The sequence below is a fragment of the Amia ocellicauda genome, chromosome 4, assembly GCF_036373705.1.
Source record: "Amia ocellicauda isolate fAmiCal2 chromosome 4, fAmiCal2.hap1, whole genome shotgun sequence".
In the NCBI taxonomy this organism is placed as follows: Eukaryota; Metazoa; Chordata; class Actinopteri; order Amiiformes; family Amiidae; genus Amia; species Amia ocellicauda.
In genome coordinates, this window is record NC_089853.1 from 9,916,091 (window position 1) to 9,969,536 (window position 53,446).

The following is a 53,446-nucleotide window of genomic DNA, read 5'->3' on the forward strand; positions in this document are numbered from 1 at the left end:
ATAAACTGTATTGATGCCAGCTGATTAAATGGAGTTAAGACAGGGTATGTGTAAAACTTTGACTGGCTCTCTATTAATATAATTTAATAAGCAGCAGCTAATCACCCCTTAAAATTAAATCCATGTATCATTATTTTAATTTAGTACCTGTACTGAAACATTTAAAGCATCCTTTTTATATAATATTTACTGTAATTTGTATAGAAAGGTGGTATACACATTTACCAGTATACTGAATTAAATTAGATTTATAGATAGACAACCCACAAACTGTACAAACTGTACTGCTGACCTAAATAGTTTTAACAAATAGAGTTTGAAGCATACATTTCTATGATGAATTTGTAATTTTAAATAAATATACACAGTACAGAGACTTGAATGAAGCAATGAAACTAAACGATGTCTATGCAATTCTCAGTGTGACTGTGAAATAGACTCAGCTCTTCCAGGACGAACAAAAACAAAACAAATAAAGCACCACATAAACAAACAACAACTGAACAGTTTACATAACTCCTAGAACGAGCACTTACAAATATGTTACACAGCAGTTTCCCCAAATTCCCCCAGTTTCGTTTGGGTCATACAATAATGTGGGTAGGACCCAGTGGTTTTCTATTAAAATGCTACACTCAATAAATTGGGTCTGTTATTAGAGACAGGTGGGTCTGTGGTTTAAGGGAAGCTTTCAATGGCTTGCCAGCAAAGTGACACGTTAATAACTTTTCAATAGTTGGGGAGGGGGGAGGCTGTAAGCAAGAAGTTGTTGGTGTTCCCTCAGATTGCGATAAATCTATTTTGAGTTGCAGGGAGAAGGCGCATGGTTCTTATAATGAAGCAATTACTGTAAGTGAGACTGAGGACGCTTTTTTTGTTGAAAGTAGAAGGAGCTAGAATTACACTTGTGGCCAAAGTGGACCACAGTCAGAAAATGTCAGTGGAAATCCAGAATATATATTCCATCTACATTTGCTCTGGTCTGTAACCTGCTATTTAGCACATCTTATATTTCCAAGTTCCTTCCTGTTTACAAATCCAGCTGAGCCCGCATTTTTGGTCTCATACTAAAAGGGATTGTTCACACCCTGGATATGTTATTAATCTTTTCTGCTAAACCCTTATTCAATATCCTCTGTGATTCACTATTGAACATATGGCAAATCTTTTTTTTCTTTTTTCTTTATTTTAACATTTTGTGTGTAAAGAAAAAGAAAATCAGAAAGCCTGCTTCCTGGCTATTTATTGAAGATCATGTGGTCATCTCAAATGTCATGTTATGTTAACCTCTTTAAATATATAGCTTGTCTGAGAGTTATGCTATTCAAACCCAGTCACGGAATCACAAAAGCATTTCAGGCACTGTACTGAAGGCATACCAAGGGAGGTTTGTGCAGCTATTTCATACCTCACAATAGTAACTATGCTGACAAATGTGTATATATCAGGACTTGTCTAGCTGATTGTTAATACACTACCATCAACAATGTAGACTGGATTACATAACATATGTGTCATATATATTAGCTGTATATAATTATTATATATACAAAAAATCATATGATTAATAAATAAAAATAACGTACACCACCATGTCAGAACTCATACTCAATGCAGTGTTTAACTGGAGTTCAAAAGCATGCCGATTTGAATTATAGAAAAGGCATCACTCTCAGGTAACAGTGAGAATGAGGCAGAGACACTGCTGTTCAACAACAGGTCAGTCTGCTGCATTAAAGTCGCAGGCAACTTGTGTAGGAATTAGCCAGGTTGTTTTCATTTATATGCAACGGGTAGCCAAGTTTGAATGCATAATTGAGTAACATAGGGACTTAACTGGAGCAAGAATACTAGGAGCTAGACCAAATCAAAACTTTGACCTACCTGTGAATCGCAAAGTACAAATCTGTACCGTATCGCGGTTTAATTTATTGTTAGAAGCCACTTTAAACCACTGCATAATTTACATGAGTGGGTCCAAGTTTTAATTTGGTCTAGCCCTAGGTATGAATGGATTTACAAATGTTCAGCTTAATATATTTTCTCTTCTTTTTCTTGTGTGTTTAATACTCTCATTTGTAAGCAATGGTTTTATTTTATATTACAATATACAAATGGCGTGAGACATCAATATTTCTTATTGCATATTTTAGGAGATTGATTAAAAAATGAAACTTACGAGGAAATGCAAATAGGTAGATTTATTTTGTATCCTGGCAACATCATAATGATACAAAACTGATCAATTTTAAATTCTATACTGATTACATCAGAATGATTAGAATGATGTCAAAACATTTCCAGTTTTACATAATCACAATGTTAAAGTTAACATACATCAACAAATAATGCTCTGGCAAAAAATAAATGTGCTAAACTAAAATGTTTTATTTTTTGTATCTATATATATAGAAAACTGATATGCTAACTGGCTATTGAGTGTAATTACAGTTGACATACAGAGACAGCAGCAAATAAACATATAGGCACCTTTTTTGTGATGAATTGCATTCCATTTCAAACGGTGAAGCAAGTGTTTAACTTGCCTAAATTTCTGTATGCTTACACTGCGACTGCTTTGCATCTGCAATGCTGCAGCACACATTCCTTATAGACGCTCTGTTTGTAACATATACATTCATCCCTGTGCCAAAGAGACTGCTTCATTTTGCATAATGTACAAGGCCAGGTTAATGTAACAGGACCTGTTTTTGACTGAGCATCTACAAATATGCAAGTGACATTATGTCTGTAAATACCTGTTGAGTGCTGTGGCCACATCCTATCAGGAAACCGCCTCCATCACATTGCGAGCCCCTTTCAACACCACTCTTTTTTATTTTTTATTTCTTAACCTTCATTTCTTCAACAACTCTCAAGGCTATGGATTGGGTTCCTGAATAATAGTGGCAGTGGTAAGGACACTTGTATGGTTTTACTTACATGTCAATTTAGTGTATACTGTGTGTACAACAATTATCTATAAAATATTCTTGCAGAAACTATTCTGAATTAATCCTTCAATCATTGAAAAGTGTTCAACCCATTTACAAATTTCCCACTCTGTAATTTCTTACCAGTGACTTCCGGTTTCTACTCTCTATTTATCATGCTTCATGGTTATTTATAGCAAGACAAAGTTTCCCCATCAAAATCGGTCTGAGCTGAAAAGTCTTGAATAAACATGGTATTCGATTTTCAGAATCTAGGCAACAATTTTCATGTTATCTTTATTATATAGAATAATACATGCCAATATATATATACACCAAATAATATATTCTAAAATAAAGAATATAGATCTAATAATATAAAACACTTTTCAAAAATTCTTATACTCACATTTTAAGACTGATTTGAATCATGACACACATGAGGGGAGAAATGAATGTATTGAAAGTGTAAAATGTATATTTGAATTCAAAGTAAATATAAGTTTAACATTGCCTTTCTAACAAAATTATAAGCCGTTTCAAACACTTGCCACCTGAACACATTTATATATATAAATTTGTTTGACCATTACAATGGCAAATTTTGGTAAGATACAGGCTTTTAACCAAAGACATTTCACCAAGCAATCATACAATAATTTGACATTGGCATAATTATGTTTGCGATTTATGTTCTACAACTTGCATCATCAATTTCATCCGTATCACAAATACTCCATTTTGTATATAAAATATTAAAACGACGTCAAAATGTAATATATCATTTGGTTTTCCTTTTTTATCACTGTTTAGATATTTTTAGAAAATGTTTTACTGCTTTATAAAAAACCGTTAAATCTACAAAAATGTTGAAGGAACCGAACACAGCAGAACTTTTTTTCCAAAAAGAACGTGAGAAAGTGAGGACTGTGTTTAATACTTGTATCTAGCAAAAAATCTGACAGTATCCTTTAACCGATGGACAGAACTATTTCCACTAACACACAAAAAGTTTAAATTGTGTTATTTATAGAGTCACGCTTACCTGGTGATGAAAAACATACCTCCGTTGCTGGAAAAGCTGATACATTTATGCCTGCACAAAGACAAATGTTAAACAGTTATTAAGTGCTTATTATTTTCATGTTGTGGTTTATTAAATATTCAACCACGCACAGACACACATACACTTGTACGTGCAACACACACAACCTTACGCTTTGTGTCCTTTTACCTACCTTACATACCACACAAAGATATCCCTCATCGGATCCATTTCTCTCCGCCTGGGGAGTGTTCAGTATATGTTGCCTTGGGATATTGTTAATTTAATTTAACTTTTCTATTTGTTCCTCATGTTAAGCGCAGTCTTTTTTTCCCCTTGCTGGTCTTCAGTGGAGGTCACGGTGGCCAAGTTATTATAGCACATGTATGAGAACATAGATATTATAGCCTATAGATATTAGCGTATGTATTTGGTTAATATGATTCGCATCCACACCATACAGGGGGAATTAAATTTGAAATAGCTTGGGTAAGCAGCATAAGCCGTTGCAAATTATCTATGGATTAGTGCGATATGGCAGTATTTATGTTTTGCATGTGTATTTTAATATTGAATACATTTACTGAACTTGTTAGGCTTCGTTTGTTATGACTATGTATTGTAATGCCAATCCGAGAGATCTTTAATGCAACTGTTAAATTGTAATAGACTGGAGTCCAAATTGCAGTTTATGGTATGCTATTCCAAAATGATTTACTAATTAAACAGTTGTAGATCATTCTTAAACTTTGTATTTCTTCCGTCATGTGTTTAACTACAGAAGTATATTTAAGAAATCCTCAGCACTTCAATTTCATGTTGAAAAAAACTTACGTGCAATTAAAGTCAGACAAACTAAGAATCAAGACTAGTGAACTACTTTTAAATACTATTCTAAATCTTCCATGTCTTAATACATTAGTATTATTATCATCATCATTAGCCTGCTTATACAAATGGAGTGCAGTTGATCCAATTATAAAGAGTCAATTGTATATTTTAATGTATAGGCCTATATTAGTATTTTATCAATATGACCAACCAAACGTGGTAAATTGTAAGTGGTAAGTATTTAAGCTTTGGCTTAATTAAACATATAAAAAGTATTACCTGTTTTTATTGCCATAATAAAAATACAAAGTAAACAGACATGCACTCTAATTACTTTATGGATATTAAGTTGCATGTGAAACAAAAAACAAATCTGAATTGATTAACAAAAATACCATGTAATGCATAATTTCTGAAAAACATCAGCGAATGGATGTTGCAGTTCCTTTACTACAATATATTTGTGTGCTGAAATACCACACAATTTTATTTTAATAATGCTGACATTGTGTGTAGCCCTTTACATGATCTATAGGATATCGCCTCTCTCCAGAACATCCCAATATAATGTCCAATGCTAATGAATACAAACACGCGTCCTTTGAAGTTTTGCTGGATTTAAACTTGTTTGTTTCTTTCTTTAACATGCGTTTGTTTTTTTGTTGTCGTTATTAATAATGTTATTTTGCATATTTTAAGGTTGTACAATAATAATAATAATAATAATAATAATAATAATAATAATAATAATAATTAAGCAATAAACCAATCGAATTCCAGCCCCATATAAATGGTAGACCTGCTTATTAGCCAGCCTGTTTGGTTACGGATTAGTTATTCTTAGTTGCTAGTAAAGCTTTCCATTATATGGATCCCATAGGCTACATTAATGGAGGTTACACAGTTATAGCTTTCACATAGATCCGATTATACAGCATCTTTCATCAAAACTTAGCTATAGTTATACGGCATTTAAGGCGACAACAGGGTGTCTGACTCCAGTCCTGGAGGACTGCAGTGTCTGCTGGGTTTTGTTCCTGCCCAGCTATTGGCTCCTTAAATTATATAATTAAACAGTTAACTGGATGAATTTAACACTTCTCTCCAGACTCCGAAATGTTCTGTGAATTCAATGTTTTGACTCATCAACAAATTGTAAGGTATCAGAATTAAAAATTAAATCTGAAAGTTTTAGATAAGCCTACCCGAGTAAATAATGATATTAATGAAGTAATTGGCAGCTCCCAGCAGACACTGCGGCCCCGCAGGACTGGAGTCTGACACACCTGATAGCTCACCCCACCTGTGTTAATCTATTTAATCTATCCTTTGAAACTAACAAAAACCTCTTCGTGCAGTATACTTTTATTTAGTATTTTCACTCATAATAATAATAATAATAATAATAATAATAATAATAATAATAATAATAATAATAAGAAGAAGCATAGTCGATCTATTTATGCATCATCTCAAATGAAATTACCTTCATAAATGTATCTGTTGAGTAATATGTATCCATCTTCAAACCCTGATATTCACTACTCCCGGTCTACCGCGACACCCTTAGAATAAACAAATGACACAACATTTTTCGTGAATTGCAATACTCCTTATAAACAGCATTTTGTGTTGAATTTCAACAACAATTACTAGGCTACATATAATATACCACTACTACAACTGCTACTACCATTAATAGGCATAGAAAGTATTACAATAACTATCCAACACAATTTAAACTTTTTTGTCCCCACCAGATCATGAATATTTAATCCCTATTTAATCCCAATAAAAACCCCCCCTTTTCTTCTGCAGGTCTCCTTTAATGAGAAGCTGGGTTTAACTGTTGGGAGAGGGGGGGGTCAACAACTAAGCACTCCACAGAAGGGCAAATCACCCTAATATAAATGTAGGCCTACATTAAGCTATCCAAATACATTGATACCATCGGGATGAGAACAAAGACGCATCACTAAGTGGCTACAAGGAGATGAGATTTTACATTTTTATTTATGACCACTTCGTTCGCCAAATGATTTTCATTCACTTCATAGTGAGACAAGACAGACTGGGGAGTCGGTTTTTGCCTTCAGTGGAAACAAGCATTGAGTGCTGCTGTTAACAGACATAATTTAAAAGCAAACCGAAATAGACCTTGTAAACATTGCTACTAAATTGCAATCTAAATCCATAAGCATGTACAATAATAGAGCAAGCATTCGATTGAACATATTCGAAATAATGCAAAGGTCTCTCTCTATCTATATGCATCTATCTATGTTAATATATGCGGCCAGATTTATTCTGATAGAGTCTGTGCAATAGCCTACACCTCTTATATTATTAATGTATTCTTTGTTCATGCAGCAGGGAATCTAATTTAGTAGAGCAAAACGAAATGTAATTGAGTTAATGAACACTAAACGCATGTGAAATAATTGTAACAGAGACATATAGCAAAATCGATTGATATCACGGACGCACAAAAAAGGATTGTGCAAGAATAGCGCAACAAACAATATTATATATATATACACACAAATTTCATATCCCGTTACTATTTTCACGCCGATATTTCAAACAAGAACACAGCTGACTTGAACTTCAAAGACAGTCATATAGGCTACAACTTGTCACGCCAATCCATCGCTACCACGCACTCCCTATATCATTCACTTGTTCATTATTCAATTCCTCTTGCTTTTCATTTTAAGTTACTGTTTTATTTCACTAACATACCACGTATGTTGCACATCACTCAATTATGTATTAAAGACTAAAATGATTTAAAGGAATAATTTGCGCAATATCATCCAAATCAATTGTTTAAATGTTTGATTTGTTTCTACCCTTGTATTGAGTGGCTATATTTAGGGACATTACAAAAGGGTCCCTACACCTGCTTGCAATTAAACAACAACAACAACAACAAAACATGACAACCACAATAATAAAACAATATTAATGATGGCATATTTTCAATCAGATCATGCTGGCAATTAGATAGTCACAGTTGGCGGTCTGTGAAGGAACTGATATCTTTCAAAACTCTTCAGAAAACGGACTACTGTCTGCCTGTGCATGTAATCTGTTCAAAATGGGAAGTAATTATGGGGTACAATTCCTCAGTTCACACCAGCCGTGCCACGCACAAACTGAATTCAAAATCCAGGACAAGAGCACAGGCATTGCTGCGCGCAGAGCTGCAGATTAAACAGGTGTTATTTTGAAGCTATTAGTGTCTATTTACTTATGTGTCGTTCTCCTTCGCAAAGCCCAAATCTATTTAACGCTTTATAGATATATATCCACATATATGCGCTTGTTCAAAGGTATAAATTACATCTATATTTCATCCAGTTTGTGGATCAACACCAATGCGGTTACATACACAGCCCTATATGTCGATGTTATGCTGCATGTGCGTGTGTTTTTTCTTTACCCAAATAAAAACAATTAATCAATGATGGGTATAATGGATACTTTAATCGAATATTGGTAATTTAGAAACAGCTAGGACAATGACGTAACACAAAATGCGATGGTAAAAGTAAAACAAAAAAACGGTTTCTATTAATTCTGTAAAATAAATTATCCCTCACTGGTACATATCCATCGATCCTGCTTGAGGCACTCATAGTTAATTATGTAGAGATAAATGGATGGAAGGGCTACAGCATGACCATATCTAGTCTGATTTTTAAATATCAGAACAATTAATTAAACTAAATTGTATCCTACCAACTTTCCCATTAAAAAGAAAATGCGTAGGTTGCAAAAAAGAGCCTAAAATGAAATCATGAATTTGCACTATTGTCGAAAACTATTTAGAACTTATAGTCAAGTAGGAGCTATATAGGCTTAATAATAATAATAATAATAATAATAATAATAATAATAATAATAATAATAATAATAATAATAAATTAACTGTCCTGGGGGGCGTTTGTGGATAATTAATGTAAATTACTTCGAGACTATAAAATGGTGCCCACTTTTCATATAAAAATGTATATAAACATCGGCTTTCATAAAGTTACGAACATGATGAAGCTATATCAATTAGAGCCACTTATAAATATAATGTAAGCCAAAATGATCATAACAAAATACACGGTGGCTGGGGGTGGGGGGTAGACAATCTTTAAAGCGTTGAGAAATCCACCTGAAAAGAAACCGGATACATTCAATTGATATGAGTAACCTACCACATCTGCTAATAAAGTAACAATAGTCACATCCATTGTATTTTGTCTCTTTAAAGTAGTTTTATGGAGCTGTATGATTATATATTTTGCTTACAGTCGTACGTTGACGATTGGTAGGCTAAATTGACATACAGCTTATTTTCTGTGTTGTTAGTTCACCCATCTTTACGGGAATATTGATGACCACTTAGGTCTTTGGTTCTCAGAGACTCAGAGTATATATCATTTTTTTGTAGGCTACTTCACTAAAGCTGTCGCAAACCGTTAAAGACGTAAAAAAATGTTACTATAATTTAATGTATAAACCATTACTGAACATTAAAAATGTACACAGAATAAATTACTAAAATACAATAATTTAAGACAAGCAACAATAACTAACCTTAAAAACGTGGTTATTATACAATAATAATAATGTCAAGTTCATCCTACAGACTAATGGGAATGTATGTAAGAGGCTACTGAGTAAATGTTTAAGCTTTAGCATTTATGTTTCTGTAGAATTAAATTAACATTTTCGTATTTGTGCCGTTTTTATATATGAATAGCAGACAATACAGTTGTTGTTTTTTTACCAAACTTTTGCACAAGAATGTGATGGAATTAAACGCTTGCAATCAGTTTTGTGTATGTATTGATGGGTACCAATCATAAAAAAACATGATCAAGTATATTTTTATTATTGTCGTTTTTAATAAAACATTTTCTTCAATAACAGCGGGCAGCGACAAAAGGGAGGAGGCACCAATAAAACGACACGAAAAAAAAAAGCAAAACGAGATAAATAACAGTACTCACATGTCACTGACGTGCGTCAATGTATTTTGTGGTGTGAATTAGGTTCACCTTTGTTTTGGGATTTCCTCTTGGGTTTTGTACAGCACTGTCTGGCTTCCCGATTACAAGTGTTTCTGGCACGCAAGGGGCAGCCAAATACACTCGACCTGCAGGGGTTAAACTGCAAGAGATTCTAACATTTCACCTGTAAATACATTAATAACACTGCCGTGCTGACGGACAGACGAAGTGGCAAACTATATAATAGTTGCTTGATTGCCATTGCATTATGTATTTCTTTATTGGGGTATTTAATTATTAACCCACAGACGATACCAGGGATTATTGGAATTCAAGGATTTAACAACTAGCGTGGATTTACAAATGTCACCTTTAGAAATATGAACAGAGTAGGAAACTTCTTTCAAGTTCTCGGGGAAATAAACGCCTAATTATCAAAGTCTCCTGTTGGCACGGGACTTTCGATATGAAACTTTCAAATCTTATAAATCGAAAAAAAAAAATCAAATAATGTCCTCTGAGGATTTGCAAAATTGCAGATTTAACGAATTCAAAATGTATTTCTCGCTGCACCCAGGGGCTATATAGTCCCCCATCTCTGAAACCCAGAGGTGCATGTATGTTCTCATAAAGCTGGTATGCCTCTTCCCCGAGACTGCTGGACATTTAAATCAAGTTGAACAACAAACTGTACATCGCTTTAAGTTTAATGGTTTTCCACAAAGTTATAGCCTCCTACGATTTGGAAAATTTCTAAGGAACATAAATATAAGGATACCATACAAATGAAGATGTTCTCTTACAGCATTCTGTAGCCAGGACAAAGTCCCCACTTGAGAGACCATTGCAAATCAGCTGTGTCACAACCATTAAATTGCTCTCTCTGTGTTGCCCTTCACATCCAATCAGTTATATATTCATATCCTAATTGCATTAATGTCATGTGTTTTGTCCCCCCACATATTTACAAAAAAAAAAAACTTTTTCTCTTTTTTTCTATGCAAAGGTCTGACCTCACCCATTCATTCCATCTACATAATAACTGAGTAGAGATCCTGACTTATAGACTATATCGAGGAGTTCTGGGTTGCATCTTCCAAAGGAAGAAACATTTTTTGTTACTCTTCTAAACCTTAAGGGGGCTTTTTAGCTTTTGGTCAGCTTTCTGGAAAACATCTGAATCATTTTATAACCAACCCCAGCTGCCGCGCCAGTGTGTGTGTGTGAGTGTATGCGTGTGCGTCTGTGTGTGAAAGAGAGAGAGAGTATCTGTTTGCTTCACTCTCCAAAAAGGAAAAAGAAAAAAAAACATTTGGACCTCTTTTTCTTTTACATTTTTTTAGGAATGAACGCTGAGACTTGCGTTTCATACTGTGATATGACATCCATGGATTCATATTATAACCCAAGTGCACCGCAAGGTAGGGATCACCAGGCTAACCCTTTCAGGACATTCCAAGCGAGTGACACCAAATACAGCCCCACTTTCCTGACCAACAAAGGTCAGGCTTATGGGGAAAAGTCGCGGAGCCCGTTCCAACAGGAATGCCAGTCATTGGATGCCACTTCTGGGGAAGGCACCTTTAACAAATACCACCTCTTCATGCAGAGGTCCTCTTGCAAAACTCCCCCAGAAGGAAGCAAACTCCACCAAGAAAGTGGCCACAACGGATCGCTCATCTCCTGCTATGGTGAGTACTAGAACTGCATTTTTTCCACCGATTTTCAACGATTTTACCGATTTTCAAGTCGGTAAAAGGGTCATTGATCATGCGCCAAATTATTAGAAGGATGAGCATTTTTTATTTATTCTGCATTTTACATTTCTCAGATGTATATAACAAGAGCAAACACTCATTAAGCATTTATCAAGTAATCAATACGAAGTCTGGCGCCACACTTTACAACATAAATGTATAAAAAGAATACGTATGCTCCTGTGTACTGTGTAATAACATTTAGCGCAATGAAATGATTAATCAGAGATGGAAGAGCTTAGTGTTCAGGAGCTGGTGTAGAGAAAATACATCGTTTCCAGCATTGTTTTAAGACGCAGATAAGTATCTAAACTATATTACATGGTGAAAAACAACAAATAAGAAAATTATTGATTGTCTTAGTGGTGCTCATTATCCTCGTTATCCCTCGGCTAACATGGAATTTGCTTAAAAATCGCAGAAAATAACATTTTAAACGGAAACACATAGGCTACATAATACACAACATATTGGTAAACATTAGGCCCAATGCTAAATCAGCGTTATTATTATTATTTAGACTAAACGTATCTCATAAACAACTTAAAGTTCAATGATTTCTCAAAATAAATGTGCTGCACAACTTATTATTAACAATTTTAACCATAGCTACACTAATAACACAATCAAGAAGAGGCATACCATTACTGGCTATTACATTTTCGCTTTAACGATTTGAATTAAATTATGTATAATGCGATAATCTACACTACAATCCTTAATATTGGAGTTGAAATTTGGGACAATTGAATTAACACGTTTGCAGATATCGGTAATAAACACTGCGCATTGGCTTTTACCCTGTGTGTCTCCTGAACACTACAAATAACTGGACCAATACGTTCAGAATAAAACTACGAAAAAAAAAAAACTTAAAATTATTATTATTATTATTATTATTATTATTATTATTATTATTATTATTATTATTAATAATAATAATAATAGATCAAATGGGCGTCTGGTTAACGTCACCTCACATATCTTTATTTGAAGGCGCCTCTGCCTCTTGCCATTGCCAGGGTTAATGAGCGTTCAGCTCAGTTCAATGCTAAATGAGTTTTTCTCAGTTAATCGTAGGACTGAAGGCGGCTCCTGGTTCGAGGAGGCCGGGGTTAAATTAACAAACCATCCATCACTGGCCTGAAGTAGAGAGCAGACGGGAGGATGACGCATAGAGATCACTGGCACAATCTGCGTGCAGGACGATACTACTACTACTACTCATAACAGCTTTAAACATTGATATTATGTAATCAGTTAGGCTTTAACATGTTGCCTGTCCAATTCACATTTAAATGTGTAATTCTAAAAATCATTTACATTTGTTAATGCTTTAGAAACACAACCAATAACTTGTTGCTCTATTACAGCAATATAAGTTATATATACATACATTATATATTAACAAGTTGTGTTTGTAACAAGGTGATCACAATATTTCATCACTGTTTAGGCCGCGGTTATGATTTTAAATTTATTTTTTTAGGTGCGAATCCCCTTTTGCTTAAGGATAACTTGCATTGACTAACAATACAAAGACTCAACTTAAAACTTGTTGCCGAATTATTGTCATTATTATAATAATTATTGTTATTATTTAATTAAACGTTGCCAAGAAGCAATCAGGAAATTTTGTTTGTTTTAAAGCAGAAGGATCTGCTAACTAATTCATGTTTGTTGACGGCGCAGAGCTCAGACATTTCGTTATCGGTCAAACCCACAGTGCGACAGTATTTAGATTGTATTAAAGTTATATAAGAGTAGTTGTTACAATATAAAATACATGTTAAAATGTCTACATTAAACAAACCGTTCCTTCATTAATAAAGGGGGATGTAGGCCTACAGAAATACGTATAAAGACCACACAATTTGTATTTACGCACGAGGAAATCTACTTATCGACAAAATCGAGAATAATCGTGTATATTTACTTATCTTTGTAGCTGTATATGTACACCTATAATTTTGAATAATTATGGAATTGTATATTTGCATACAAAGTGCTATATTTGACTAATGTTTATTTCTGAAAGGCTTTTTAATGGGAATATATTTGAGCATGCAAATACAAAAGTAAAATAATAGGCTTCTTAGATCTATATATACGAGTTAATAATTCACACAAATTATACATCGCAATAAACATAAGCAATCAAAAGGATCCAAACGCCGTGAAATACTGCATTTTGCGCTTTCAAATGAAGTTGAGCAACACCAATAACTCTTCGATTAACACTTATAGTAAGGGTCCCCTTTGTAAAGAGTGTTAAAAGAAATTTGACAAAAGGGCTCAGTCCTGCTTGGGCGCTGGAAAATCAATTTCTACAGCTATAAATTTCACATAACTGCCACAAAATTCAAAGCTTTGCCTAAAGATCGGTTGCAGCACCATCAAGCCCAAACCACTGAGAACGGAGACAGATACAAACACAACTACACAGCAACCCTGCTCTCCAACATGCTGCTGCAAGGGACAGAAACCTCATAGTTGTATAGTTTTGACATGCTATTTATTTGGTCATCTATTTATTTATTCGTAGTTTCTATAGTCCTTGAGAGAGCCAGGAAGACACCATCAGCTCTGCACTAACGGCTTCAGATATTTTAAATTATTGTCTGAATGCAAAGGATAAGAATTTTCATAAACAAATTAAACTGGAAACTTTTAGCTTTTTATGGATTTTCTCTGTCCCTGCAAATGCATCCCGCTGCGGTTTCGTTTGTTAGACCAATCTTTCTAGTCTAATGTTTCAAAGTGTTTATCAACTCTTGCAGTAAATGTATGGTTTCTTATCGACCGTATTTTAAAATGGAAACCTTGCGACTTGAACAATGTGTTAATTACAATACTCGTGAGATAACCTGTGCAGGGGGTGAACAGTTTTAAAAGGAAGAAAGTAGCCCACTGGTAATCACAGAGACTTAATCTGATAATAGATTGGATTCTTATGCAGATCATAATATTCTTCACTGAATAAATAAACTGCAATCACATACTACAGAAGCATCCTCCTCAGTACGGGTTTCTACATTAATGGACGTGTGCAGCACATTTCTGAACTGAATTTCAATAAAACCCTAGCATCTTGGACGGTGTGTATGTGTGTGTGTGTGTGTGTGTGTGTGTGTGTGTGTGTGTGTGTGTGTGTGAAATATTTAAGCGTTCTAATTTTATATTAAAATATACAACCCGTAAAAAATGAAAGGAATACTATATGTTATTTGTATACGATCTTACAAAACACAGTCATATCATCATCATAAGGCCAATAAAAGGCTAAATGTAGGTCAGCGATTACTGCGTGCCACATACTGCGTCTTTCCTATAGAAAAAAAATGCATGCGATTTTAAAATAAGAAAATAACGCACTATAAGCTATTCCTTGATATTCAGCATAACTACGGATTCAATGTAACGGTGCTGTCGTTGTAGGTAATGCACTGTCATTACCACAAACGGTCTCCAATGCTTGGAATTATTAGTTTATAAGGCCAAATGCGCAATTAAAATATCCATAATAAATTTGAATTAAGGTGTGTTAATCTCTAACGTAAAGAGAGGTCTATTTCAAAATGATTCAGATTTGAAAACGTAAACAAATACATACTGAAAGGGAAATGTTGTGAGACATATAGGCTACTACATGCTTCACATATATAAGGATGATTTATTTCGATGTATATGACTATTTGTCTTCGCTGGCGCCACCGAGTTTAGATTCCTAATGTCCCCTGTCTTGACAGACTTTGCAAAATAATTTCATACCATTTGCCATCCACGTGTGGATGAGAATTTAAAAAAGAAAGTTTGAGCCCTGTAACATCTGGTTTTGAAATAACATCTTCCATGTGTTACAGCGCTGGGATGCCCAAATATAATAACCTTGCCTCCAAATCACCTTTAAAAGTTCTTCTTTGAGGAATAAAAGGGTGTCAATGTCACGTTTACAAAAAAATAAAATAAAAAACAAAAACCATGCTGTATATATAAAATCGCACAATTGCACATGAATATGCACTTTTATAACAAATTATTACAATTTAACAAACCAAATATATCTGAGGAGTTACACTTTAAAACAAACGGACTGTTGCAAACCATTTAGAGGATATGATGACCCAAGCAGGACGATTGTGCAGTTAAACTGTATAGCACACGAATGATCAATGCAATGTCCAGACCATACAGTATCACAGACATACCATTAAAATTGGCATGTACCTGGAAGCTTGTTAATTTATCCTTTCTATCATTATTGATCATATTTAAAGTAATCATAATTCATATTTTAGTTTTATATATTTCGCCATGCTCTGATTAATCAACCCTGGTGTAAGTGGGGATACCCCCCAGAGTGATGATAACCATGTTAATAAGGCCGGGAAAAGCTGGGAAGGCGGTACAGGAAACGAGACTAGGTAAGAGGTAAAAATAAGTGGGTTGCCTATTTGCAGTACTGAAAGCCTACGAGAAAAGTGGTTTGGAACAACTTTAAATGCATCACCGCAAATAGCCTGAATGAGCCAGTGTAGGATTTCATTAAACTTTAATTAAAGCATAAAGCAATAAACCAATCACTATTTCTCTCTCTCTCAACTGCATAATTTATTGAAACGGGTGACGTAACACGCCCATAATTTTTTAACACTTTTTTAAATACGGGCTGTTATGCAGATGTTATTAAACAGATTCAGCTCAGTTCAAGAAATGTGCGACCTTTTGACGAAAACGCAATTGAACCGTATCCATGCCGTTACCACGCTTCCTTTAAAGTAGGCAAAAAGCAGCTATAGGGATTTGATGAACAGGAAATGCAAAGACAACACTGCTGCTCTCCAGTAAAGACACTAAACGACGCATCGTTTTTGATTTATGACAAGAGTTGTCCAACACAAAGTCATGTAGCAAATTGCTTAAATTTGAAGTCAGACTTTACGCCCATGCCACTGACATGTGTGCTTAAAGGATGCTTTCCATGTATGCCATAGCCTATAAAATTACTTGCGGTACGAAGAAATCGTAATGTTATCACTATTGTCATGAAATGTTGGCTAACATATATCGTAGAATACTTGTATACTACTCATTATATATAAGAATATATTTGTTACTATAGTGCTACTACTACTAATAATGATACAAGTTTAAAATACATGTATACTGTTACACCAGTAAATTGAAAAAACATTATAGAGAGGCACTTCTTAAATTACTTTTGTATGCACTCCTTGTATTGCTCAATAGAATTGGAACCGGTCAAACTAATGTATTCTGTTCATTAGTAGTCCTACCTTAGAGAACTATAAATTAAGGCATACATCAAATTTAAAATTGGGGACGTTTAACAAACAATACACAACAGATATAATAAGTTTAGGCTACGTGTTTAGCTCATTTTGCAAAGGACACGAGATAAATAATATTTTCTCCATGTTATTATAGCTCTTATCTCTACACTTAAACCCTGCAATATTTTGCCAGTGCTGGGAGAAAAAAATGCAGGAAGAGTAAACTACAGGAGGTGCCAAGCAGTTAACTCAATATTAATTAAATTGAACAAAACTGGAACACAAAAAGCAATTGCCACACAATTCTCATTTAACACACTTGTAAAAGCATCGAACATGACATGCCACTACGTTCAAACTACGCAAGAAGTGTGTATTGGTACCACTCTAAGAATCAAAATGTAGTTTTCATTAATTACTACAATTTTGAGAACTGTGTCCTTTCTAGTTTGAAAGCCTGTATACCTCTACATTAAATAGGCCATTCAAAACAGATAATACACGTTGCTGCTGCTGTTCTTTTAACACTTATTATGAGCGATAGGGTTTCAATCTTTTGTGTGGTATAATAAATCATATTTGACTTAATGCGGCGCAGACTCAAGTATTTTAATTACACAGCCTTATATATATATATATATATATATAGTTGACTTGACCAAAGATATTCTAGTCAAGACCACTGCTCCACCTGCCCTCCAGCACAGTGCCATGTATTATCATGGGGGCAGGGGCAGGCCACAGTCACGAACGGGTTAAAAAATGCCATTTCAGATTGCGACAAATTCCCACGGAGTCGTCCGGGGATCCTGACAAGTAAGCAAATGTATTTTCAATGATAACTCATGGATTTATATGAAACCTCTGAAGTGTAATTAGCAGCCTGTTTGCGACACTGGCGGGCTCAGCAGGCCCTTGTGAATTGAGATTCATGCGAGAGACGCCCTTATCCAGGGCGACTTACACAATATAAGCGCAATACAAAGTGAATACAAAGAGAGACAATTCATATGGTTTGATGTATAGAGGTGATGCTTGAAAACTTGCGTTGAACCCTATAATTCGTATATATTAAGATTATAGCCTAACAATTACATATAAAAATGAACTACAATACTAAATCCAGCTATACGGTATTACCATTTTTAAGATCTTAAGCTTTACATGCAACTACTAAGAAATATAATGATCCATACGTAGCACAGCAATCATCAAAAGTAAGCCCCCTCTTCATGACCTGGCCGAGGTTTTCCTATTTTTCTGAGTCACATCCCCAAGAGTTTGATTGCTAATCAAGCAGATACAGGCGACCTGGCGGGGCTCCAGCACGGAAAACGAGATTGGTTTGACCCCAGCTGGAAACTTCTCATGGACTCTGCTGTTAATTTCCCCCTCAGCACGAATATGTGCTTTTATTATGAAGAGTTTTGATTTGGTTGAAATACCTCCGCTCGTCCTCTAAGCGCCACACCCGGAGCACCTGAACACCAAACCTGCACTGAAATGGCTCTCATTAGTGATACTTTTGTTGCTTGACTTGACAATTTCGAAATAAATAAATAAATAAAATAAAATAAAATAATGAAGAACAACAACAACAACAACAACAATAATAATAATAATAATAATAATAATAATAATAATAATAATAATAATAATGAGCAACCTGTAAATTAAGTACATTAATATTAACACGTCTGTGGTTGTTTTAGTTACGTTTATGATGGTACAGACTTAGTTTAACAACATTTAACTCCATTCTCTTGCTTTCAATGGCCTTATGTGTTAACCATTACGGGAAGGAAGCAGTGGTTTGTTACATAGTTTAGCACAATAAAGAGTACTGGTTACAGCAAACATTTCAGTAATTTGAAAGATGTTTCATACAACATTTCTTTATAGAGAAGAAAAAAGTCATAGCATTCGTGCATCATTTCCTTACTTTTCACATGTATTAAATATGGAAGCTTCCATACAGGTATACATCATTTTTTTTTTTAATCCGGAGAAGAAAACCTTTGGGTTACCTCATCCCAGTTTAAAGCAATAATTGTGAGTATCTGGAATTGGAAGTCATGCAATTTTTTGCTTAATTTGTTATCCTGTTTTAAGTGTTCTGTTTTCTGAGGCACATTTTCATATAGAGTGTGAGACTTTTCCAGAATGAAATGCTCCTCAATGACAGTAAAGGGAAAATGTAAGAGAGAGGACATTAGCACAATACTGTACAGAAGCATTGTGTTTTCTTTAAAATATCTCCCCAACCTTCAAGGTAGGACACTACTCTGACCAACTGTAATGCAGTAAAAGTATCCCTGGCCCTTAGGGAACAGCATGAAGGGCACATCTAAAGCCTTGCATCACGTGTTGTATCTTTGGATTGGTGAACACTTTTTTTTCGATATGGATGGGCCGAGAGAGTTAGACATGACTGTTCTGTATTCACTGGAGTGAAGTGCTTTCAAAGAGAACCCTGTTCACCCGGTTCAAGTGCTCGATATGAGGGGGAAGGGAGGTGGAGAAGTTTGCTGTGAGTACAGAATAGAGGGTATGGTCAATGTGAGGGACTGTCTTGGAATAGCATCACATACTTGGAACCTTCATCCAGTTCTCTGCGTCCTTCCTCGTTGCATCTACAGAAGCCCGTTTCAGCAGGAAAAGACATATCCCAAAAATTACTGAACATGTCGAACAACCTTCAATTATTACTCTATTATAATGTGTAATTAACATTAGCAAACATTATGAAGAATGCAGAAACTTGGGCAAATGGCCTCTTTACCGAGGAACACATGTATTTTAAGCACTGGGCAATTCCTATACAGTAGAATTTATGATGCCAGTTCTTTCCCTGTGAACAGTTCAGCTGACTAGAGTCTAGTCATGTCATTAAGACACCACTCAAGTGCAGACTCCATTGATCATGTTGATTAAAACATGATTGAAGCTCTTCAATGGTTATATTTATGTTAACACATACATACATACATAGTACATGGATGACTCATAACCAAAAGGCTAATCTATGAAGACAATGTTACGTCCCAGCATCTTCTCTATAGCCCTCCACTATGTATTGTCTTTTACAAGGTTCATGAAAGATATCGGCCATGCACTGGGGTGCTAATTAGAGTTCTTAAATTTGAAAAGACAGACTTAAAAATAACCTCCCTACAACAGGATCTGTAAACAAAGCTTCAGTTTAATTGAACTGGAAAGGTTAGCTCACAGTTTGAACAGTAATCTAGAGGAATTCAACTCAAATTGGAAACACATTTTCCCCATTTATATAAAAAAACTATAAAATACATACATTGCTAACATTTTGTTTAGCCCCTTTTCTACAAATATAAAATATGCTATGGGAATGCCAAGGATTTGTATTTCAGAGAAACTGCTCACAGATTATTTAAGAGTATTATTGTTTTCATGAGGGTGTAATTTTCTGGGGGCTCTGCTCTTCTGCCATTTTCTAAACATTTATTGTATATATCCACTGGAATCAAGAATGACATGGCAGGAAAATATTTAATGCATTAGAACATCATGATTCTGTAGCGATATTGTACTTTAGACACAAGTACAAATTAATATATTTCAAGTATTTATCGAGTAAAGTTTTTTGTTATGGTGGTGGGGGGGGGGGGCAGATTTAAATATGTAACACTTTGTCAGGAGTAAAATAAAAACATTTCAATTATCATAATCCTGAAAGCAACTACTCTAGAGTCTGAGCAGTAATTTGACAATCATTACAGTGAATGGTAGTGCTGATGAAGTGCACAATACCCAAATAAAATATATTTCAGCTCCCTATTTCTTAGGGGTGTTCACATGATTTATTTAACAGTTTCCTGCCTCTGATGCTTGGTTGGAATTCTCCACTAGGTCATTTTGAGTTATCACTTCAATCAACCTTCAGCAGGTATGCTGAAATTCTTGGAGTCATATGGTCTTTTCTTTATTTCCCAGTAAGACCTCTGGGCTCTTTGAAGATAACATTGAAAGCTGCTTGCTTGTGGGAGATTTTATGCATGTTTGTTTCTTCTTGTGTTGAGTGAATCTTCCAGTGACCCATGAATTATGTTTAACTCCACTGATTTATACAAACAAGCAAAGAGAAAAAGCAAACAAGCAAAAGACAAGCAAATACATTTAGTATCTTGTGAAGGTGAACAAGTCCACCTTCTGATTATTTTTAAAGCACATTTGTATGTTTTACTCTAGGCTTTTAGAAGGAATGCAAGAAATGAGATCAAAAGAATATAACAGTTCAGAATCTCACTTTGCCCTACATTTACACTTAAAAATTGTTATATTAATGATGTATCAGCCAACTAACTTTGGGTATTGTAAATGTAAAGACCACTGAGTGAGGATGCTTTTCCTTCTAAACAATTAGGACTGTTTACTGAAAAAAATTAAATGTATATATTTTATTTTAATATACTTAACACTTGATACTGCATTTCTCATGCTATCTGTAAAATTATATCATAACATAATTGATTGCATTAGTTCTCAACCACAGTTCAGTTATTTAGTTGTAAATTGTTTAATTTTACAATCAAGCTTTTTCTCCTAATTCCAAAAAGCAAACCTCTTGATTCTAAAGACAAGAGTGAGAGCCTGATTTTTTTACAGTAATACTGGGCAGAGCAAACCGACCAATTCAAATCTGTTTACATTCAGCCGTGGAGTGCTGACATTGTAGACATTATTTTTGACAGGCGCACTTCTTGTGATGACTTATTTGGTATTGCATTTTTTAAATAAACTGATGACTAAACCAGTGATGCAGTTGTGCAGCACAAAAAAACAAGAAAGAAGCCCTCTTAAACAGTACATATGTACTCTTAGGTAGAGTGACAGCTGAAAATCTTTGTAGACTGCAATCATGGAGTATAACATGATTCTAAGGTTTGGTTTTGTTCGTTTAAACAAAGAGCTGTAGCTGTAAATAAACAAACAAAGAAAAACAGGCAAGATGTGTAAGCGTTTTGTAACGGCTAAATCCAAAACAAGAGACTTATCACTAAAAGAGAATGAAACATTGGATTTAAAGTGAGTAGTTATAAAATGTGAGTCCCTACAATTGTATAATAACCATGAAACTTGAATAAGGACTACAGAGAGGATATGTTGCTCTAGACGTTATATAACCATAAAGGATTTTACAGGATAAATGCATTTGGGATACTGATCCAATACATATGTATATAGCAGACCAAAAACAAAGCAAAACGTGTCAGTTGTATCATTGCAAACTGGCTGCCTGATTGTACCTGAGCAAAATAATGAATGAAATAAAATTCCCCAGATTGATAAACTGTTAAAGAGACTGTAGGAATGCAACAGCCTGGCAGGAGGGCTCTTCTATTAATCTGAGGCAGATGTACATTAAAAGTTTTCCTAGTTATTTTTCATACATTTAAAGACAAACCTAAGCCACGGGGAGTCTCAGAAATGACAAGAGGTGACTGGTTTGTGTAACCTCATTATACAAAGGCCCTGTATAAATAAACTAAAAGTCAGCAATACTGTATTTGGTTTGGGCTGAGTTTCGAATAATTGAATAGATCTGTATGCATTTTCTGTACGTCTCCGTAGAAATTGTGGAGCACAAAACTACGAATGTTTGTGTAGTACAGATGTTTACATTGTGTCAGCTTTATGACGCATGCTTCACAAATGTACAGTAATTATTTGAATTCAGACGTGGTCTTTTCAATGGTGACCTTAACAAGACAGAAGCCACATACAGCACGATGCATCTCCACAAGCATACCATTAAGTACAATAGGAAACACTGCAAAACATGTGATCATCAAAGTGTTATTAAAAAAAAAAAACATTTAAGTTAAGTTTCTATACTGAATCCATAATTCTGTGGACAGCGTGTCCATGCACTTTCCATGTACACATCTGCAGAGAGCAAGAGCTCATAGGCAGAAGAAATAGTGCTGTGTTCCATTTAAGAATCCCGTGGCCCTGTTTAATCATCTTCCTGAATACAAAAAAATACAAAAAACATTTAGAATATGAAGCTAATTATAAATCCTTGTATGAAACAAAGCTACCAAATTAACAGCCCACAAGTAGAGTGTTGTTAGGGTCTTGTGCTTCACATCTGGGATGCAGAGCTGAAACCTGGCCCAGGCCACATGTTCTGTGACTCACTGCCTGCCTCCCCTTGAGGACAGGGGGTCATCACTTCACCATCCACTACTGTAGGCAGTCTTTGCTCAGACACTGGCCTGTATGCCCCAAGGAAGCCTGCAGAGATTGTTCTTCTGCCGGCCCACACTGGAGCTCTTCTCCAGCAGGTAGCCTGATGCTCCTGCGTCCGCCTGTGAGCGAGTTTGGGAGACAGGCCAGGGTTTACACTCTGACCATTAAAAAGAGAAATACTACTTTGCTGTGATTTCACTGGCACCGACAAGTAACGGTTTTATTCAAATTATCATTATACGTGGAAGCACAGCTTATAAGAAAAATACTGAAATGAAAAGATATTATCCAGTGACAAGACACCTTTCTCATAAGTGTCAATAGAGTAGATAGTTTTGATTTGTTCACAATAATACACAATAACATATAATCTTAGCTGTATTCTTTGTAACTGCCCAAAGGAAATTTTAAGTATTATATATTAAATGTATTGTAAAAAATGCACATATCTTCCTTTAAGGATTACTGTTACTTACATCTCATAATTACCAGATACGTTTGCTAAGTTCCCAAATTTGTATTTTTGCACTGAAAATGAAGTCAGGACAACTGCTCTGGGTAGAAATAAGTTTATAAAAAAGAAAAGAAGAGAAATATCATCCCCAGCGAGCTAGTCAGAGTTTCAGAACATTAAAATACTTGGCTGTGTTTTAAAGATATTCTAGTCTCATATCAAAACAGCATATTGTAAGTATGTGTGAAGAGATCTGGAAAGATGATGTCACAGTATATGTATGTACTGATGTCTAACACATTGTGTAAATACAGCAGTATGCATGATCACGTGCAACAGACATATGAGCGTGCGCTGTGCTCGTGTGCGAGACTGCGTTTGCCTATATGTACATAATCACCGACATGCCAGGCATTTCTGCTTCAAGGGGCGTGTTGCAAGTATTGGACAAAAATGCAGCAGCTAAATGAATCGAGAGCAATTAATGTTCTAAAACTCAACATCAATCATTATCTTTTCTCCCTTTCTTTCCTTCTTTCTTTTAACAAGGTCTTAGAAAATTCTCATGTTCCCTGAGTTCATGTTTTTTTTTTATGAGCTTTATTCTCATGGTTCCTGCCAATCCCCCCAAAGGACTGGTAACAGAAGAAGCCTTCGTTACAGCTTCCTGGCATCTCTCTTTTCAGAAGGAGATGATTCCCCTTTGTGTGTTCCCGTCTCCGTAGGCCCACGAATCGAGTGGAAAAATTGAAATAAAGGAGGCTAGCCAGGAAACATCTCTCCTTCTATCCCCATAATGCTCACTGCCTTCTTTTAATTATCTAGTTCTAAGGAGCTCCAGATTGCTATAGTTTTCATCTCACTGTGTTACAGGATAGTTTAGGGGGCACCTGGTACAAGCTCTGTACAACAGTTTAGATCTCAGTTTAAGAAGTTGGAGTTCAAACAAAAAGCAAAGAAAGACAAACGCTACAGTCTGGACAATTGTTATTTCAGAGGATACATCATCCTGGTACTCTGGTCAGTTAACATGTGTGTGGTTATGGATGTCCTGAGTGAGTGGTGCTATGGTGATTAGTCTTTGTGTGGGTCGGAATCATATACAATCTTTTAATAACTTTGGCAAAGAGGGGGTCAACAAAGCTTCAGTTTTTACATCCCACTGGCTCATCTCTAGGCCACGGAAGACATTTGGGCAGCAGTTTGAGACAATATCTTAAATATAAATGTATGCAGAATGAGGTCTCCAGTGCTCTGAGCTGAAACTGATCACATCAAAGCTTGTGTTCAATGTATGTCCAATCTACAGAGAAGAGGTTTGGAAAAAGTTGCCAGAAAATTGTGCCAAACATCAAGCTCTCAAACACAGAAGAACACATATACATATGTTAAACAACTACAACTCTCCTCACAGTAGTTTCAGTATGACCAAGACAGTATTCAGTCTAATGATCCAGTTTAAATGACTATCGTATTTCCTGATTTATAATATTGGGTCTTAGATTACGTGTAGTTCTGGGCATGGTTCCTTAGATGTCCCTAACTAGCCTACCTATTGTAATTTAAAAGAGCTCTCAACTATAATATACTCTTTTGAGGTAATAGTATGATAACATGTGCATCTACACCCATTACACTGGTAAAATACATGCCTTCTGGCAGGGCCAATGAATATCTTTAAGAAGAAAACAAAAAAAACATGGGAAGTTTATTAATAAAATGGCGATTACATTAAATGAATGACTTTTGTCCCATTGTTCTTCGGGACATATACATGAACATGTTGGAAGCATTCTGGGTCCAGCATTAAGAAATACATTTTACTGGCAGTTTTTACCAATTTCTCTTTTGCCAGAGAGACAAGGATATACAAAAATCTTCTTGCATCCTGGGTCTCAATTTAGAGAAGGGGCTTTGCATATTGGGCCTGAGAGGCAGGGGGGGTTGGTCAAGTAGAATATAACAGAACAAACAAAGAACGACAAATAATGTCTCTGTTGGCCTTGTTGGATTTTGTAGACAGTTATGCAGCCATTTATTTTCAGTCTTACAGTGCTTTACAGAAATGCAGAGATTTATCGTTATCATATATATATATATATATATATATATATATATATATATATATATATTCACTTACAGTGCTAAACAAACTATCAAAGCCATCAACAGAACGTCCTGTGAAACAACTTTCTAGTTGTCTAATGTTATCAAAATGAAAACAGTTCACAGCCATGTTAAAGCGATGTCATCTTGGGAACGAAGGGATATTTCAATACACATTTGATGTAAAAGGAGGTGACAAGGACCGAGGATCATTTTATGCAGCCTGCTTGCAGAATAACACAGCAATTGACATCCAGCTTAACACAACTCTGAAAGCGCAACACAAACCACTACACGTGTCATATATCAACATTCACTGCGCTGCCCTTGGGGATGAAAATCATACGCTGCTAACAGATCACCACAGGCAAAAACCAGCTAGACAGGCAAACTGAGGGCTACCTTAGAAGATTGTCCAACTGAAGCTTGGATGACAGAGCATACATTGCACCTCCTATCCTCAAGTTGCCAAAGGAGACATTATTTCTCACAATGATTCTTAACTTTGCCATTATTCAATTTTATGCTGTATAGGAAGACCATCAATGCTTTCTCAGATGGATGATACTTTATATGAATATATATAAAAAATAGATGCTCTGACATACCCTTGCAGATGCTCCTTCAATCCATATAGATTCAATAACACCTGCAGGAGTGAAGTCACATTCTCACTTTTGTAAATTAAGAACTGTTTGTAAATGTATTCTAATCCTAAAAAAGGCAGACAATTTATTAACCCAATGATTGTGACATTATTGCTCTGTTCATCTAGAAGGCATAACACAAACATTGCTGTCATGAAATGAAATGCTGTTTATCGATATTAATGCTCTTGAGTGGGTCAATGTGAAGTCCTCTACTGGGAGCTCAGGTAGGCCTCTATAGTTAAGACCCATATGCTTTCCCTAATCTGGGCTATATCATTAGTGGAGTGTGAAAAGGAGCCTAAAGCACAGCATACAACTCAGTGAGCAATGTTCAGGTTTGGGTCAGCTCAAAGTCAATGAGCTTGCAGTGTTGTCAGTGAGAGATGAATCAAATCCTTTGACTGATGCTTTAGGTCTGCTGGTTGTGGGGTTTTCATATAAATAAGGTAATGGATTAATAACTGCAGATGGCAGAAAACGAGGGAAGAATGCTGAGGGCAGCACAGGATTCAGGACAGTGAGACAGCAGGCATCAGTGGCTAGATCTGTTGGAGCTCAGTTGGCGTTATGCTGGACAGCTTCAGATCCATGGAAAACGTGTGGTGTTCCAAGAGCTTTAAGAAATACCTAAGTGTCAAGTAAAAAGGCGATTTATCAGGAGGTGAAGTTTTAAGGAAATGCTCTCATAGTTTCCTCCTGTATCTACATTCTTTTCAAGTCTTTCCGAGTAAATCTTCACAGTGGATAGGCAAGGGCCAAGGCTTACTTTTTGTTGTTGCCCTGAAGTGATGCTTAATGTCTCTTTACTAACTACCATATGGAGGCCAGTCATGGGTTTTTTCCTTTACAGAATTTAATCAATAATGTCGAGGACTTCTGAATAATTCCACAAATTCTGATTTAACAGTAATTGTACACTAAGTCTGGACCTAAAAGGCCATTGCTTTCTTTATTCGGCAAATAAAATACAGAGAATGTCTTAGGAGCCTGAATGCAGATTTACTTGATAGGTTTGAGAAGTTAAAGACAGAGCTGTACCCAAAGACCTAGAGTAAAAGTGTTATTTACACCTTCAATACGACTCTATAACATGCACCGAGATGGCGCTCACCACAAAAATGCCCGGTATATAAAAAATGGATTAATCATTTCATTCATTCTTTGTTCAGCTTCGGGAATACATCTGCCTTTGGGTAGGCGATTTGCTTTGGTTTTGTAAATGGCTTTCTGCAGGGTTGTGGGAGTCAGCTTCTTAATGAGCTGCTTTCTCCACTGTTGTCTTGTGGTGTCACGGTAGAAATCAGCAATAAAAAGGATTTCTGTTATGGCTTCCGCTTTCATTTAAGTCACAGCAAAATACATATCTCCAGCTGTCAATCAAGCTGTCTATCAATCCACGGCCCGCGTCTCTCTGCCCAAGTATCAATGTCTCTGCGAGAGTCTCGGTTTCGGTCAGGCCTGAATGGTTCAGAGATTTGGCCCATGGCACTAAAGACATGGCCACAAAGTGTAATTTGGACCACATTTTGTAAAAGCAATATCAAACCATTTATAGGTACAAACCAATACCTTGTAACATAAGCAACCTTTGTAGACTTTACAAAACCAGCTGCATGATATGTTTAAAAAAATATAATCATCAAAACAAAGTAATTTCAAAGATAACCTTCTGCCATACTTCTACAGGCCATGTGAATTACCTAACACACACACACAAAAAAATATAAATAATGTTTTATTTTATGAAAAACCTGTTTACATTTTGAGTGCAGAATGTTTATTTTGCTGCATAAATCCCCTCTGTACTTTAGAATAAAGCAAGCGACTTACAAATGACAGAGAAAATATATTATCTACTGCATTAAACTGTGTTTATTTTCTGTTTGGTTTAACATTTTATTGCCCTGATAGCTATCATTTTTGTTTTGTTCTGTTCATTTTATTATGCTTTACAGAACTTGTGATTGTGTTTTTGATATTGGAGAGCTAAAAACAGGTGAGTGAAAGTGAGAAGAATGAAAAACATTTCTACAAAGTAGAGGTTATTTCTACTGACAACAATTTAAAACCAAATCAAACAACATTTATTTCATTTTATTTTAGGCCAGATAAAATCTCTTGGTGTCTAATTTGTTGTTTTAAAAATTGTATTTGCCTGTTGCTGACCCTGCTCATTGCATCCCATAAAAAGCAGAGAGGGTGCCCTACTGCTTTACAGCCAGAGACATTACACTTTGATGTTTTCTCCTGTTCGCCACAGTGACTAAATGGCTGCACCCAGTAAAAAGCTGACCCTCGCTAACTTGAACACCCTAGGACTTAGTTAGAGGCTAAGAAGAACCTTATGCTTGTCAAAACAGGACTGATGAGGTGTTGTGGGAGAATTTATATTCTACACTGTATTGTGCAAGAAGCAAAATAATTAATTCATGTATTAATGACTACTGGTGCAGTAGAAGAGAATGTTTCTGAAATACTATTCAGTTTAGTTATATCAGCGTTAGACTCCACCCCTGTAACACATCATTAAGCTTGCCTAGGATTTTTTTTAATTGTACGGTTATATAATCAAAGAATTACAAATAATGCCTATCAGGTGTCTGTACTGTCAGTGTACTGGAGTCAGAAAACCATTTACCTCACAGCCAAGTGCAAATGTGCTTAGGATAAATGGCCAATTAGTTTTCCAGTTGAACCTGATCACATTCTAACCAGGTTGTGAATTACATGCATCGTCTCTGTCTAGAGGAATAACACAACAGCAGAGCACTGTACTCACGTGAAAGCCTTTCAGATACTGCCATTATATCATTGTTCAGATCATATCGTTGTTGTTTTAACTATGCCATTAGATCACTGGGAGATCAGTTAGATTTAGTATGGTGCAAAAATAAAGAAAAAGGAGTAAAAAGGAGTATCAACTCCAGACAATGTTTTGTTTCCCTTTACCCCCCCATGTGCAGTAATTGGAAGAGAAGTAGTGGAATCTTGGCTCCCATGTAAAAATGTGCAACAGTGCTGTTTCAGAACACTGCAGTACAGCACACTCAGCCAAATGAAAAACACGCGGGTGCCGTGAGACTTTAGGGAAAGGCTTGAAAGTTTTGCCTCATACTTCCAAGAAATCTTCACAGAGGAAGAAAAGGGGGGATTCACAAATAAAAGCTATGTATGGTTGGTGAAAATCAATATACAAAAGGAGGTTTGTATTTGTGCAAAACAATTGGCACAGTGTTCAGTGGATACCTGCTTTTTCCTGTAATGAGGGAACAGCAATGCAACAAAGGTGTAAACAATTGTGTATTTGGTAAAATTGACAAACTTCCAAAAGTCAGAAAGCACTGGCCTTCTTCAATCTTAAAACCCTGTCCTTGCTCAGTGCCACCATCAGCCGTGTGATGGAGGCACTCATTGCTTGCTTGGAGCTTCTGCTGTCAGTGTTGATTGCACCTTGCATGGGCGTTTCTAGGGCTTCCAGGATCGGGGTGGGGGGGTGCTGACAGTGTTTTTTCCGTTGTCAGACTGGGGTTGGGGGGTGGTATGTTCTGACAGTGTTTTGCGAAGTTACTTCTACATTCTTGGATTCTTTTGTTGTATTATTTTTAGGGTGGCTGAGAGATAATACAGGGGGCTGAAGCCCCCATAAATAGGGTTTAGCGACGCCCCTGACACCTTGCATGACAGGTTTAGATTAGTGCACCTATGACAAATGACAGTCCCTCTTAATTTACAATCATACAATTACTGACCAGATATGATACATGGCAAAGCTATAATTTGGAGAGTTACATATTGCAATGAATGCATCCCAAGGGATTTCTTTAATCTCTAGGTCACTTTCTACCTTTCACTGGTAAAAGCTAAACCCACAGGTCCCTGGGCTTGAAGGATATATATATATATATATATATATATATATATATATATATATATATATATATATAAAACTTTATTTATATAGCACTTATCAAGCGCAAAGTGCTGCACAATCAATAAAAAACAACAAGTTAAAACAAGGATATACAAGGAAATTAAAATAAAAAAGGTAAAAAAATAACCTATAATTATAAGTAATGTGGTCAGTTTATATTTGCCACTAGCAAATTAAGAATGCATTTGTTGTTTAGTTTTCCAAATGTCCCTCAAAATTAAGTGTTAAGAGCTACAGTTGTGTGTCCAGCTCTACCACACATGGCTTGAAACCCCTCTATGAATCAACGTTGGCACCACTTCTTGCCAAGCTGCAAGCAAAAACGAACCCAACAGTTGCTTGTTTTCTGGGATGTTATTTCCCCTTTTGGTAAACCTCATGCAGCAGCCCCTACCTTGGGAATTCACCTTCAGCTACAGAAATATCCCCTACAACCAATCTCTCTCATACGGACAAGAAGTGGGAGATTGTCACAATACCCTCCTACTGCCAAAAAATATCAATGACACAGAATATAAACAAGGCCCTTTGATCATGGGGCTCTGATTTCAAACAGCCTGACAGCCTTTCCTTGTGGACGCAACAGGCACAAGGCATCTGAAGGAATAACTTCAAAATATTTACGTTTGAGTAAATATATTCATTTCCCAACACTTAACAGGATGTGTCAGTCTCAGGCAGGAGGCAATGTGGGACCCATTATACCACAAAGCCTGGCTGGATTTCCATCAAGGCTGAATGGAGTATGTCAATAGGAGGCAAATAGCAAACCGTCTGAACATGGGAGCACATGGAGAGTAGGCCGCAGTACAAGGAGGTAAATGGGTGCTCAGTCTGATTTATTTATAAGACAGTTTATTTACAGAGCAAGGAGGCAGTGGTTGTGAATTCTGGAGATCTTGATCAAATTAGATATAGATAAATAAATAAATAAATACATACATAAACTGGGAAGCTGTAGAAACAAGTGAATCTGTTCCTAAAAACAGAATGGAGACTTATATTGGTCCAAGTGCCAAATGGATTCTTCACCTCTGTTTTAATCTTATGGTGCCTACCATATACAGAAATTTTGAATAAGTCCAACCCATTTTTTGTGCACGGCGAATCAACAGCTAGCTTGCATGCGTATTAAATACTGTACGTTGTCCAGAACCAGAGGGAATTATCATCATAGAAGGCTGATGATCCCCATGAAGGCCCAAGTTGTTACTCCCCTGGAGGGTCTGGTTCAATGCCTATTTGAAAAGATTCTGGTTGTCTGAGTATAGTAGAAATTACTCTGCTTAATGAGCAGTGCAAATCCAAATCCAGTATAATCAAGTGTATAGCCTTAGAGCACAACATGAATGGTACAAGTAATAAAACAGGGCAATAAAAATCATCCAGAAAACCAGGTACAGACTCCCTGCTAAGCTAATGAGTTTGTGCACCTTTGTCGGACACTGATGTCACTTCCTCCGACTGCCTGTGTATCTGATGGCTATGGCTTGCAGATCACAGAGCAGCTCTCCATTGAGCATTGGCCCACGACAGTACAAAATAATACAAGAAAACATTATTTAAAAATGACTTCACAGAGGCACGCTAGTTCTGTAACTTACAACATGAAAATCCTGTAGTTTTTTTTTTTTTTTAATGGTTTGACATTTGTAAAGGAAAATTAGTAGCTCTGGGAATTGCCCTTTCCAAGTGCAATTTTTGCATTAGAAATTACAAGTAGTTTTACTGAAAGAAAGAAAGAATGTAACCAGAGTTGTACGCTGTAAGCAGATTTTCGAATATGCCCATGGAGAGACTTGCTGCACTTCCATTGAAGGACCTAATTTATACCAGCTGTATCTTCCTGTTATTTCATGTCATCCTTGGTGCATTTCCGTATTACATGTATTTGGATTTATTCCATGTTGTTGTTTCTGCATTGGCTGTTATTTGACCATCTAACTAAGCGTTAAGCAAACAAACACAAATGTCTATATTGACTGTGTGTCAGAGAAAAGAGAAAAGGCAACTCAATGCAAAAACCTCAGATCACAAGCCTTTACCAAGTGGCGGGTGAGATGGCAGTATCTCTGGTATTGTTGTTGAAAAAGTATTTTAGGAGAACAAAATCACAGATGTCATAAGAGACTAAAAAGGATTATCCGGGACTCATAACAGAATACAAAACGAGTGAACTAGAAGTCAAGAGATTATGCTTCTCCTTCTATTGGAAAAATCTTTTTTAGTTAATAACTGAAACCACCTACTTCACTCAGCTTATGGCCATACGTTTTTCTTGTATCTACTGTCTGAGGACCCTCCTCAAATCCTAAGCAGTGCCACCGAGCCCCTGGTTTTCTGGGCACACCACAAAACATGGCTCCCCCGTGACAAACTATACCCTATTTGCATTTTGTGCTGACACTAGTAGTAGCATCATAGCTGGCATGCAGGCATTTGCATTTCAACTCTAATTTGAGAACCCTTTGCCAGAGTCTCAAATGAGAAAATGTGCAAATCTCAAGCCAGTCCTCTAGCTCAGCTGTCTAAAATAACTCCCAGCCTCCGAGCATGAGGCAGACAGAGGTGAATGTTATGACAAGATTGGGAAAGAGACAGACACATTTAGGTGGATCTGACGGGATGCTAGAAGCTAAGATCTCCTACCCAACTTTCCTCACACCCTTGATCATAAATAGCCTAAGGGACTGACTGATATTTATCTTCATCAGCTTCAGAAAGTGTGACGGTATATACAGGGTCAAACAGCCCTTTTTGGAACTTATAAGAACCTATAATTTCAAAGCAAGTAATTTTTTTTTTAAACTGGATTATTATTTGTTATGTGTTTCATAATTAAATTATGTAAACAGATATTTGTTTTAAAGAGATAAATTGTTAAACGGTTGACCTTGGCAGTATTTGAAATGTTCCACCTATTAATCACATGTGCGCTTGGCCTGTGACTTACCAAAATGGAAATCTCTATATCTGGATAAATGATTGACCTTAATTATGTAAATGACTGTTAATTTAATTGTCCTATTTATACACGGTCAGGTAACATTGTGTATCATTCCTTCAAATCTTACAACTGAGCTACTTGTTACTGACCATCACCACTGCTACTGGTTTATGGCGCTCATTTGGCTGCTTCCAGTAGACTTTGAGGTCTATTCCAGGCCAATATCTGTGCTCTGAAGACATGCTTGTCTGTTAGAAAAGAGAAATGACAAGGGTTATGCTGACAATATGATGAAAACCTATAATTTCTCTCAAACTGTAATTAAGGCCAATGGCGGTTATTTTTGATGAAAGCTTGATTTATGGAAAGGGGCTGGCTCTGGTTACCAGGACGGTCCTGAGAGTCAGAGAGGCAGTGGAGGGAGAGAAAGCCGTATTGCTCACATTCACATCCTCAGAGCTGCCGGCCTGGGGAATACTCAAAACCCACAGAAGGCTGATGGAAGAAAGAACAGATGACCATTATCGTGGCTAATGTCTTTGTGAAAGATATATCACAGGGATTTTATCTGAAAATCAAGTGCTGGATGAGAACTGCTGTTGCAAGTGATATAGAGGGTCTGTGCCAACTATGTTTGAAAGCTTTTATTTTAGGTCTCACTGTAAGCTGTGTTTTTAAATGTATGTTTTGAGAGACACTGCTGGAAATAAAAACTGTTTGCTTTTTGCAATACATAGCTTTAGCTTGTCTGTCTGTTACCAGTTTCTCAGAAGCCATGGTCATTACTGTTAATAACAGGCAATTAACAGCCCAAAATGACAATTGTACAAGACCATGAACGAGCTCTGTACAATGAGCAAAGACATGGCTGTACATCTCTGTACAGATCACTGCACTTCCTACAAAACCTCTGTTCACGCTCTGTATACTGCGACAACATGTTACATGTGTTCTGTAATGAAATGCATAACAACAGCAGGGAAAACAGTTAAAGTGCAGATTTTAGAGTCTGTAAAAGTCTGGAATGTGACCAGAAGCACTTATAACATGTGAATTCTTAAGTTAGTTCAATACCACTTAAAATGTGAGAACACTAAACATTGCAAATGAATGGAAACAGCAGGTCACAAGTCTCCTCTTTAAACCTCTGTTTTACGAATTTTGTCCAGCATTCTTTCTTCCCTCCCCCTGTTCTTGACTCCCACACATTTATACTTTCTGTGTTTGTATCCTGATAAGAGTGATGAAACCTGATTGAGTGGGCCCATTCCATGGAAGGACTGGTTCCCTTCTGTATCTTAGAATAAGCAATTTATTTGTAAGGAATATAGCAGGGTTTTATCAAAAAAGATTGCATTTGACACAGTTGTGGATGTTTTTTAATCCACTTGTGAGAATTCATGAATACAGTCTATATATTAATTAACTTTTGGTTCATCCTTCCTTTAACATTTTGAATAAAACCTGATGATCACTAGAAGATGAAAAGACTAAAGATAAGTGAGCTATTAGTAGTACCAAATCTCATTCAGAAATGACCCCAGTTCTTCCGTTTAATGTTATATGATATATTGTCTACAGTCAGTAAGTTATATTATCTACATATTTTCAAAGTATTCATTTTTTAAAATTTGTATTGCTCTATTCTTATTCACTTTGTTTTTGTTGATATTTTCTTGTATCATGATCTTGTAGTTCCTCAGTGCTCTCAAGCTGCTTCTGCGGAACTATTTTAGTGCAAAGACCAGAACCGAATCGTGCACATTGCTCACAGTAAAATACACAGAACCATCAAAACAACAACAACAACAACATGCCAGGGAAAAAAGTACATCTTAAAATGCATCTGAAAGGACACTACCAAGTCTTGCTCCCCACACTAGCATACGCCTGGGAACGTTTTCTCTTTCTCTAAATGGGTTTATTCATCTTCCCACATTTTGATTAAAAACAACAATAATGACAACAATAACAATATTATTATTATTATTATTATTATTATTATTATTATTAATAATAAAAACAGGAGCAGAGAACAAGAGTAGGCAATAAATCAGGAACTTTAGAAGAGTCTGGAAGCCGCCTGGACTCACGCAGATATCAATATTTAGATAGTAACTAGTTTACAGTGTAGTTAATTGCCAAGGTCATACTTTTTCCCCCCACTTAAAACCACACAGAGCATTTATTGCACATCTGCTTCCCTTAATACCCCTATCGCCTTCTCAAAGTAGCACCAGCCCAAGCAGCTGTATTTTACACAAGTGGTTTTTAAAATCCACTTTCAAGCTGCCAGTTGACTTCCTATTCCAATTTATTTTAGCCTAAACACATGGGTCCTTTAATGGTTTACATAGTCTTCATAAAACGGAGAAGTAGAGCATTCTCACTTGTTGAGAGGAAGAGATAGTCTGTAATTATAAAGCATAAAAATGGCTCTGCTTCTGCCATTAATGAGTCTCTGTAGCAGGTGTTGTCTGCAGTGACTCTGGACAGCCAAATTCATCAACATAATGCTCCATAAACAACCTGAATGTATGCATAATACAACGTATTATGCATTATTTTCTTAAACATCGAAATCTGAATTTTAGACATATTGCAATTAATTAAACACCTAAATAATATTCAGAATCCTTATTCTGAGCTGTGCACTGCAGAGCAGTGCAGACTTCTGCAATAATGGAAATGAAACCTTGAGGACTGTGGCTAACCAGGATCAGGAGAGAATGTCATTGGTACTCACAGACACCTCACCCTTCTCTCTCTCTCTGTCTTGCCCTTCTCCTCCAGCCAAAGACAGCCCTGGACTGACAGACTCCGAGTTGCCCCCGAGCGCTGACCCTGCAGGGATGGACGGCAGCTACCTCAGCGTGAAGGAGGCAGGGGTGAAGGGGCCCCAGGAGCGGCCAGGCTCCGAGCTCGCCAGTCCCCTAGACAAGGCCGAGGGCGAGAGCAACAAAGGCAAGAAGAGGCGCAACCGCACCACCTTCACCAGCTACCAACTGGAAGAACTGGAGAAGGTGTTCCAGAAGACACACTACCCAGACGTGTATGCCCGCGAGCAGCTGGCCCTGCGCACCGACCTGACAGAGGCCCGCGTGCAGGTAGGGGCAAGGGGGTGGCAGGGCTGTGTCATGTGACTGTAGTCACAAAGGTCAGTGTGGATTCAAAGAAAAGTGTCTGAGGTATGCTGCTGCTGAGGAGCTTGACTGTACCTTTGTCAAGATTCACACCCAGTGCGTGGGTGTTTTCCAAATGATCTATTACCGTAGTAATAATAGTAGCGACAATAGTTAAAATTAACTATATCCTTTCCAATATTCAAGGGGAATATGTCGTGGGGGTGGTGTAATTCATATATGCGGCCTGTCATACCATGAGAAAAACACTGGTCTATTCATCGATTATCCAGCACACCAAAGAGAGACAAGGTGAACTTATGACTAGGATGACACAGAGGACAGAAATAGCCACGCCACTAACCAAGCATGACCACCCATCACGTAAAACTATATGGGAATTCAAAAATGTCAAAAGAGCGACAAGGACTGAGAGACCACTAAGGCTGTAGCTAAAAACAGTCGCCTTCCATTAACCCGATTTCAAGTTCATCTCTCGCTCTTACCGAATTCCAACCCAGGCCAAAAGGCAGTAAACTCTCCTGAGAGGCCCGAGTGATTTCTGAGGCCCCTGGATTTGCAGTGTTTGTCTTTCATTAATGCCTCTCAAAGGGAAGAATTTGTGCGTCGCTCGTTTCAAGGACAGGTGACCAGACCTGCACTGCACTGTCACCAGCCTATGTATGGTAAAGGCAGATCGATGATGATTCATTTCCTCCACCCCTTCACATTTTTCAATATCTATATCTGTAAAGGATGGTTAATCTTGAATAGTAATACACATCAGCTAAAAAGGATCATGGAAAAATGTAAATATTATTTTGTGCAAATACAACCTATGTAATGCTTTAGGACGATTGTCTCCTTCAGACTCACCTTAAAAGCAAAATGCCATGGTTTAAATATGGTTTAATATGGTTTAAACATTGGGCAGACAGAGTTACATAGGGCTTTACAGCATATTATCAAACATCATACACCTTTGAAAGGGATTTCTCTCACCCTCCCTGTTTTAACACTAGATTCTTTAAAGTTATTGGTAATAGTGGAGATTTATTTTCTCAAAGCTGTGAGAGCATATGGCTAAGATATATTTGGTTTAATCTTTTGCTCTGCTGAGTCCATGGCAAGAAATACTACAATGAAATGTAGAATAACTGTGGAGTTAGTGGTTATATCTCTGTGGGGACATTTTGTAGCTCAGACTCTCCGTTCAAGATCATAGGTATGTTTCAGCTGCTCGCTTTACTATATAAGTGTTCCCAAAGGCTCAGTTAACAGATTTAAGACCTAGATCCTTGATTTCCCCTTCTGGATCAAAATAGCTATTTTAGGGTAAGATTTGGTTCAGTACATGCTGCTTTTCTGTTCATTGAGATTTAACAAGTTCAATTAAACAATTACGGCTAAAGCTAAAATTAAAAAAAAAAAAACAAACTACAGCGGAATTAAGAGGTCTCAAAATGGTGAAAGTGATGTATTTAGAGAATATCTTTTCAAGTACAATTTTGCAGATCACAACCAATGGAGAAAACTAACTAAAGAAAATAAACAAATGAAAATACAAAGACTTGCACACACACTACACACACTATCACACTTTTACGATGTATTTCACTTTTTTCTTCTCCTAACTGTTAAAAATATCCAGCTGCCAAGAATAAAAAGGAAAAAAAAGCCAGAACATTTTCGTTCCCCTTCATCTTCTTCTGTCATTTACAGAAGGAGGAGTGAGAATGAGGGTTCTGCTTTGAATTTCATGCTTTGGAAACACTGCTAAGATGTCAGAGGTTAAGAGCTTTGCACAACGTCCTGTCACTGGTCAGACTCCTGCTCTTCAATACGCTGAAAAAAATCAAAACTGCACATTAACATGACTTGGATAGGAAAAAAAACCCTTTTGAGATGCCACATTTAATTTCCAAGTATGTTTTGGGACACAGATAGGTCAGAGCAACAGTCTTTTTAGAAATCACTCCTAAATACCTACATCCATGCAGAAAACAAACAAAGCAGTCTACAACTAAAGCCCATGTGTCATCCATTAAAGAAGGATCCACAGTGTATTTTTAATGCATATCTCTAATTGACTTCCCCCAAAGAGGTTTGCTAGTGAGTGATTTTGTTAAATGCGCACAGCAACACATCTAAAATCTAAAAATACAAAGAAGAAAATGTAAACGTTTAACAACATTCAACTTAGTATTTGTGTTATGCTTTTGTCTTGCAGCAGCAGATTATTTTGTATATAACCACAATGCCAAATGAGTTTCAATCTGACTGGCCCACACTGTCTCTAGTTTGCACATGCATGTTATGCAATTTCAAATTGCTTTATCCCATGGTTGAGGTAAATATAACTGTAACAATAATGATGGTGATCTTTCACTTTAATTTGGATTTAGAACGTAATCAAAACTAGTCTGGTTATTGGACGTGAAAAAATATGAATTTCTCTGAAACTGGAGAAGAATCATTAATCTTTAAAGGCAACGTCTATTAGTTTACAAAAGCCATGAATCTATAGAGCAGCCATTCACACTTCTGACTACAGCTTTGCAGTTTTATCAGTTCTGCACCAGCAATACTCTACAAGCCGAGCCATCAATTGATGGTGCTAAATGAGCGATGGATAGTAAAGAACTTTAGCAGTCGCTAAATATTCTGCTCATTTCTAAATAGGATTGATGTTATATCAAAAACATTAATAAATGACTGTCCCTTTTTTCCATGCAATACATATATATTTAAGCAGAGAACACGTCTGACTTCATAACATTCTACAATGATCTCTACTCTGAAATATTTGGCCTTTTCTGTTCAAAGCCTGGTTGGCTGGGGAGCTCCCGAGGAGAAACACTAAACCGCTCTGTGTCAGACAGGCTGGGAGGGAGACGAGGCCGAGTGGAGCGGCCGCCACTCTAGCTCCTCGAGGTTTCAAGGGGGCAGCGTCGGAAAGCCAGGGGCTTAGGGATCAGGAAATTAAACATGAAATGAAAACAAGCTCCAGTTTTGAACATTCTCCCATCTCGCTTTCCAATTTCCCAACTTCCCCCCTCAGATTTAAAAAGGAGGAGAAGAAAAAAGAAAAGAAAAGAAAGGAGTCCGGTTTCATCTTTCAACATCTGAATCCACACTCTGTTCTACATTACAGCGCCAGGCTACCTACCTAGCGGAGGGCTTCCCATCACTCCGTACTGAGTGGTCAGGACTACACAGTAACTTTAGAGCATTGTATCATTTCACTAACTGCTTTATAGATCTTACCATACGATACAGATCAGCTAATATTAAGGACAGACTTTCAATAGGAGACATTGATTCCTTACAAAGAAGTTTCAAACAGTTTTACAGAACACATGCCAGAAATCCCTGGCCTATATAGAATTTGTTTCTAGGAGTCAAAGTCTCACATGACTTATTTCTAAGGATAGTATTTCTAGGGCACAGGCATTTACTATACAGTGCCTTAACATGCAGTTTAACGGATGCAAAATGGCCAGGTTTCAATTATCTTGTGCACGTGAGCAAAACAATGAATTCCCTATTATTAAAAGAAAAGATTCTGCCTTGAAACAATTACTTTTGTGAATATCAAGTGTTAAGTACTACATTAAAAACACAAACAAACAAACAATCACACCTGTATTTCCCTAATCCACACAATAATTATAGTTCAGTTCGCCATACACATCACTTGTGATGTGCAGGACAGTATTTTCAGCACTGACTTCAAACTCAGCCGCTGCGTACCCGATATCAGATTACACATTTGCAGGGACAGGGCTTTTGACGTCTGCGCTGCCGAGTTGCGGAATGCCTTGCCTAAATCCATGAGACTCAGTCTCTGTTTAGATAGTTGGGCAAGGTTTTCTGAGCTCTCTACTACAATTTGAACATGATAATACTGGCAATAAACATCTTGGAACAACTGTTTTAAACGCACATGTCGGAGCTAATTACTCCATACTTTCATCTTGTGAAAATGGCTTTATTCCTTTCAGAAAACTGGGGGCACACTCTGGCCTCATTTTGTAAATGGAGCTTTCAGAGTCTGTTAGCGTTTTATTTTTAAAAAGTCCTCTGAAGACTTTCCCCCCACATTGTCTGTATTAGAGGCCATCTTCCTTTTGTTTTGTTCCTTCTTCTGTGGAATTCAGTGTGGCTTCGTTACTTCACTTGGATTTTTGTAATGCTGTTTCTTAAATTAAAAATACACCAAGGGGAAATGGGTTGACAGAGATCTCATCCGTAATCCAAATGTACATCGATTGATGAACAAAGGAAACAAGAAAAAAGCTAAATATTTCCTTGTTACGGGGTGACCTTTGCCTTAGTGAAGGAATTAAAAACTTAACAATTAATGTAATAAAGAACAGTTATCTATATTATAAAATCTGAATCACCAAGTGATTTAATGACTATTAAAGTTTCCATAATGTGTTTTCTTGTGTATAACAACAAACAAACAAGCAAAACAAAATATTTGACTTGTGAGAACAAATAATATTGATTGAACCTATGGGATTCAGACAAGAGTAACTTGGGATGTATAACAGACCTATATATGTGCACAGTAGCTTTCAAATGTATTCAGGTTCTTGATGAAATGCAGATGGTAAGAAAATGCAGGTGTATACCCAGTATTGCTCTATAAAAAAAAAAAAAGGAATCATATGACTATCAATATTGTAGACATCAATAGCATATCTGTCAAATAAAGCTATATATACACACATTTGTAAATAACCAATTGTGAATCTCCCCAGCTCTTCCCAGTTGCATGGCTTACACCGGTAGACCGTTTTTTTTCACTCCATAACACATTTTCTGTTGGATTGAGGTCTGACGCTTGTGATTCAGAACCCAGATTGTTATTTTGCTGGAAAGCCCATTCGTGACCAGGCTTAAACTTTTTGACAGAGGGTGCTGGGTTTAATGGTGAAAATATTCAGGTATATTTTGGAATCCCTTCATCCCTCAATTCTAACCAGGGAAGCTAAACAGATCGGCCTCTATGTTTCACAGTGGATTGATTTTACATTCTTCTCAAAATCCCTTTGTTTGCACCAAATCTACTGTTGGTCTTGTGTGTCCAAGATGTTCAATTTTGTCCGACCACAAAACATGGTCCCAATCAACTGGAGAGCAATTTGGAAGCTTTTTGGCAAATTCAAGATGGATTTTTTTTTCTCCATGAAGACCAGCGCAAAAAAAAAAAAGAGCTTATGTCGAGAACAATGTCCTCATGTAGACACTGCCAATGTACACATTAGGCTGTAAATCCTCCAGTCGCCAATGATTTTACCTCATAAATTAATAAAACTAATTAAAGTGTGTGTGCTCGAGGGGTACACAATCAAATGCAACAGCAGCTGCCATCAATGTGATCAGACACATATTCAGTATAAACACACAAGATTGGCTCCTTTCAATAAAATCACAAAACAGACAAACAAACAAAAAAGTCACTTTCAACAGCTTTAGTTCACAAGGTTGGTTTGATGATGTAATGGATCTAAACTGGTGCTCTGAATGTAGCAGTCTGGGTTTAAAATGAGGGGCTGTCAACTGCAGATGTTTACAGAAGTCATTGGGGGTTTGAGTCTTGTAACAAAAAAAAACAGTAGAACTATAAAACTATATATTCTGCTAAACAAATAATAAAAAATGTGCTTAATGGGTTTTTCTGTAATGCCAGAACTATAAGACACAGCTCAACTATCTATATTAGATCTCAGAACAAGCCCAGAAACAAATTAACTGTTTATATTATTTAAAAGTTTAGAACAATTAAGAGAATATCAATCCTGCTATGGTTATTAAAGTTGTAAAAACACATATTAAAAAATAATTGTCATGCCCAAAAATAAAATAAATCAATACAAAGTGCCTCTTTTCAGAAATAACAACAAATTAAATATAGCTCCAGAACAATTTCTAATAATCCTATAAATGCATGAAATACCTAAATGAAGAAAATTGGTCTCCTCCAGAATGTTGTTTAGCTATAATTTGACAAAAGCAAGCCAATTCACTTGTGCAGAATCAATGTAAATCCTGCCCGTCAAAAACAATGCATGTTATATTCTGAAGAAAAGTAATTCAAGCCTTTTATACTGCAAATCTCCAGTGCTGGTTACTGACAGGCTAAAGTCTTGACTGGGATAATTTCTCGTCTCCTGGCGTCCTTTTACATATCTCAATGGCGTGCTGAATTAAATTGAGGCTGTAATCTGCCTCTGGGGCCTCCGCGCTCTCACCCCTGCAGCACGAGATGGACTGATATGGGCAAAGTAAGCGAATACAGCCAACGCACAGGAATCAGCTTTAAAGAATCTGACAGCTTTCTGTAGCTATCACTTCAAAGCCAGTCAGGTTTTACTTTCTTTCTTTATCCAGGCACTTCATAACAGCCACCCATACCCCCTCCACTCTCGAGCTAAAAAAAAATGACCCTGCTCCAGAATCACTTCCTCCTCTCTCATGGAGGACTGCAGAGTTTCCCCAATAGGTCAGCCTTAAAGTCTTGAGTCTGTCCAGGGGCAGGCTGAGAGAGAAGAGAGGCCCTCTCTCAGGATTTCATCTGCTGCTCCGTCTGGCTAAAGCATCGTTAATAGAGTCTCTTAAGACTTGCCTTAAAAAAAAATATGCAAGAGACATCTATATTTGCACTTGAATTATCCCTCTTTTTTTGTTAAAAATACTTTAATCTTGCTGGTGTAGTACTGTGGTGTGATTTTTATATTAAAAAAGACAGAGATACTATACATTTATATATATTTGTATGTATATATTTTTTAAACACACCTAATAAATTAATGAAGTAAAACCATTCACTGCTGAAACCCCTTGATGGTAAAAGCAGCTTCACATTTAATATGAAGTGAGCCAAGTGTGATAGTGAAAACAGAGCCACCAAAACCTGCGAGTAAAGCCTTTTCACTGTCTTGTGGTTTACAGACCTCACCATCTGCAGCCGGACACCCTCGATAGATCTACCTGAACATAAAAACACCCCTCAGTAAAGGTGTCAAAATTTCAGCTGCTAAACATATCAGGGTAGGGTGTGGGCTGTGGAAGGTCTACGGCCACAGAGTAAAATTAGTCCATGAAGAGGCTAGACTCTTAATGAAGAGAACACAAACAGAATTTTGATTGTCACAGTTAAAAGAAAAAAAAAGTTATTAGAAAAACAGTGGCTTTAACCTTCAGGCGTTAGACTGCAGTTAGACAACCCACAGCGCAGCACTGAGCCCCGAGTCCCGAGTGTTGTGCAGATTTGGGACTGACTTCCCTTTACTTCTTCCTGACAGGTGTGGTTTCAGAATCGCCGAGCGAAGTGGAGGAAGAGGGAGCGGTTCGGGCAGATGCAGCAGGTCCGGACACACTTCTCCACGGCCTACGAGCTCCCGCTCTTAACCCGCGCTGAAAACTACGCACAGGTAGGTCGCATTGCCATTAAACTGGGGGAAACAGTCACACTTTCGCCACCGTGATCGATCGCAGCCTCGTGTCATTCAGGCTTATGCAGGGAAGGGGCAGAGAGCAGGGCAGGTCTCTGAAAACATTTAGCATTTAGCATAGAGAAGGCATTGGAGGAAATGCGCAAAAGGACTGACTGGAAGAAAACAAATGTAGCTTATTAACCTTCAGTGTGAGGTCTTTTCTATCCTAATTCCACACTCAATGATCCACTGACAGTTTAACAGTCTGCTTAATGAGGCAGCCCCCTCCCTTGCCCTTTTCATTTGGCAAACCAGATTTAAGCAATGCATTCTGGTCTCACAGACGGCTGGATTGGGAGGTGTGGGGTTCGCGACACACCCTCCCATGTGTTGTAGGAGGCCAGAGGATCCCAGGTTTATTATTAATTTGCAGGGAGGTCAGAGGTCACGGGCTGCTCCTCTGGACTGAGCAGCAGCTGTGGAATGCAGTCATCCTTGCACATCTGGGGCATCTCCCTGTGCACTCTTTCATCTCTCCATCAGACCGCCGCCCCCCCCCACCCACCATAACCCTCCCACCGACACAAAAACAATTTTAAACACTCTCCCTGATCACGACTGCTCACTTTTAATCATTTGGAGACTTGTTATTAAACCCCTGGATCGTGCCAAGAGAGAGTCGGAGGGAAGGAGGCGGCCTAGTTTTGTTTATGAGGTCAGATGTACTTTTTTCTTTTTTCTTCAGTGGAGTTGAGGCGCTGTGGGGAAGCAGGCAATAGGAGTCGAGGGCTTTTATTATATTTTTTTACCTCAGAATAAACAGATCGGTTTTCTTAGCGTAACCACCTTTCTTCTTTCAAGGATAAGAGAAGAAATTGCCTGCTTCTGCCCAACTGCCTAATTACCCCTAGGAATGGATGTGAGGGAAAAAAAAGTTTCACATATAGCTTGAGCACGGTGATTTAAAACTCCTATATGCAGTTGAGAAGTGTTAATATCTGCTTCCAGATATTGAGTGCTTAGTGTCTGTTACTTACTTGTCACAAATGGGTGTGTGTGTTTTTTTCTCTCCCTGGTGATAATTATAACAAATTGGTGGAAACAGCATCACCAAAGCATGATTAGGTATAATTAATGCTGGGCTTAACTCGGGCTGACTCAGTGATTTGAGTATCCTACATCCTTTTACCACCATGAGGCCTACATGAAACCATTTTCCGCCACAAGCCTGTAATTCAGCCTTACTGTAAAGATACGTGGTTGCACAGCAGAAGAGAGGGGAATTGTAGCTTTAAACCTGAATCAGATTTGCTTGGGACATTTAGGGCATTCCCTCAATTACTGGGAATGCTCTAACGGGGCACGATGATCAGAAAGGCCACACTGTGTCATCAATGTAACTCTAATAGCTTACTGTGTAGCACAGAAAGACGACTGGAAAAACATGCCAGCTATTATCTATTGCAGATCCAGAACACATCGTGGATTGGGGGCAGCAACGCCGGCTCTCCCGTACCTGGCTGTGTGATGCCCTGTGACACGGTGACCTCCTGCATGACCCCTCACCCTCACACTCCAGGAGGCGTCTCAGATTTTCTGGGAGTGCCAAGCCCAGGGGGGCACATGGGACAGACGCACATGGGCAGCTTGTTTGGGAACCCTGGAATCGGGGGAGGAATCAATGGCTATGACCTCAACGCCGAGCCAGATCGCAAGTCCTCCAGCATTGCCGCGCTACGCATGAAAGCTAAAGAACACAGTGCCGCTATCTCCTGGGCATCATGATGTCCTACGCCAAGGGGGTGGTCTTCTAATTTAATTTCAGAGAAAAAAGAAAAGCTATATCAATGAAAACAGTGAAGAAAAAAATAAAAAATATAAAAAAAATATAAAAAAAATAAAACTGAAAAACAAATTAACAAATGTCGCAAATTGAGTACACAGACTCGTGCAGTACAGAGGCGTTGTGAGTCAGCAGAGACATTTCACAGACACATGCTGGGCTAACTGATAAAACAGGTCAGACACAAGTCGTGTGTGTTGAAGATGAGGAGACTGTGTCACTGTAAAACAAGAAAAGATCCACCTCTAGGAGAAGTGGGGAATGTTTTAGGTTCTCCACAACGGCAACGACATCAAAAAGTGGGATCACCAAAAAGGCCAAAATTAAATTAATGAGGAAAAAAAATAAAGCAATGTTTGGTTGCCTGGCATTAACAGAAGAAAGAAATTTGAATGTTGTTCATCAAGAACAAGTTCCATTTACACAATTTGTTATACGAAGTGCAAGTGTGTCAGAGAGGGGCAAGCCGACTTACTGAAGCACCACGTTTGCATTGGGAGACAAACTGTTCTAAACCATGTAAAAAGCATTTTGAAAACTAGCATGTAGCAACTGGTAATTTATTTATTTTGACCATTTCAATTTCTTGTTTTACAGTACTTAAATACCCCCTCCTATTTTATTTTATTCAACCACATCCCTTTCCCCTCAAAGGGGTTCAATCTCTTTTTTTCTTCTGGGGTTGCTGGGGTGAGGTAATGCAACACACTGATGTTAAGTCAGGCCAAATCTGCCTGCAGAGGAGAAAAGTGATGTCAAGGAATAAAACTATTTCACCATTTATTTATTTTTTACCTATTTACCCCCTTTTAAATCAAACTTTAACTTACACTCAGTAAACCAAAATGCAAAGTTCTAACATTCCCTTTTATCTTTGCAGTCTGTGTAAATCAGTCCTTGCTTTAATTGCAAAGCCTTTCAGAGTAAAACATTTTGGAAATTAAACTGAAAAATAACACAAACATCCTGCTTTTGACATACTTGACCATTTTTTAACTTCACAAAAAAGCAGATTTCACTCTGCAGTGCAATCAAACACAAGAAAACCAATCAAAGGAAAACACAACTTTGAAACATCAAAGCATAATTAAATGGCTACACATAACCTAAACAATGGAGGCTCTACCCCTTTTTAAGGGTTTTGTATACTTGTAAACATCTATAAAATAACAAGAATGTATTGCCAGGATTTTAGTTTATCTTCGACCTATCTTAGTAAACGACTCCAAAACTATTTTCCAGGGGTCGGCAGGAGAATTTTCTCTTTGCATCCTTTAAGTTGTTGCCGGCTTTCACAGTGCCTGCCGGTCCGTGCGCTCTCCATACTTCCCTGCAGACACTCTCTGCTGCTCTATGACAGCTTTAGGAGCGCTTTCCAAATTCACGAGGAACTGGCGAAACACAGCAGGCCTGCTGCTTCGAGGGCGGCAGGGCCTGGGAGCGCCAGACAGGCCTCTGCTGTTTCAGGAGTGAGGTGAGAGATTGGCATTGATTTAAAGTGGACATGCTATTTCCTCCCCAGCCATTTCCACAGGTAACTCTTCCAGCCCTGCTCAGCAGGGCCTCAAAGGAACCCCTTCCCCAGCCTCAGGTTACAGGAAAACTGCGTCCCCTCTCCCGCAGTGCCCAGCGGCCAGGAATAACACAGAGTAGCAACCTTGAAACCAATCCCAAAAGCCTGGTTTAGCTTCATTTCTAGAGTCCATCATCGACAACCCCTAAGAAATGGCCGTTTTTTCATACTTCTAGTGCGTCTCTCAACATCCTCACCGCAGAGAAAAAGCAAACAATTTTTCCAACTGCTCCTCCCCTCGTCACCCCCCCACCCCACCGCACCCCCAACAGTGCTTGTAAAATGGTCATGCAATAATTCATTTCTGCTTTTAAAAGAAATGTGTGCTCATATTAGTCTGCTGGGGTATGAAAGACGACTCCAGGTTTTGTTCTGCAACATCAAGATTTTAAAGTTTACAAATCACGATATTTCAAACTCCTGTGCCTAAACGGACAGTGATGGAGTTGGGCAGTTTCCACTGAAGACTTTCCCATCTCAATAATAAGTAAACTTTGTCTGTAGGAGAAAAACCATAACAAGAAAAAACATGGAGTGATTTTCATGGGAATTAATTTATAAAAACATACTGTACCAATCAGTCTATACCTTTTCATGGGGTGCACAACATTAAAGCTACATTAAAGTTAAAGTTACATTAAAACTGAGACATATGATAGATAACCGATCACATCGAACCATCTTATTTGGGGTGAAAGGATTGCTCTTATATTGGCCTCTTGTGTTAAACCACATGTTAATCTGCTAAGGAATATGCTTTTTACTGTTAAGCTACCACGAGAAACCTTCGCAACACCTGAAAATCACTTCATGGCCTGCTGGCTAAAGAGAAATGTTATAATCCAGACTTGCATTAATTTTTCTTCTTGAACGGCAAGTTCATGCCCTTAAAATTATATTAAAAATAAAAGTAAAGGTGTGAAAGCACAGCAGAAAACCCAGAGGGGGACGAATCTCCATGTAAAGCTGTACATGATCCAAGCAGAGAGAGGAGTCAGGGACACCTGCAGCTCAAGCCAGGGGAAAATTAAGGGTGGCAAAGGAGTCGGAGGTTCAGACTGAATTTTGAGCCAAGCTTCATTTAATTCCTGGCAACTGCCCTCACAAAACCATTTCAAGAAAAACCTCTGCTGTGCCAGATGAAGGATCTGGTTTCCCCCCCCTAACACCCACTTGCTCGAGGGCTTTCCTTGGCACCCTGTTGTCTGTGCTCGGTTTCAGTCCAGAAAAAAGTGCATTGTGCAGAACAAGGCCTACCCGTCAGCCAGACCACTTCAGGACTCGGCATGGACACAAGGTGACCCGAACCTGCACTGGCTGTACCATACTGCTGGCGCTGGACTTGGGTTATACAATTTTAGAGGTGGTGATGGTTGGAGGTGGGGGTCAGATTAAGATAATGGATCTTTTTTTTTTTTTTTTTCAAATCCGGTTTAAATTTGAAACTGCATCTGATACACAGCTCCTTGGAAAGTGATTCCAAATTTACAAATAAAAAACACATTATTTGCTTTCTATTCGAGATCTCCCTGAAATCCCAAATGGAATCTAAAGGAACAATAGCTCTTTAAAAAAGAAAAGGAATTGTTCATTTGTTCATTGTGAACTTATAATCAAGGGTCCCTATTCCAGAGAGGGAAAACAGTATGAAGGCATGAAGCCAATGGTCTTTTCTCTGCTTTCCATAATGTACAAATGCAGCAAGTTTGGCATATTTCAATAAAAGTATTGTTCTTTGGTCACAGTCTAAAATCGGCCTTGATCCACCCATTTCTGATATATAAGTTAGAGGAAATTAACATTTGCCAGTGTTGCAAATGCAAAGAAACAACGAATGAATGAAGTAAGATGAAAAAGTGTTTTTTAAACCTGCAACAGATTTCATTTGAGAAAATGCATTTACTGAGTAGATTTTTTGAAATTCAAAGGATTCTAGGTCAATTGACCTTTTTCCCCATATATCCCAACAGAGGATTTTCCTGTATTTAACAATGTAATTTACGTAATCCACATAATTCCCCACAGGGCTGAAATTGCTTCCTCTCTCTCCATATTAATAACGCTAACATATGATAATTCTTTCCTGCCGACTGCTCCTTGTTCTCTTCACTCAATGAAGGTGCAGCTCTAAATGCTACAGCACCAGCTACACAGATCTGCTGCTCCTTCAGCATTAGCTACAGGGAAATTTAAGCAAAGCATAAATGGGAACTTTAAAGGGACATTCAGAAACTACAAGTGCTACTCACTGTCAGCTGCAAAAGTGCAAAATAAATAATCAATATTTTTTAAATACAGAAAAATAAAATTTCCCTATAAGGATGAGGAAAAGTCCTTGGCTGCCTTTGAAAATGAAGTTCCCTGAAGGAAAGTTTAGGATCAAACTGTTCCCAAAGCAAGCTGACCAGAACCATGATGTAGTGTAACCAGAAACCTGTTGTAATGTTCATTCCTGGTTACAAAATAATAAACATTATGCAGTTTATGACCAGTGTTGACAAGGCTATTTGGGCTGTTTGTTCCATTCACCATAAAAGGAACAAATATTGCATCAGAGCCATAGCCTTAAGAAATGGCTCTAAACTGTATGTAGATACTTGTCTCCTTGCATCTGAAATCTGCGCAGTAGTTTTGGGAAAATTGCCTTTGTGCTTATGCTCTCTGCTAAGAAAGGCCATATGGGTTAGACAGCCACTGCGATCCAGTGTCCTGGGAAAAGGACAGTCCATGCAGCTGCAATGAGTTAAATACAAAACAAACAACCATTGCACATGCTTACCATCAGCTGTCATAGCTCCTCTTTCAAAGAATCGTCATGCCCGCCAGCTCCACACAACCCCAGGGTGCAAAAACGCAATCGAAAGCTGGGATCCGCTGCAGTGCATTACGGATAACCTCGGATTCAAATAGGATTTTTAATTAACACGGAGCCATCTGTGCAAATGGATTCTGTGACCAAACGGAAAGAGCAGAAAATAGGTACGGTAACCAAGTGCTCTGCTGCACAGCGGCTCATCTTCACAGCAATGAGTGTCTGTTAGCTGCAAGACATAGATAAAATTCCTGCAAGTTTAACCTTCAGCATTTCATATTATTTAATTTGTCTATATAATCAGAAATCCTGTTGTTTTTAAAAATGAAGACATTTAAAACTTTACATTTTAAAAGGAGGATACATTCTCTCTCACACACTTGAGATTAGGTGCATACAGTAATTAGACTATGTTTGACTTAGACTGGGTTGACTTAGACATTTTATAGATTCTTGCATATAGTTAAACTGAGCTTAAAATTGTATTCCTCTTCTGATGCAATAAAATTCCCTAAAATCACTCTCTCCATTAATCTCATCGATACAGCACATCTAAATCAAGTGTGGCATTGAAAGGAAAAATAGGCAGTTTGGGCTAAAGACTTGGCCTTGCAAGTCTCTTACACAGATTGCAACAGGAATGTTGTCCAATCCAGACAGGAGGCCTGCTCCGCACTCCTGATGATTTGGAGTTCAGTATTGACACATTCAGTTGTGGTGTCACCTAATGGAGTGAAGTATTTGCTTGCTAACCCTGTTTTGTATATATATAATTTCTCACCCCTGAACACTTCCATTAAAAAACTAAAACAATCTAAATTAAGGCAGACAATGGGCTGACTGCCCCCCAAAACCCCTACTTTTACCCCCTTTGGTCTCAGGGGATGAGGCAGCCCTCCCAGACTTTGGGGGGTGCTGTGTTTTGGGATTACACTTTAGCCAAAAAGCTTTCAATAGGAATATTCACATCTGTGCCTTGTCTACCATCCCCACCTTACCCCCCCTGCTTTCCTCTACCATTTCTAATACTACTGAAGCAAGGCAATATAATTTCCAAATTAATATAATAGTATAATTCGTTTTTTTGGGGTTTTATTTCCTTGTTTGTGTGCGCGCGTGGATTTTTTTTTGTAAATTTATTGATTTCCAGTGTTAAAAAAAAAAAGACCCTTGAAAAATTTAACTAACTTGTTGTAAAGTATTGTATCTTTATGAGAAATGTAAGGTTATTTTGTTTCATTTGTTCAGTTTGTTGGCTGCCATATACAATGCTTTGAAAATAAACTTTTTTTTTTAAGGTTTTGACAGCTTTAAGCAATATTGTACTGCTTTTAAAATTATATTGATACTTTTAATCTTGTTCATGTTATATGTGTGTGTGTGTGTGTGTGTGTGTGTGTGTGTGTGTGTGTGTGTGTGTGTGTGTTAGCAATAAGTTATTGCACTTACAAAAGGTTTTAGCAATTGCAATTTTACTTACATTAAGACCAGATCTTTACAGAATAAAGGGGACTCTGAAGGTTGTGTTCTATGCAAAGTAAAGCACATTTGTGTGAAACAAAATCTTCCTTCTGGCAACATTTCTGTTTAGAACAGATGAACAGGGACATGTAAAGCAGGGAAGTTTTTGTTGCACAGATACTTCTCTTCAGCAAATCGCTCAGCTCAGTTAAACCTCTTTAATTTCACGTCTTCAGACTCCTAAAATAGAACTTCTCTCCTGCATTGGGTCCTTTGTATAGTTCTTCATAACATATGAAGAGAAAAAAGGCGGCAAACATGCAATATTTATGTAAAACGATCCGCGGTGGGCGAGTGGAAGCAAAAAATTCCCACTGATTTTGCGTGGGAGTTACATTTCTTAAAAACAGTTCCCACTGAGTGGTCGGAACTATTTTTATTTTAGTTCAGTTTATGAAAATGCAGAAAGAGATTCTCAGACCACTAATTCACTACCCTTTACCATGTTGATAAAAAAACATCTCTCATAAAACTGCCCAATTCTGTGGCTTTAACTTTGCCCTACAGCTATAGCAAAGATCTGATCTTAAAAGTGTTTAGTGAGATGCACAGAAAGATTTCCCTCTGTTCTTGTATTGTCATTTTATTTTAAATTTTTGCAAGTGTTTTTAAATGTACCGTCATCAATAAAAAATTAAATAAAATATCATTTAAGTTTTATTTTAAAATCAGTGAATGTGCCTCTCCCAATGGTCAAAACGGAACCCTTCTGGTTGTATTTGCTTTGGAAGAAGTGAGGGCTGAAATGAGATCGGAGAGCCTCCAAGAATCTCACGCTAATTGAAGTCGACAAAAATACTAACAGCGCCCTTTTGAACTGCTGACATTGTACAGGGTGGATTACAGAGCGCATATTAACAACAGGTGACAGCCGACATTGAACAGCGGTGCTGAAAATTGCCTGCCGCTTACAAAGGGTCCGATCAGAGATGATGTGGTTAAAAGCTGGAGGAGGAGGAGGGCTGACTGGATGATGATTGCAGTTGGCTTATATGGGAGGACCCAAATTAAGTGGACACCTCCTCAACTTTAACCCTGTGTTCCCTCTAAAAACTAAAAAATGCTGTCGTCGTGTGAGTAGAATTGCCACCGTGGCTCAGCAGCATTGTCAAGATGTTACAATGCGCAGAATTAGTAACTTCACTACTGCAAAGAACAAGCACGGCCTCCTTGTCTGCTCATACACAACCTCCCATGTTACTCCATGTACTTATTCAAAAATGAAAGTTACTCTGGTCTTCAAATGTAAAAAATCATATGGTAGCAAGACTCCAGCTTGTGCCACCTTCAACGATGTAAAGTTGGCAATTTTCTGGAATTTTTCTAAACACGTCTTGAAAGGGGAAAAGCGAGTATAGTTAGCTTTGGCTGTACACATTCCTGGCCGACAGGAAATTAGCCCTTTTCAGGAGTACCTCAATGCTGACATGAACACACGCCTGCTATGTGTTTCACTCCTTCTTGTAAACAAGATTGTACAACATCTGTGGAGAGGAATGTCCAGTTGAGGCCTAGTTTAGACAGGTTGATTGTTCAAGCCTTTAGGCTGTTACATTTCTCCTTGCATTGTCACCCTGATGTTCACATTAATTATGTTGTATTGCAGATTTTGTTATTGGGGGGTTGGTAGATGAAATATTAAAACAAATTAGAATAACAATTCTGCACAAAAATAGAAATGTCTGCTGCAGCGATGGAACCAGGCAAAAACCACACAATAATCTTGCCTTTGAAAGCAAAGTCTTGAATGACTTATAAACTATTGATATGCAAAAAGTATTCAAAGGATCGAGAGTGAGAGAATCTAAACACTTGAAAGCTGTACTCACACACTTCACTGCAAAGAATCCAGATCAGCACAACCTGTAGAAACCTCAGATTTGTTATCCACCAATCAACCATCTCTTAGACAGAACACCACATCAGGATATTGAACAAA

General features: G+C 37.4%; 1 protein-coding gene and 1 long non-coding RNA gene across 3 annotated transcripts in view; one reads left to right on the top strand and one right to left on the bottom strand.

The window, feature by feature from the left end:
• The window catches only part of LOC136748854 (uncharacterized), a 14,374-nt gene extending 8,000 nt beyond the window's left edge, over window positions 1–6,374 (bottom strand). For both annotated transcript variants that reach the window (XR_010816627.1, XR_010816628.1), the window contains exons 1-2: window positions 6,296–6,374; window positions 3,979–4,029 (exon numbers count right to left, since the gene is read on the bottom strand). This is a non-coding gene — a long non-coding RNA (uncharacterized LOC136748854). The remainder of the gene's footprint in view (window positions 1–3,978; window positions 4,030–6,295) is intronic.
• A 4,505-nt stretch (window positions 6,375–10,879) lies between these two features.
• On the top strand, window positions 10,880–46,382 carry alx4b (ALX homeobox 4b). The gene is made up of 4 exons (XM_066700949.1): window positions 10,880–11,509; window positions 35,982–36,295; window positions 43,627–43,755; window positions 45,226–46,382. Exons 1-4 carry the CDS (start codon window positions 11,050–11,052, stop codon window positions 45,541–45,543), a joined length of 1,221 nt encoding a protein of 406 aa, XP_066557046.1. The 5' UTR covers window positions 10,880–11,049; the 3' UTR covers window positions 45,544–46,382.
• Window positions 46,383–53,446: the final 7,064 nt, after the last annotated feature.

Coding starts and splice junctions, on each gene's coding strand:
- alx4b (XM_066700949.1), top strand. CDS start 11,050: ATGCGTGTGCGTCTGTGTGTGAAAGAGAGAGAGAGTATCTGTTTGCTT. Junction 11,510..35,981: donor ATCGCTCATCTCCTGCTATG/GTGAGTACTAGA, acceptor CTTCTCCTCCAG/CCAAAGACAGCCCTGGACTG. Junction 36,296..43,626: donor TGACAGAGGCCCGCGTGCAG/GTAGGGGCAAGG, acceptor TCTTCCTGACAG/GTGTGGTTTCAGAATCGCCG.